At 33.9% G+C, this 72,089-nt stretch overlaps 6 protein-coding genes and 1 pseudogene across 7 annotated transcripts; 1 reads left to right on the forward strand and 6 right to left on the reverse strand.

Annotated features, from left to right (window-relative positions):
• Nucleotides 1-3,123: 3,123 nt before the first annotated feature.
• LOC111910252 (protein MLN51 homolog) lies at nt 3,124-7,908 on the reverse strand. Of its 2 annotated transcripts, XM_052771731.1 has the most exons (12): nt 7,116-7,908; nt 6,210-6,312; nt 5,904-6,106; nt 5,098-5,822; nt 4,905-5,016; nt 4,675-4,815; nt 4,543-4,601; nt 4,382-4,427; nt 4,252-4,291; nt 4,105-4,164; nt 3,730-3,816; nt 3,124-3,504 (listed from the first exon to the last, which is right to left on the reverse strand). In XM_052771731.1, exons 1-9 carry the CDS (start codon nt 7,691-7,693, stop codon nt 4,264-4,266), a joined length of 1,995 nt encoding a protein of 664 aa, XP_052627691.1. In that variant the 5' UTR covers nt 7,694-7,908; the 3' UTR covers nt 3,124-3,504; nt 3,730-3,816; nt 4,105-4,164; nt 4,252-4,263. The 2 variants fall into 2 exon arrangements, with proteins under 2 accessions (XP_052627691.1, XP_052627689.1); XM_052771729.1 differs by having other exon boundaries at nt 4,105-4,291.
• An 8,246-nt stretch (nt 7,909-16,154) lies between these two features.
• LOC111910253 (protein REBELOTE) lies at nt 16,155-20,033 on the reverse strand. The gene is made up of 14 exons (XM_023906057.3): nt 19,892-20,033; nt 19,678-19,820; nt 19,354-19,411; nt 19,132-19,240; nt 18,999-19,050; nt 18,816-18,910; nt 18,644-18,709; nt 18,064-18,570; nt 17,678-17,980; nt 17,235-17,558; nt 16,954-17,160; nt 16,755-16,844; nt 16,586-16,665; nt 16,155-16,489 (listed from the first exon to the last, which is right to left on the reverse strand). The coding sequence occupies exons 2-14, from the start codon at nt 19,784-19,786 to the stop codon at nt 16,342-16,344; spliced, it is 2,148 nt and encodes a 715-aa protein (XP_023761825.1). The 5' UTR covers nt 19,787-19,820; nt 19,892-20,033; the 3' UTR covers nt 16,155-16,341.
• Nucleotides 20,034-46,563: 26,530 nt separating this feature from the next.
• LOC111910254 (thionin-like protein 2) lies at nt 46,564-47,563 on the forward strand. The gene is made up of 2 exons (XM_023906058.3): nt 46,564-46,956; nt 47,256-47,563. The coding sequence occupies exons 1-2, from the start codon at nt 46,635-46,637 to the stop codon at nt 47,330-47,332; spliced, it is 399 nt and encodes a 132-aa protein (XP_023761826.1). The 5' UTR covers nt 46,564-46,634; the 3' UTR covers nt 47,333-47,563.
• A 1,674-nt stretch (nt 47,564-49,237) lies between these two features.
• LOC111910255 (nuclear pore complex protein NUP50A) lies at nt 49,238-51,311 on the reverse strand. Its single transcript, XM_023906059.2, has 2 exons — nt 51,177-51,311; nt 49,238-50,522 (listed from the first exon to the last, which is right to left on the reverse strand). The coding sequence occupies exon 2, from the start codon at nt 50,462-50,464 to the stop codon at nt 49,406-49,408; it is 1,059 nt and encodes a 352-aa protein (XP_023761827.1). The 5' UTR covers nt 50,465-50,522; nt 51,177-51,311; the 3' UTR covers nt 49,238-49,405.
• Nucleotides 51,312-52,857: 1,546 nt separating this feature from the next.
• Nucleotides 52,858-55,708, reverse strand: LOC128126036 (probable serine/threonine-protein kinase WNK11). Its single transcript, XM_052763734.1, has 3 exons — nt 55,608-55,708; nt 52,986-53,343; nt 52,858-52,893 (listed from the first exon to the last, which is right to left on the reverse strand). The coding sequence occupies exons 1-3, from the start codon at nt 55,706-55,708 to the stop codon at nt 52,858-52,860; spliced, it is 495 nt and encodes a 164-aa protein (XP_052619694.1).
• A 303-nt stretch (nt 55,709-56,011) lies between these two features.
• Nucleotides 56,012-62,901, reverse strand: LOC111910256 (coatomer subunit beta'-2). The gene is made up of 24 exons (XM_023906060.3): nt 62,663-62,901; nt 62,490-62,510; nt 62,347-62,408; nt 62,089-62,143; nt 61,630-61,666; nt 61,207-61,532; nt 60,982-61,113; nt 60,755-60,903; nt 60,607-60,675; nt 60,357-60,507; nt 60,180-60,245; nt 59,858-60,046; nt 59,605-59,745; nt 59,408-59,482; nt 58,857-59,033; nt 58,695-58,786; nt 58,504-58,620; nt 58,294-58,408; nt 57,705-57,776; nt 57,421-57,617; nt 57,220-57,313; nt 57,029-57,135; nt 56,795-56,924; nt 56,012-56,412 (listed from the first exon to the last, which is right to left on the reverse strand). The coding sequence occupies exons 1-24, from the start codon at nt 62,663-62,665 to the stop codon at nt 56,284-56,286; spliced, it is 2,706 nt and encodes a 901-aa protein (XP_023761828.1). The 5' UTR covers nt 62,666-62,901; the 3' UTR covers nt 56,012-56,283.
• Nucleotides 62,902-63,961: 1,060 nt separating this feature from the next.
• On the reverse strand, nt 63,962-69,774 carry LOC128126037 (uncharacterized; annotated as a pseudogene).
• Nucleotides 69,775-72,089: the final 2,315 nt, after the last annotated feature.

The raw sequence follows: 72,089 nt of genomic DNA on the forward strand, positions 1-72,089 counted from the left end.
ATTTATAGAAATAGTTAGATTTCTTTTATAAGTAGTAAAGATATATATATATATATATATATATATATATATATATATATATATATATATATATATATATATATATATATATATATATATATATATATATATACTTCTATATTTTCTTGTTACTTATACTCTTATCCATATAAAATTATGACATGTTGATACCACTTATTTTTCTTTTAATTATTATTATTATTTTTTTAATTTTTTATATTTGTCTTGATCTAATAAATAATATAATATTTAATTTCTATGTTTGTAATGTTCTCTTATATTTTTACGATTTATGCATCACTCACATACAACGTAGCTTTCTATACCATTGTCTTACACAAGGACCATTATTGTAATTGTATTTTATCTAATTTTGCTATTACACCAAGGAGCATTTCTTTAATGTTGCCATACCTATGGACCATTTATGTAATATCATATTACGCATGGACCATTTATATAAATATCGCTATTACATAGGATCTTTTCTATAATATTGTCTTAAACAAGGACCATTACTTTATTGTAGTTTATATAGACTATTTTAAAATTTTGCTATTAGAAAGAAAGCATTTCTATAACTTTATCTTAGGAACCATTTTTATAACTTTATCATACTTAATAACCATTACATAAAGGGATAATGATTTGAAAGGGTAACGAATTTTCGACTTTGTTCACATCTAGTCACTAAACTTTTTTTCGTTATCTATTTGCCACTAAATTATTAAAATTGTTCATATTTTACCCTTATGAGCGGCTGTTACCGGTCATAAGGGTAAAATGTGAACAATATTAATAGTTCAGTGACAAACAGATAATGAAAAAAAGTTTAACGACTAAATGTGAACAAAATCAAAAATTCGTTTCCCTCTAAAAAGTTCAATGACTAAATGTGAACAAACTTCCTATTGTATTATGTTTTAGCAAATTATTTATTTTTGTTAAATTATAGCAACATTTGTTGATGAAGAAATGTATGAAATAAAAAAAACAAAACCCCAAAAAATATATTAGAAAAAACGAAAAACTGAAACCGAAATAAAAAACCAATGGTTTGGTATTTTCCAAAATAAAACATCAAAATTTCCAATCTAATTTTGGTTTTACAAAAATTTAACTTTCAAATTTCCATATTTAAATCTCTTCCCTTTTTTATAGTCGAAAAATGATTATGAAACCAAAAAGGGAATGAGAAAGCGCTCAATTCAGAATTTTTTTTATCCAAAACTCCCCTTAACACATGGCATAAAGATTTTGCTTCAATCCGGAAAATCCAAAAAAATTTCAATTTTTAGCTTTGTTTACGGACCATATTTGACAAAAATTTTGGTAGAAATTGTCAATTTCAAAATTCTGTCAAAGGCGATCCGTGAACAAAGCTGCAAATTGAAGATTTTTGGATTTTCCGGATTGAAGCAAAATGTTTATGTCATGTTTTAAGGGGGTGTTTTGGATAGAAAAATTTCAAATTGAGCTCTTTCTCATTCCCTTTTTGGTTTTATAATCATTTTTCGATTATAAAAAGGGGGAGAGATTTAGATATAGAAAGTCGAAAGTTGAATTTTTCACATTATGCAAACTTGAAGACCGAAGTGACCTCGAGTATTTGAAGTTTATGAAATAATTCGATTGGAGATTCGGAAATGATTTCGGTTCATAATGGGTTTGGACTTATTGAAGATTTTTTGAGTGCGCATAAATGCTCAAATTTTGGGTAATTTTTTGGAGAATGAGAAACTCCTAATTACCTTTTGATGTTCGGTTTGTATGGTCTCATATTCTAGAACCCCGATTGAAAAGTCATGGAAGAATTGAAGATTTGGTGTTCATCTCTACATGCGTCACGTTTGAGGCTTAATTCGTGAAGTTGCTCGAGTTTGGAGGATTTGAAGCGGGTCATGGATTCCTAACTTTGAGGGTGAGAATGTTTGATACAAAGTTATCCATATATGACTTTGTAAATGGTTTGACTTTTGTAGACCCACTTGTATGTGGTAAAGTAGCCTTGTGACATGGGAGAGAGAGAGATAGAGAGACATGTAAAAACCTATATATAAGGTGGGTTCATACCACATATAGAGGTGTGCTTGAAAGATGTAACATTGAGAGTGTTAGTGTGTTAATTATATAGATTTAGATCTAGATCCTTTTTTTGTAAACACCTTTCATAATCGAATGCATCTCTTAAACACCCAAATCACCGTATTCTTTAATTTTGTATGCCAAATCAATGATCATAATTCACATCGATGAAAATGATTCATTTTTTTGTAAAATAAAAAATCAGATTGGAAATTTTGATTTTTTATTTTGGAAAATACCAAACCATTGGTTTTTTATTTCCGTTTCGGTTTTTCGTAGATTTCTTCATTTGTTAGAATTTAACAAAAATAAATAATTTGCTAAAACATAATACAAAATGAAGTTTGTTCACATTTAATCATTAAACTTTTTTTTAGAGGGAAGCGAACTTTCAATTTTGTTCATATTTAGTCACTAAACTTTTTTCATTATCTATTTGCTACTAAACTATTGAAATTGTTCACATTTTACTCTTATGACCGGTAAAATGTGAACAGTTTCAATAGTTCAGTGGCAAATACATAACGAAAAAAATTTAATGACTAAATATGAACAAAATCGAAAGTTCATTACCCTTACAAGTCATTATCCCTTACATAAATGATTTTTACCTAAGGATAATTTCTGTACTTTTTTTTTCCATATTTAAGAAGACCATTAGATAGTTACAGAGGAGAAATGTAACTATGTCATACTTAAGGACGACCATATAATTTATTTTACAGACATTATTTGTGTACCTCTATCATACTAAAAAACCCTTATATGTATTTACAATTCTATACAGCAAAATTAAATGAACAAATGTTTATTTCGGACCAAATGAAGTCTTGATAAAAACAAACGGTTAAATATAACATTTTGTTTATTAACTATAACCAGATAAAAAATAGTATTAACACTTAAATACTTGACATACAAAATTCTAAAATTCTAAAATAAAAAAAAATAAAAAAAAAAAAAAATTATTTGATGAACAATGATATAGATTGTTAAATACCTTTTTATATAGACAACTTCAAAAAAGGGGTTGATTTTATTATTGCAATTTTAACTGCCTAAAGAAAAGAGGTCAGACAACTGCATACCAATAACAAACCCACACACCCAGCAAAACCAAAACATACGATGATGATTCAACCCCCCAAAAAAACACAACTCAGTCCTTAAAAGTTGAGAAAAACAACTTACATGAGGAAACAAAAATAAAAAAAATACCAAAGACACTTCCAACAGAAAAGTAAAAAAGGTAAAAAGAAAAAAGAAAAAAAAAAAAAAAGTTTTACTACACTTGACTTGACACAAAGCCACTGCACCATATCTCTTGTTCTTTACTACTTTCCCATGAGAAGGAAGCCTTTCACAAAACAAAACAAAAGAAACAAAGCCACAATAAACCTGAAAATCCAAATATCACAATTATGTCAGTCGATTTATAGTAAATTACATTTTTGGTCCCGAAGTTTTGTAAGATGAGAGTAGAGTTGGTTTTTGCAATTTGGTCCAAAAATAATAGGTCATTTATGTCACTTGGAACTAGGACCAAAAAAACCTCCAATAGTGGAAGAGAAAACTTTTGTGACAAAAAATAATAATAATAATAATAATGTAACAATACAATACCTCGCATCCAGAAAAAGTCCTGCCACCTGTCAGGCTGCATTCTTTTGCTAAGAAGATGAAGCATGAGCAGGCGTTTCAAACACATACCTGACAACAAAAACATTATCAAGGTAAAAATATGGGGTTATTACTTGTAAAATAACAATGTACTTTCATTTATTTGTTTATCATATTCATATCATAGCATCCTAGTTTCATTTACATCATTGTAGTTTGAAAAATATTAATCATTTATAGCCAATTCTTACTGATATATAATTGAGTATTTGTCATAATGAGAGTTTGTTGCATTTATCATAATCATAAGCACACAACATGAAAGGAGTTAATTCATTTCTCATACAAAAAATATAAAAATTAAAAAAGAGTGAGTACCTTAAATAATTGGGAAATACAGCAGCTGCCCAAATTGGAGATCACAAGATGGCCTAAGGCCTGCAGCACCACAAGCAAGTACACCACTCATCAGGAATTCAGTTGGAAACTCACACTCACACCTAATTTTTTTAAATAGGTTTTCACCTATTTAATACTTCACTTATCAAACTTCATTTCTGTGTATCTGTATGCCAACAACCACCAATAACAAATTAGTACTTTTTCTTTTTTTAATTTTCTAAAATAAAAAGAAGCCTCTAGAATTCAAACATGCCTGCGAGCTTTAGTCTGTCTTTGCCTCAATTCATCATTTGCAAGCTCTGCAAAATCAAATACAACCAAAACCTTTTTACCAAATTTGCCCTCATATTTATCCATACATATACATATACAGCATCCAATGGGAAAAAGAAAGAAACAGGGTCTATGTCTTACCAGGTCTCTGAGAAGGCTTCACTTCACTACCAGGTTTATTTGTACTACTAATGTCTTTGCTGCAATGAAACCCAAAGATAAATGACCTAAATACCCTGAGAATCATAAATCATAATAACAATAAAAACAGACCTTGTAGGAGGCAGTGCAGAGGTCTGGCCAGATGGCCTAGCATGATAAGCAGCATCCATTGTGATATAAGGTGAACAATATGTTGCCCCTAAAGCTCCTGCAGCACCTAAAGCCCCAGCAGCACCAGCCAAAACAGGTAGCCTACAACAAAATTTCACAATTTTATCCATTTACTCACTTAAAATTTTTATTTATTTATTTATTCATACAATACTAAATTCTAAAAATACCATGTCATTTCTGAATTCCCCATTCCATTGGGCTGAGCAACATACCCAGGGAATGCCATGCCAACAGCAGGAACTCCAAGCCCACCGGGATGCTGCCCCGCAAATTGCATTACTACAAATTTAATAACAGATTAGACACCATAAATTTTTATTTAACATTTTTTTTAATTACCAAAATAGCCCCTGGGTTTACCTGGCAAAAACGTTGGAGCACCAGGGAAATTCTGATCACCATGATAAGAAAATGAGCTCATACCCGTTGTCTGAAGACTGCCTTTTCCTTTTCCATTTCCATTTCCATTTCCAACCAATGCTGTTTTAGAATTATCATTAGATTCTGTAGGAGATTCCATTTCTGCAGATTCTTTAGGTGGTGGGGAAGAAGCACGGGACCCACTAGCAGAACGCTGCCCGAACTGCTGACCGGGATTTTGCAGATTGGGGTTAAGCTGGTTAAGGGCAGGAGCACGTTGGAAAGAATGAACTTGGTTTGGGGAAGAAACCCGATTTACTTGGTGATGAGGTGGCACTGGCACAGGTTGATATACTTGACCAAATGAAACTGGGCCTCTCCCCTCAGCCCTTTGGGTAGGATTGATGAAAGAGGGACCAGAATCATCAATATAAAGCTTCTCAATGTTTAAAGAATCAGAAACAGCATTTCTTCCTCGCATGTTATTATTGGATTGTGAAACTGGATAATTTTCACGCTTATTAACTGATCCAGTTTGAGCATCTTTTTTCTGATTCAAGTTGGTTTCTTTATTTCCAGAAGGGTAAAATGGAGGAGAAGCAGAATTCAAATTTGATGCCAGAACGTTTTTCCTAGCTGGAGCTTGAGTGGACTCTGACGCTGATGTGGCAGCAGATGTTCTTCCTGAATTTGCATGACCAGTCTTCTCCATTGACTTTGCAGGTCTGAAATTATTCAGCAATACAAAATATTAAGTAATGGTGAAAAAAAAACAAAACACAAAACATTTTCTACTCAGTACTCACTGTCTGTTTTGTGAAGAAGCTTCAAAATTGTTTTGTGAAGTAGGTTGATATTTTCTAGGGCCTCGACCTCTCACAGGTCTGGATGTATTATTTTGATTGTTGTTGTTGTATGTTTTAGGTCTGTTTCCTGATACAAAATTACGATCTTCTCCTCGGTTTCTACCACGGGTGCCTCGATTACGACCCCTGGGAGCTCTCCTACCCTGATAATAGAATGTATATTAAAACAAAAGGAAGTGCAGAAAAAAGGGAGGGTGTAATTTATATATTATAAGATGCATTAATCTTCTAGAAATAACAATTCACCTCATCGTAATGCCTTTCTTGCATAGACATTTCCTCGAATTTATCGTGTCCCCATTTTCTGTCATCTCTTAATTCCCACAGCTTCCTCCCGCCAAGAGTTCGCCTATAACACCACATTGAATAAATTAGTGTAAATCTTGATCCGATTCACAGACTAAGAACCATGATACGAGTTATGTTACTTTTGAAAGGGATTCAATTCAAGAATGTTCTTATTTTGTTGCTTTCTTGTAGCTTAAAGTAATTGTTGGTTATAATGAAAAAAAGTAACCCGTTTGTCACTAACATGTCAAATATGAACTATTTGGGGACATGTGGAGTGTTGGTTGATGAATAAATAAGAAAATAGTTGATGATATTTGCATGATAAAAAATAGCAATGACCAGGATATGCCATGCAAATGTCCTGCTTCCCCCAAGTATCAAAGTGTTTCCAAACCTTGCCCTATTGTAAAAGACCCATTCCTATAAAACTCATGAGACCAATAAAGATGTTTATTTTTTTTTTCAAAATACTCAGGTTCTTCAAGTAAAATCCCTTCTAAATGTTGATGCCTATCAAAAACCCTAAAGGGCAGAAGAACTAAAGGATTTATTAGACAACTTCTGTTGCAATTATAATTTAGCAAGAACAGAAACCAGAAATTCTATATTTTGAAATCCCCTTTGCACAATTCTTGTGTATTTCTAATAGCATTTATGATATTGTGAAATAATTGGTCAAATGTTTGTGCCATTGCACTTAAATGCAGTTTTCCTTCAACACCAAACAGAAAAGGCACATCTTTGAGACAATGAGACTGATTAAACTAAAAGGAAAAACCATTTGAAGGACATTCCCTTAGTCATAACATCGATTAGAACTGCAATACAAACTAGAAGAAAGAAAATCAAGTGCAAAAATACCTGTGTCTACCACCAGAACTGTCTCTGAACCGGTCATCGTGCATGTAAAATGCTCCAGCCGTTGGCACTTGGAATGGCTCGTTCTCCTTCTTTTCTTCCGGCCCTCCATCTCCCTCTCCCTCTCCCTCACCTTCCCCCACTGTTCCATTCGCATTGTCATCAAACTGATCAACACTCTCAGGTGCATAAAACCCATCCCCATCTGTTTGATCGTTCTCCCTTTTGACTCCCACAGAAGTCCCCTCGATAACACCATCCAAGTCCTCCCTCACACCTTGAACTTCACTCCGAACCCGTCCTTGTACAAGCTGTTCGTCTTCAACTTCCTCAAGCAACTCTTCCTCCTCCGCTAAATCATATTCTTCATCATCATACTCCGCCGCAGCACCCTGATCGTCCGATTCATAATCTGAAACCCTAGAGTCAATTACCCTTACCCTTCCCCTAACCCTCACATCATCGTCATCATCCACTTCCTCCTCATCGTCACTCGCCTCCCTCCTCCTCCGCATCGTCAGAGATAGCTTCGCCTGCTCTGGATCACTCTCATACTCCTCTTCTTCACCCACATCCGCCATTTGAACTCACAACAACCCCAATAACAAAAACCCTAACCCCAATTAAGACACCAAACCAGATCAGAACATCCAAATATTCCCCCGTAAATCAACAACAACAGCAATGGACAAGAAATCAAAAGTAACAAGTGTCCGGCTGGGGTGTAGACTTGTAGGTAGAATATCTAAATTTCTAGGGCACCTATTTGGGTGGAAAATTGAGAGTAGAAGATAAGGGGGCGGTAGATATATAGAAAGAAGCGATAAAACGGTAAACAAGTCCCTCAACCCTTTCAAAATTATCACATTAGACCTTCGTAAAATATATATTTTCATTAAACTTCTTATAATTTGTTTATTATATTAGTATAAGTTTTAATCGTGGTTATCCACTAAGGCTAGAATTACTTTTGTATAGATCATTACATCTTTTGAATTTTTAAAAATGTTTTCACTAATCTTTATCTTTGTTAATTAATGAATATATAGTGAAAAGGAATTTTAATGAAAGTTTTATTTATATATAATTTTGACAAATTTTACAATTGATTTTCATGGTTTGCAAAATTGAGAACAACTGTTAGAACCACTACATATATATGTGTGGTTTTTATTTGTTGTACACTTGTACGGTTGATCATACATATCCATGCATTGAATCAAACATTTGAGTTGTTGTTTTTCTATTAATAACAAATATGCCTTTTGAACGGATATGAAAACTACAATACATAGGCATTCTCCATGATTTAAGTTTCTTTTATGGTTGGTTCTAATATATGTAAGTTGACTTTATTATCTTTTTAATTATTTTATAGAAAAATGCAAAAATGTTTTTTTTGGATTTGGTTAAAAAAAAGTTCAACATCCACAGATGGTCCAAAACGATATATTTTTTGTGGTTTTGGTCTTTATCATACAAGAAATGACTTTTGTATCCTTTTAATTCTTTTTTATATTTATATAACATTTTTATAACTATAAAATAATAAAATTTGGAACCCACACCTCCACCGTATCCCCCACATGTCTTTCTCCTTCCTTCTTTCCTAAACGCGAAGCTAAAAAAATACATCTTCTCAAGCCTAGATTTTGGGGAAAAATGGTTAAAATAAATTTCTTAATTATGGTATGAGAAGAAAGGGGGTGGTGAGATGATTCACCTTCTTTAAATATGTGTAAGTTATGGTGATTTTTCTTGGTGAGAGTGATGATGAATACAAACACAAACAAATGCATCATCTTTTTCATATAGGTTCACCTTCTTCACATAGTAGTAGACGATGAACACAAACACACACAAATCGACTTTCGGGGTTTGTTCACAAATCGATTTATGGGTTTTGAAAGGGCTAGCAATGAACACAAACATGCATAAATCGATTTTGTTTATGGATTCATTGATTTTGTTTCTAGGTTCATGGGTATCTATGTATTTCGTTTCAAAAGCAAGTAATAGAGTAAAAGAGGGTCTAGGGTTTAGTACAAGTTGCGATGTTTATTATTGTGTGTGTGTGTGTGTTAAATCTAAAAGTCATTGATTTACACGTGTTTGTTCATCATTATGTGTGTGCGCGTTGAATCTAAAAGCGATCGACTCATAGGTATTTGTTCATCCTTATGTATGTGTTGAATCTGAACCCCAATCAACGAGGATGATGAGGATCTATAATTTTTCATCTTCTTGACGTGTACTATAGAGTGGGGATACGGTGTGTGGGTGTAGTGTTAGATAATTATGAGACCACATCATATATATTTAATGTTATCATTAAATACAATTCTTATGGTAAGAATATAAATTGTTGATGCTGATTCATAGAATATTTACTTACCTTGTGGGTTGAGTTCCCAATTTTGATTCAAGATCCTCAAGATCCCTTCCATCTCTCACATTAGGGTATATTTCCATCTATATATACATGTGATAAGGAGCAAATAAAGACACATGGAATACACATGTAAATTCATTTAGGGTTTGTTGAGGGATTTTAGAGATAGCTCTTGAGTTCAACTGGAAAACTCAACCCTAGTTCTTCAGACCCAAAGATCATAATTGAATCAGATATGCAATCATTTTTTTCATGTTTAAGTTTTCTTTTAATCGGATTCGAGATTAAAGATCTAAAGTTTATGCTTCTGCGTTTATGTTTTGGTTATCAAAGATAACCAACAATTGGTATTAGAGCTAGCTAAAATTTGTTACTAAAAATCTTGTTAATGGTTGGTTTCAAACCAAAAGCTCAGACTGCCGATCCGTAAAATCCCTGCGCTAACAATATCAAATAACACCCAATAAATAATTGGTCCTTTACCCACAGCTGGAAACCTAGTCTGACTGCCCAATACTCAGGGTAAAAGTCTATTTTACCCTTCCCTCAATTGGCCCAAAAATTTGAATCCCAAACCAATAACATTAAAGCCAAATATGGCCCAATATCTAAATTGGCCTAAAACCCAACATATACCTAATCCAAGAAGGCCCAATATCTTAAAAGGCCCAAAATATCCATTGGTCAACCCTCGTCAAGTTTTTGGTTAATGGTCAAATGTCAAAAAGTCAATAATTCAAGGAAGTCCATACAAACTGAGTACGCCCTACGTACTCAATTGGTACGCCCAACGTACTATGGATTTTGACCAGCCTGCGGGGGTGCTGACCCAGTACGCGTTGCGTACCAGGAGGTATGCCCCGTGTACGTTGTATGCTCTTAAACCATATAGAAAAGGTCTTTAACCTTTAAGCCAAAACGTCCAATGCTCAGAACTAGATCCAAATCATGTATCAACCTATAAAAGTCGTTAACTTTGAGCTTTTGCATGGCTCAATAGGTCCTAAATCCAAGCCTTAACTTTACAACTTCAATAAGGAGCTAATACACATGCATGGGTAGATATCAATCATCAAGATTACATTTTTATGCATTTGGGACCCCTAAAACGTCCAGATCTAGTGACCAAACTTCTGGAGCAACTCTTTCTCATAAGGACAAACCAAAGGGACCAAATTATGCTACAAATTACTCCAAACTAGATCTACTAAAGGAGATGTCAAGACAAGAGCTTTTTACCTTCAATAGGTTGCAAAAGAGGTGTAACTTTTGGATCTCCAAGCGATGATTCTTCAACAGCCTTCAATCACTTCAAAATGCTCAAGAACACACCAAGATACCTCTCAAGAGCTTAATAACTCAAATATGGTGCCTAAGGGGTCGATATTAGGGTTCAGGAGGTATGGAGACTGATAAAAGGCAAGGCCCCAATAACATGACGAGCTTAAATAGGGGTAAGACCCTAAAACTTAGGGTTTCTAGTTGAAGGGAGTACACCTTGTGTACTCCTGAGTATGTCCGACATACTCAAACGGTATAGGTGATCATATATTCCACTACGCCCTGTGTACTCAATGAGTACGCCCCGCGTACTAGACAAAGCTCCAGAAAACTTCAACTTCAATCGGCCATAACTCCTTCGTTCTAAGTTCATTTTTGACGTTATTTATATCCACATAAAGTTAAAGAGAAGCTCCAACATTCTATCAACTCTTCTTTGTCTAAAAACTTCCCAAACTTAAACCCAAAATTCATAAAGGATCGAACTGCCAAATCACGGTTATACCTTTGGGCTCTGAAACACAATCGAACACTCTCATCACCTAATATATAATACCCACCTCCAAAAAGGTCTAATTCCCTCTTCACTAAAGCCCGAAGCCTTATGATAACTGATAATCAGGTCACGACCCCGAATAATGAAGCGATTCAAAACTCGGTGTTACAATTTTGATCGTAGAAGGGGAAAATGGTATTTTGCTCAAATTATGGACTAGACTTGGCGTGGGACTAGTTGAGTTTGGATAATTACCTTAATTGCTAATTAGGATTATTTGATGCGATTAAAAGATAGAGTCTAGTTCCGACAGTTCGGGTGTGAGTTTTCTTAGTCTTTTGTGCGAGGTGAGTCTTCTCATCATATTTGTATGTGTGGTAGTGTGTGTGTGTGTGTGTGTGTATATATATATATATATATATATATATATATGCTGACCAATTAGGTCTATTTGTTGATACTGTGATATGTGTTGTTGCGTGTGTTGAGGGTAGTCTCCAGGGTTGCTGATAACCCACATGGCATGTTGTTTGTCCACATAGACTTTGGGTAGTTTTTAGGGTTGTTGATAACCTATGATTGTTTATTTTTGTTGTGTTGTATGTGATATTTTAGGGAACTCATTAAGCTTCGCGCTTACAGTTGTTGATTACATGTGTTTCAGGTACTTCTGATGATCATGGGGGGACGAATGCTTGATTGTATATATTTGTCTGTTGATTATGATTCCAGATATTTTGGGACACTCTCATATTATTATGATGATTTGTATTTGATACTTGTGATTTTTCTTTTGATGGGTTTTTATGAACAATACTTTTAGTTAATTAAAAAGGAAAATTTTGGTTTGAAAATAGGATGTTACATATTAATAAATTAATATAACAATAATAATAATAATAATAATAATAATAATAATAATAATAATAATAATAATAATAATAATAATAATAATAATAAAGGGTATAATAGTCATTTTAGGTCTGGTAGGGACAAAACTTGAAAGAAAATCAAACCACAATGTTAAGAAAAAAATAAAGATCAAACATGCAAATTATCCTAAATTACAAGTACTATTTATATAATTTAGGGATAATGACTTCAGAGGGTAACCAACTATATCATTTGTACATATTTGGTCATTTAATTTTTTTGGTGTACAATTAATCATTAAACTTGTTTTTTTTGTTTAAAACATATCACTATTACATGCAATAGCAGGTAAAACTTACTGGGGGGGGGGGGGGGGGTTGAGTTCCATCTCCGATGACATTTCCGGTGAAAGCAAGCTCCGATGACGTCCCCGGTCATACTCTCCGGCCAAACATGATTTTTCCGGTTACCTTCTCCAGTAAAACATGTATTTTCCAGCGAATAGGGTTCTTGAAGGACCCATTTTTGTCCAAAATTCTATAGCATTCTAAGATCTGAAACATGAACACATACATATTTGGAGCTTTATATTTCAAGCTTTTTTTTTTCAAATTTTGAAGCTTCATTTCAGATTTCCAATATGGACAAAGAAACCTAAAGATTTCAAAAATTAAGCTTCTTTTGGAGATGAGCAATGTCAGATTTTGAGAAAGCACCTCCAACTGATCTTCTATTTTCTATCTTCTTTCTATTTTTCTCTTTTCCACAGATTTAATGAACAACAAATCTTCAAAAAAAGTTTTTTGGTAATCTAATGAACACAAGATCTTCGAACTTCAAGAACTCGATCTCTCTTCTTTCTCTTTCTTCTATTTTCCAGATATGAACAACAAATATTCTTTCTCTTTCTTCTCTTGTCCAGATTTGAACAATAAATCTTCTTTATCTTTCTTCTCTTTTCCAAAGATCCGATAAACAACAAATTTTCAATTTCGTTTTATGGTCATCTGATGAACACAATATTTGGAACTTAAGATCTTCGAACTTCAAGAACTCGATTCCAGGAAACCCTTGAACGCGATCTTGAAACCGTAAATCCACTGATATCTTGTGTTCTTGAAATCGTAATTCGGCTGAAATCATAAACCCCGTAACACAAGCTTGAAGTTCCTAAAATTGTGAATTCAATGACTTTTTGAGTTCTGAAATCGTTGTAAGAAATGTTCAAAAACACCATTTTTCATATATGAAGTTTGAAGGCTTTTAAATATATAATACGCACCTCCAAAAAGGTCTAATTCTCTCTTCACTAAAGCCCGAAGCCTTATGATAACTGATAATCAGGTCACGACCCCGAATAATGAAGCGATTCGAAACTCGGTGTTACAATTTTGATCGTAGAAGGGGAAAATGGTCTTTTGCTCAAATTATGGATTAGACTTGGCGTGGGACTAGTTGAGTTTGGATAATTACCTTAATTGCTAATTAGGATTATTTGGTGCGATTAAAAGATAGGGTCTAGTTCCGACAGTTCGGGTGTGAGTTTTCTTAGTCTTTTGTGCGAGGTGAGTCTTCTCACCATATTTGTATGTGTGGTAGTGTGTGTGTGTGTATATATATATATATATATATATATATATATATATATATATATGCTGACCAATTAGGTCTATTTGTTGATACTGTGATATGTGTTGTTGCGTGTGTTGAGGGTAGTCTCCAGGTTGCTGATAACCCACATGGCATGTTGTTTGTCCACATAGACTTTGGGTAGTTTTTAGGGTTGTTGATAACCTATGATTGTTTATTTTTGTTGTCTTGTATGTGATATTTTAGGGAACTCATTAAGCTTCGCGCTTACAGTTGTTGATTACATGTGTTTCAGGTACTTCTGATGATCGTGGGAAGACGAATGCTTGATTGTATATATTTTTCTGTTGATTATGATTCCGGATATTTTGGGACACTCTGATATTATTATGATGATTTGTATTTGATACTTGTGATTTTTCTTTTGATGGGTTTTTATGAACAATACTTTTAGTTAATTAAAAAGGAAAATTTTGGTTTGAAAATTGGATGTTACATATTAATAAATTAATATAATAATAATAATAATAATAATAATAATAAAGGGTATAATAGTCATTTTAGGTCTGGTAGGGACAAAACTTGAAACAAAATCAAACCACAATGTAAAGAAAAAAATAAATATCAAACATGCAAATTATCCTAAATCACAAGGACTATTTATATAATTTAGGGATAATGGCTTTAGAGGGTAACCAACTATATCATTTGTACATCTTTGGTCATTTAATTTTCTTGGTGTACAATTAATCATTAAACTTGTTTTTTTTTGTTTAAAACATATCACTATTACCTACAATAGCAGGTAAAACTTACTGGGGGTGGGGGGGAGGGGTTAAGATCCATCTCCGGTGAAAGCAAGCTCCGATGACGTCCCCGATCATACTCTCCGGCTAAACATGATTTTTCCGGTTACCTTCTCCAGTAAAACATGTATTTTCCAGCGAATAGGGTTCTTGAAGGACCCATTTTTGTCCAAAATTCTATAGGATTCTAAAATCTGAAACATGAACACATACATATTTGGAGCTTTATATTTCAAGCTTTTTTTTTTCAAATTTTGAAGCTTCATTTCAGATTTCCAATATAGACAAAGAAACCTAAAGATTTCAAAAATTAAGCTTCTTTTGGAGATGAACAATTTCAGATTTTGAGAAAGCACCTCCAACTCGTTTTATGAACAACAAATCTTCTTTATCTTTCTTCTCTTTTCCAAAGATCCGATGAACAACAAATTTTCAAACTCGTTTTATGGTCATCTGATGAACACAATATTTGGAACTTAAGATCTTCGAACTTCAAGAACTCGATTCCAGGAAACCCTTGAACGCGATCTTGAAACCGTAAATCTACTGATATCTTGTGTTCTTGAAATCGTAATCCGGCTGAAATCATAAACCCCGTAACACAAGTTTGAAGTTCCTAAAATTGTGAATTCAATGACTTTTTGAGTTCTGAATTCGTTTTAAGAAATGTTCAAAAACACATTTTTCATATCTGAAGTTCGAAGGCTTTTTAAGTTATAAAACTCTTTTGTATCTGATTAATGGGTTTGTTTTAGAGAAAAAAAAAAGAGCGGAAAAATATGTGAAGTTGTGAAACTCTTTCATACTTGGCCGAAAACCGGAGAAGATGATCGGAAAACACATGTTTGGCCGGAAACAACACTGAAAACCGGCAAAACCCATTAGTATCGGTTACACGGGTATAATGTACGCGTTTCAACAAGTTCAAGGGTTAATAAAGCATGAAAAACAATTTAATGACCAAATGTGACCAAAAGCTAAAATATGTTACCCTCTCAAGTCATTATCCCTATAATTTACTCTCTCTTTATTTACATACTTGGTTGTATTTTATAACATGCTGAAATAACAAAAAAGTAAAGTTATGAGTATTTTGATCATTTTAATTATACTTAAATGTTGGTTCGACAAAATGACGAATCATGTAAGATTTTGAAATCATAAGGATCAAACATTTCATAATTTTCGTAGTTATCCTCAACATGGTATATTTTGCAAACCGTATGGACTATCATTCGCACCATGTTTCATTAATCATTATAATGTATTATTTTATTTTAAATATGTATATAATATGATTATCAATCATTTGCACCGTGTTAATTGGGGAATGGTCATAAACAAATATTTATTCGGGAATGGTTATAAACAAATGTAAGGGTCTTCGTTGATGTTGATGTTTTTACTTAGCTTTTGGCCTTAAAATCGATTTGGTTAAGAGCAATTTATTTCGTGTATTGGTGGGTTATTTATGAGGAAGTGTCTAATATTGCAAGGATTTTTCAATGCAACATGATGAAATCTCTACGTTTTCAGGATTCCTGTTGCTTATAAACTTGTAATATACTAAAAAAAAGGAAGATTGGAGTTCACTTTATCATAAATTCTAAATAAAACTATCTTGGAGGGTTCTTTTCTTTTCTTTCAAATTAACAAATGTTAAAAATGAAATTCAATGACTGTAGAATACAACATATCAAAAAAAAAAAAAAAAAAACAAAATTGCATGGAGTAGAATATAAATTAAAATGCAACAAAAATTAAAAAATAAAAATAAAAAGTGGGCCCTCATCATCCTTCTACTTGTACCACAACTCTTCTTTTCTTCCCCTTTGAATCAACATTAGCATCAGCTTCTTTCAGACTCACTGCTGTGTTACTTTCTCCTCCATTTGCTGTTTTCTTTCGCTTCACATTCACTCTTTTTGGCTCCACATGACTACAAATTAAACATCATCAAATCTATAATTTTAAAATATATATATATATTATATAAATTGAAAAAGAAACATCAAAATGAAGCAGAAATATTCACCTTGTAGACATCTTTGAAGCAGCCTTTTCTACGACACTTTTATAGTACTGTGTAAATGGGGTATTCAAGGCTTTTTCAAACTGCATCAAAGACAAAAAAAAAAAAAAAAAACTCTGAAACTTTCTTTCATCAAAAAATCAAATAAAATTCATTAAAAAGATAAAAATACCTGCAAAAATAGATCAACAGACTCATGGTCTTTTGGTGAAAAAGCCACATCATCCCTTTTCTTCTGCACAAACTCAACATTCTGTTCCACCTACAAACAATTAACACAAAACAAAATGAAAAAAATATTCTATAAAACTAAATTCAAGAAATAGCAATGAACAATGAACAAATGAACAAAAAAAAAAAATTAAAAATACCTGATCCATAAGACGTTTCACTACACGTCTCAAACTTTCAACTGTAGTTCTTTCATAAAACTTTTTTAGTCTGATGAGTGGAATTGTAGCTAACTCAGGAAAAGAAATATGAAAACTCCATTGAAGAAAGTGAGCTGAAAGCAGTTCAACAGCTGTATAAACACATTGCTCCAAGAAGTTTTGTGATTTCAACCAAAATTTCGGGAGCTACAACAAACAAAATTAAAACTTGTTAGCATACAAAAAAAAACATCAAATTAAAGTAATAACTAATAACTAACCTTTAAATTTGATGCTAACTTAACCGATTTTCTTGATTTACTACCCTCTTTGCTGACTTTATATTCAAGCATGTCCAAGATCAATGAAGCAACAGGGATAAAAATCCCACAAGAATTTGAGAGTTTGTTTAACCATTGAATGCATCTTGTCCTTAAAGGGATATATCTTGATCCAGGAAAGAGGTTTGATATTCCATTTATAAGCTCTATTATCATCTGCAACAATGGCTGAATATCAGATTCATTTGCATTTGTTGAAATGAAAAGAACCCAAATGTCAATGCATTGAGCATATTGCCAGCTGTATATCTTCTTGATTGCTTCCTGTGAACAAGAGATCAATCAATCATAAGTGAAAAAAAAATACTTGAATCCAAAAAACGAGCATTCTAAACATTCCGGAATTGGAATTCAAGATTCCATTCCTTTAACAGATTCCATACCTTATTCTCCTTCTGCTTTGCATGCCGTAGGATATAAGCAAGTTGCTGAATTGAAACAAGTGCCTTGTTACAAGACTTTTCAACATCAAGAGAACATAAATTGACAAAAGAGTCCCTCAAAAACTCAATATGTTTTGCATCAACAGTTTCCATACTCCTACATCGAGCAATATAAGCATTGTATGTTTTGATAAAACATGTGTCAAAATAATTAGACCCAAACACAGAAATCACATCTTGAATCACAAGGAAAGAGCTAGAAGAAAGTGTCCCCCCTCCTGTTGCCCATAAAGGAACTATAATCTGCATAATACATACAAAAATCAGAACCTACGGAAAACTTTATTTACTCAAAAAGAAACATTTAAGTTTATTTACCAAATTACCTGAATAACCCTGTTCAGCAAAGAAGGAAAAGCAGCGAAAAATATAATGGAGGATCTCAATCGAGTAATTGAGAAAGCCAAAATATCCAAATCAGTGACCTGTTTCAGAAGAAATAATGTACTCCTCAAATAAGACTTGACCATTGGTTTGACTTTTTTCCACCTAGGGGTATTCTTTAGCTCCAATATGCTATCTTTTTTGCGATTGGCAGAAGGAATCTTTAATAAACCCCTGAATATATTATCAGCTTCAGAAAGCATGAATGTATATATGCTACAGAAGGTCTCGTTGTCTTGAATTATGAATTCGGTTTCTTCATGCCCAAGGTGGCATGCAGCTCGATATGCATTTACAAGACTAGTCAAAGCTGACTCACTATGATCTTCTTTAACTGATTTACTCCATGAATTGATTAATGAACATGTCAACAGTTTGTGTTTGGTTGTAGCAGAATCATCATCATCTAACCCTGTTAGATCTTCATCAATCTCATCTTCATCGGAATACTGTTACAAATGGGTATTTTAGTAATTTTGTTTGTGGTCAACAAAAACTGCATATTAAAGAATGATCTCTTACCATGTCCTGAGTTTTTGATATCTTGTTCTTATTGTAGCTTTCTAAAAACTTTACAAACTTTGGATCCTGAAAAGTTTATAAACTCCTCCATTAACATTTACAACTAAAGATAGGAAAAACAACAATGATCAAAAGAAGTCATATGGTGTTCTGTTTGAAGGAACAAACTTACTTTTTTCTTTAACTTGTCCAATGATTTCTTCTGTTCAGTAAGTTCTTCATAGATCTTTTGATTCTGAATAGATAAGGTATGTTTATCCCTGTCATCTACAAAGATGTTAATCAGTTAAAAAACAGAATGTTAAAAGTAAGGAACTGTGGTATGGAGATATGGTGAAAAATAGAAAAGACTAACCTTCTAAAGCAACATCATTGTCATTTCGTGTGATATTTTCACTGCTTGGGTCCTAATTATATATATTTAAAAATAAGTCTATAGAAGTATTCAAATTCAAGTAAAACATTGCAAAGATTGGTAAGTCTTTAACCTCTGAAAGATATCCATCACTGTCAGAATCATCTGAAACCATAAAACTGTCATTCTCAGCGAATAAAGCATCAAGAGAAGTAGTCATGGTGACTTCACTTTCAGTGTCCCTGTTAATCACATTTAAAGCTCGATATTACATACCATTAAGGATTTGTATGTTTTGAATGGAAAATAAACAGTAATCAGAGTTTTCAGAAATACCATAAGTTCACTGTTTTACCTTCCATTAGACACCTCTGCTGTTTTCACTACTTTTTCAGCAACATCCTGTTTATCTTCTGCAGCAATACATTAAAAGATGAGTTCTTGGTGCCTATTATTAAAAACTTGTGAGTCTTAACAGCTCATAGAGCCCAAGCACATACTAGCCAAACACAAATGAAAGATGAAAGAGTAATTACTTCCAACACTTCTCTATCCTCACAACTAATACAAAATTACCAATAAACAAACCGAAGAAACATTGCATTTCTTGATTATTACGGAAGAAACAACAAAGTACACACTATCTGTGTATGCGAAGAGAAATTGAAGAGAAAATTACTTTTTGAAGGTCTTTTCTTGAAAACAATCTTGTTTTTTCTTCTTTGTTTAAGCACGGAAGGGAGATTCTTCTTGGCAAACTTACGAGCTTTCTTCCCAAGCTTCCCCATTACTCTTTTCAATTCGAAAACTCGATTCTACAATCTATAAAGTGAGCTTTAATAAGCATACAATCATAGTACACAAACTACAGACGCAAGGATACTATTGTTCACCTGCGCAACGAATACCGAGATTGAAGGCTCCGACGAGGGGTTTTGGCAGCGTTTTTGCGGTGAAGTGTTGAAGGGTTTTAGAGCCCTAGAATATACATTACATTACATGTAAAACCCCTAAAACTAGACCAATCAGATAATGCCACGTCGTTATAACTAATTTTATTGTTTACAGAGTTACATAAATGATCCATGCAATTTAACAAATATCATAATTCAGTTATGGCTAAAAAAAAGTCGACACTGTGTCTTGGTTTACAAAAGTGCATGAATGAACTTTTTGCTAAACTCTTAGGTGTTTTTTGTTTTTTTAAGCAAAAAATCATGAAGTCTGTAGACCACCTCTTCAATCCTTTGGATTATAAGAGGTAGATCAAACGGCTGCAGACTATAATAAGAAGCGTGTTTGTTTCTTCAACATCTGTATGCTGTTACAGATATTAAAAAATTAAAATAAACTGATTTTAAAATCCGGAAATAGTTTTTTAATACCGAAAATTTAATAATGTATAACATTTCGGCAACAATTTATGATATTTCAGCAAAAAAATAATTATATTTTAACAAAAAAAAAGATATTTTAGCATAAATAATGATATTTCATCAACAAATTATTATTATTCAATATAAAAAAAATCAACAATAATAAACAAAAAAAAACACAAAAAAAAGTGTGAAATAAGATTTCAGCAATATATAATCAATATTTTAGCAAGAAAAAAAAATAAGAAAATGTTAGAAGAGGTTGGAAGAGGTAGGAAGAGACAAAACAAGTGTTGCGCCAAGAAGAACACGCGCATAGTTTTTTTAATCTGAAGACTTCTGAAAAACAACCAGCTGCGAGATGAAAAATGTTGCGCGTGTGTTGCGCCGCGCAGCAATAAGAGGTCTGAAGAGGTTTTTTTTTCCAAAAAACAAACACCACCTTAGTTTTTGTCCGTTAATGTCAGTCGTGTAGCCACATTGTTATAAGAGTGGGCCTTGGCTCACCCACGTATATTTGAGGTAATATATATATATATATATATATATATATATATATATATATATATATATATATATATATATATATATATAGAGAGAGAGAGAGAGAGAGAGTTCGGTTCAAATATGGATTGACATCTATTGTGCGGACGTGTGGACAGTGCTATTTTGTGATAATGACAAAGAAAATATGTTGTTTACTAATATAAATGTGATCAATCTTACATAACTATTGTCATTCTCACTAATTCAATTGTCTATAAGGTTATTATAGACTTATTATTGTTCTAATTTTGTCATAATGTTTATTGAGTCGTATTCTGTAATAATGAAAATGAGGGAAAAACGATGTGTAGGAACAAAAATGAATAAGAATCAATGAGAATGCATGAAAATGATGATAGTTGTATAAGATTGAACGTAGTCAAATTACTAAAAAAAATTATTCTCTTAGTAATTCTCATAGAATAACATTGTCCACACGTCTGCACAATAGTTGTCCATCCACATTATAACCTAGCCCCATATATATATATATATATATATATATATATATATATATATATATATATATATATATATATATATATATATATATATATATATATATATATATATTAAATACAAGTGACTAGGGACATGAATTGTCATATGGCTCATGTAACGCCTCGATTCTCATGTATTGATTTTGGATATAAGATTTTTTTGATTTCAAGATCTACTCAACGAGTTGGTTGCCCGACTCGTCAAATAGCAGCGGGTTGGTCCAAGTGTTTAAGTGACCTACTCGCCGAGTCCAAGAAGGGACTCGACGAGTAGGAGTTGGAGGATGAAACCCTAATTTTCAGGGTTTTGCACCCTATTTAAAGGATCATTAGCCTCCTCAGCCTCCCCTTACAGCCTCTTGATATTCCATAAACCCTAATTCGTGTGAGTGTGCTCCATTTGTGTGTTTAAGCTTTGGAAGAGTATTTAAAGGATCATTGGCCTCCTCAACCTCCCCTTACAGCCTATTGATATTCCATAAACCCTAATTCGTGTGAGTGTGCTCCATTTGTGTGTTTAAGCTTTGGAAGAGGATTTTTGGTGAGAAAAGCTAGGGGAACAAGTGACTAGAAGCAAGGAACGCGTGGGAATCAGAGATCTACCTCAGTTGGCATCCTTTGGAAGGTATTAAGTTGTTATATTGGCCTCATTTCATTCTAGACCTCATTTGGGTGGATTTTAGGAAGCTTTTCTTGTGTTTGAGCTATGATTTGAAGTTGCAACTTCAGATCTGAACTCTCTTTGGTCTCTAAGTGCATAAAGTTGTCAGCTTTGTCAAGTATGAACCTCCCCTCAAGTGTAAGACTCCTTTACAAGCTTGGTTTTGTCATTTTAAGACTTTAGAGCTTTGCATGCACGTAAAGTTTGCAACTTTACGTGATAAACATGTCTTGGGAAGCTGGATCTACAATATGGAACCTTAGCATGGCTTAAAAAGCATTTGTATGGATGAAGGGCTGAAGGGACTTGCCGAGTTGCATGGTCAACTCGGTGAGTCCAATGAAGATTGTCGTGGGCTCGACGAGTCAGTTAAGTGAATCGAAGAGTCGGCTAGGGTTTTCCCAATCTTTGGACACGTATGAACTTGGCGAGTTGCAAGGAAAACTCGGCGAGTTGGCCAAGGAGTTTACGACCACAAACCTTAGGAACTCGACGAGTCACTCTAGTGACTTGGCGAGTTGGAGAGTTATGCAAGGAACTCGGCGAGTGGCTGGTTGTACTCGACGAGTTGAGGTCAACATGGACTGTTGACCTTGACAGTTGACTTTGACTATGACCAAGGGTTGACTATTGGACTTCTGGGGCATTTTGTGAAACTGGAAATTTACAAGCATGGTTCTATGTGAATATATGTGGTGGAGTTTGTGCTGGCAATCCGAGAGTTTGAGTTTATCTTCGAGTCGACAGTGTGAGGTGAGTTATCCTCATTGTATCAATGGGTCTAAGGAACCAATGCCGACCCTTTATGGATTGTATCCGGTTATGGCATGATATGTTTATTGATTCCATCCTGGTAGTTAGGATAGCGATATGCTTATGCTCAGTGGCATGTTTAGGTCAGTGTCCTGGTCATAGGATGATGCTATGTTAGTGACCGGTTAGGTCTGTATTCTGGTTATTGGGATGTTGTTATGATTAGTGATATGTTAGATCAGTTTGACTATTATATGATATGAGCTAGCGTATGATATTTATGTGCACATGTTTGTTTAATTAGGGGTTGGGTTGAGGCGGTCCTGCTTTGTGCTGAAGGCCAACATACCCGGTGAGCGGTCCGGATAGGTTCTAGGCCCTACGAGGCGGTCCAGTCATGTCGAAGGCTCGGGAGCAATCCAGATAAGTTGTAGGCCCTGCAAGACGGTCCAGTCAGGCTGAAGGCTCATTATGCATGTTGTTCTGTATTTGTTGATATGATATGATTATGATTATATGAGGTTGGTATTTTGGGGGTAACTCACTAAACTTTCGGGCTTACAGTTTTAGTTTATTGTTTCAAGTACATCAGGGGATCGCGGCAAGGCAAAGGCGTGATCGTACAACTCATCGTGTTTTGTGTATGTTTTTGGGAAAACTCTGATATGATACGTTTTGAAAACAAACTTTCTAATGATTATTGATTTTAAGTGTTTTGAAAAAGTTTAGAATTTGGCATGATTTTTTTATGGGTGTTACAACTCATCCATTAAAAACTTCAAAAATCTATATGAAGAGAATACATTTTGTTATATACATTGTTATATTTTGCTATCATTTGAAGTATTTTGCTACCGTTCATATTTTGTAAATTATTTGACCTACCCTAAAACAAAATTTTGGCTATGCCACTGGTTAGTGTAAGGATAATTTAGTCTTTTCAGGTTGGAGGGCTCCACATGGTATGACGTATCTCGGATGAAGCCAAATTATCCGAGATACGCGTTGACGTGGCCCAAGGAAAATGCAACATGTGGCACCACGAAATGGTGACACGTGGTGGCTTCGAAAAGAAGGATAGGTGGAAGCATCGGACGTCGACATCTGGCACAAGGCTGTAAGAGCCAACATGGCTAGTGTGCATGGCACGCCCCTTGATTACCTATAAATTACTGCCGAAAACCCCATTTCTTTATCACAACTTCTCCAAATCTCTCTCAAAAACCTTTCCACCTTCAAGTCCGACTTTCTCCCAACTTTTAGGTTGTTTAGTAGGAACTTTGGAACTCTAGAAGCCCGACAAAGGAAGTATTTTGGTCGAGATTCTATCCATGCGTTTTCTGGCTCTTCATTTAAAAGCTCTGTAAGTTAAGCTACACTTTATCAATTTGAGTTTAACTTATATTCATGGTCATAAATCATTATTATAAACCTATAAATAAGATGTATCAGTAATTCCAAGTCGTTATACTGATTAATCTACTTACGAGAGTGATGTCTAGGCTAAATTTAGTGAGGTATTTAAAGTAGGATTTCCAAAAAGTATACTTTGTATACCAAACGAACCCTACCTCCGATATGATCCTACATGGTTATTCCTTATTTGATAGATCTTGATGTAGACATTGGGATTATCAAGGAATCTAGACTATAATCATTATAGTCACTAGGATTATGAAACTGGACTATTACTTAATGCTTTTTACATCTAAGTCTCTTCGGACGGGTATAGTGAAACGCTATCAAAAGCATTAGTCACCTATTTTATCAAGTGAGTGCATAGTCCCTTTCATAAACAAGATTTAATACGAGTATTAATTAAATAGATGTTGGAAGTCGTATGTTAATTATGTGCTTATTGTCTGGATTATATGTTAGGATATATATATTGTGCTATGCGCGAAGAAGATATGGTTCTATTTTATGTTAGGATTAAATAGATATCATCATACAATAGTATTAAAGGTAGCCTTGCTAAGAAGATAAAAGAATAATAATACCTGATGCTCTATAGGGATCATAAATACACTAGAATTAGATTAGTGTCACCCAAGAATAGAGTTGGTATTAAGGTTGGTTACTGACACTGTAATCTAGTCTAGGGATAAACTTAGACTCATGAAGATACCTAGCTCAATTAAAATTGATATTAGGTAGTCTCACTAGGAGAATGTGTGTAACCTAGGAACGAATAGTAAAGTTTTGTTCCATGACACCATCAGGTGTCGATGTACGGTATCTCTGTATGGGATGACCAGAAATGGTGGGTACTGATCAGGCAACTGTTAGCAGCATGTCTGGTCACCCCCAGAGTAGGTGACAACACTTAATCATTCTAGAAAATCATATGAATTACGTTGCTAGTGTGAGCTCATTACTCACAGACGTAGATGAAATTGAACACCATATTCATCAAATACTCTGATGGCCCGTATGCCTTTGTGACTTACACCAGACAATGAATCCCTTAGCTGTGTAGTCAATCTTAACGATTCATTAGGCGAGATAATTTCTCCATGATAATCACGGTTTATGATCTATAAGGATAGGTAGAAATGGATATACTAGGATCTGCGAGTAGGGGTGTTCACGGGGCGGTTCGGTTCGGATAGTAATGAAATTGTGAACCGTGACCACGGGGCGGGTACCTCATACGCACTAACCGAAACCGAACCGTATTGACAAAAAAACCGAACCGAATCGAACCGTATAAAAGCGGGTAACCACGGTTCGGTTCACGGGTACCCGGTAAAATATAAAAAATTAAATTCAATTGAAACTAAAAACTCCATTTTACTTATCTCTTTCTTAAAATCAGTAAGTTAAAGAGTTAAAAAAAACATAATGAAGTTCAAATATCATATATTATAATTTGTATAATAAATACAATATCAAATGAATTTAGAATTACAAAATTGGATTTGTCGATATGGATTTTTGTTTAGGTTATTACACTCGTAGATCAATCGAAACAATACTAATGAAATAATACTTTTTTTTAACGGTTCATATATATATATATATATATATATATATATATATATATATATATATATATATATATATATATATATATATATATATATATATATATATATATATATATATATATATATATAATCAAACGGTTCGGTTCGGGTATCCGCGGATACCTAAATATAAAAACCAAAAACCGATCCGTTGATATCCGGTTTTTTCGGTTTCGGTTTTTTTCGGTAACGGTTTTTTTCGGTTTCGGTTTTTTCGGTTTCGGATTGGCCGGTTCGGCTCGGTTTTTCGGTTTTACGGTTTTTTTGCACACCCCTATCTGCGAGGATAGGTAAGAATGAATATGTAGGAATGTAAACCTATATGGATTTAGTATGATAATGTTTAGTATTGCGGGTCTGATAATTAAAGAATACTATCATGTCAATATTATGAGTTTGAAATCCCTATGTATCTCACCAGGTTTCTCCAACCTGACACAATCAGTTTATATGCATCGTAGGTATCAAAAATTAAGCCAGTGGAACTTAATTAGGAGTTAGGACACTGAGTAATTAAAAGACAACCCACAATAGTATTCGTGAATACCAGGTTTTTAAGCTGTAATTTATGTATCTATATTAATTATGACATCTTTAGGGTTTTAACATTTTGGAAACAAACATTTGTAATCAAAATGATCTTTTGTATTGGGTTTTTCCGCAAAAATAAATAAATGATTTTAAAAGTGTAAAGAAAAGTTTTAATTGGTTTTGAAAATTAGAGGATGTCACATGAATCAGGTCACATATAATAATTTCAGTTCGTTAACTTAAAAAAACATATTATATTCGAGTTTGTCTATGTTTCGACGTAATTTTTTTTAAAAAAAATTGGGTTTAACGTTATGTACGTTTCCTACGTATGATTTTGGGTCCAAATAATAACTGTTGTTCGTTATCTTAAAATAACTAATTTTTTACATGTTTATTTTTATGTATGTGTCGTTATAAATTCAAGATAGTCAACGTTTTACTGCATTCATCATAAATTTAGAACTTTTGCTAATTAATTTTGAAAACAAACTTACTTAGTTTTTTTTATGTACGTGTCGATATAAATTCGAGTTCGTTTGCATTTCGACGTATATATATATATATATATATATATATATATATATATATATATATATATATATATATATTATTTTCATTCATATTTGTATCTACATGCTTACTTTTTTTTGGGGGTAAATTTCATTAATATCCTTACAAGTTTTCAATAATAAATCAATATCCTTATAAAATTTTAAATTGCATATACGTCCTTCTAAAACTTTAAAGTTTTATATATTGTTGTGATATATCTTCAAGCTTAACGCCATTTGTGGTGGTTCCGCCTAAGTTAAGCCTTAGAATCACAGCAAAGACAGAGCCGACGTTAGTCGTCGTTCGGGAGGGGGTCTTACCACAAGACTCTGACGGTCTAGTAAGAAATTGTATGAGAGAATTAGGGTTTAGTTTCAGATAGAGAGATAGAAAAAGAGATGCGATCTCTTCTTCTGGAGAAGAATGATCACTTTTACAGCTGTCATCGAGGGAGCATGTACTCAATAATACTTTTGTCTTATATGTGTCGTCAGAAAGTGAGGACGTCCTATTGGCGGATCATGCACCAATAGCGATTATCAAATATTGGTGCGGAATCACCCAAGAGCAGCGCTCTGAGCGTTACACTTGTCGCTCTGGGGAGTGGCTAGTACTGTTTTGTCCTATTATAGACTGGGGCCTAAGTATGAGGTCGCGAGGGTGAGGGCCCGGTCCTAACACTTAAGTTGAGTAGCGACCGTTAGCTAGGATACGTTAACTAGTCCTCTAGGCTAGTAAACACCAGTGTTAGCCTTGCGTAGCTGGGTTGTTCTAGCTTAGATCAAGACACGTGTTTGGCGAAGATTGCTTTGACGTCTGCTGATGTGACGGAGTCGGCTGCGCAGGCGGTTTCATCATTGCAATCGTTGGGGTTTCCCGCCTCTCATTTAAAGCTTCCCTTATCGGGGACAACTTCCTTTTCTTTGCTCTACCGCTCTTCAACCGTATCTTATTTTTTCTTCGTTTCCTTTCTCTTTCGTCTTGAATCTGTTAGCGGTAAGTAATGGTGACACCGATCACCAAAATCGAACCTACACCAAAAAAGTTTGAGTCCCTGCATACCCGATTTGGCTTTCTTCATGAGCACGGGGTGCAATATCCTCGCAGGGGGCACATATTTCTCGGTCGTCGGAAGGGAAGGTTGGAGTCCTAATCCCAATCTTCGAGGTTGGTCTCTGGCTTGGCTATCCTCGCATAACCACTTTCATCGACTAGACGCCCCGACTTTGTGGGGCAAGCGAAAATGTCGCGCAGGCGCTAAGGAGTATTTCCTACAATGAGGAGGATTGGGAGGACTATATGTTGGTCGCAGTTGGGATTAGCGCCACCTGGAGGGCACGTAGGATGATGCCCTAGTTCTTCGTGGAGAAGGATGGTGAGTGTGTATCTCCTTCCCCTTCCCCACTTTTTATATAAATCTTGGTGAGGTGGGGGGTTTGCCGATCCTTATATATGCGATTTGTTTTTTTATTGCAGGTAGTGAAAGGATTGATCCTTTTGAGATGGTCCTACAGGGCAGGTTCCAGGGCATTTGCAGCATAAGGAAGATCATACACCTTTCATTAGATAGCATATGTGTGTGTTTAAACCCTGTCAGAACTTATAATAATAATTCCTGAACGTTCAAACTATTTCTTGTCATTTCTCACAATTCGAACTATGAAAAGGGATGTCGTAATCATACACGATGTAACGCCCTGTTCCGAATCGATTCCTAATTCAAGGCTATGGCCTGGCCCGAAGATCTGTCATCATAAAGATTAGGCCTTTAAAAAGGTAATATTTAGGTCTATTTGGATGTGGTAATGTAGATATGTGACCTAATAGTTCGGTTTACACTTTGGAGTCAAAGGGTAGAATGGGAATGTAGTGTTTTCAGACTTCTTTTATGAATTGTGGATTTTAGTTTGATATGTTTTAAGTTAAAATTAATTATAAAAGGTTGTAGAGCTCCTCAATACCTTTCCGTGGATATAAATAACGTCGAAAACAGAGTTAGAACGAAGAAGTTATAATCATTTGAAGTTTGGGTGGTTTTGGGCCAAGCTGAGTACGTTGGGCGTACAAAAAGGTGTACGTTGGGCGTACTAATGGAATCCTGAGTACGCTGGGCGTACCAGGAGTATGTTGGGCGTACGTAATCAGTTTCCAAACCCTATTTTAGTGGTTTAAGCCCTATTTATGCTCCTTAACTCCCCAAACCCACTCCATTCTCAGCCTCCACCCCTTCGACAACCCTTTCATGAAACCCTAATCTTAGATGAGCCTTTTGAGCTAAAAGAAGGTGCTTTTGAGTGCTTTGGAGTATGTATGGCGCACCTTGGAGAAGAAGGAACTTCTTGTAGAAGTCTTGGTTGCATTGGAGCTTGTAGATCTGGACTTTGTTCACCTTGATCTATCTTCTAGAGGTATAAAGTTTGAATCTTGATGATGAATTTGTTAAATCTAGCTAGTTTTGGATTTTATGAGCTTTTGGTCATTTTAGTGCATAAATTTTAGATCTTGAATGTTTTTGACCTTGTTATGGATAAAGTTGGAAACTTTATCCATCTAAACATCATTATGATTCAGATCTGAAGGTTGGAGACTTGGACTTAATGGATTAAGTTGAAAAAGATGCACTTTTGGTCCCATTTGATGGTTAAAGGCTAGATCTTGGTGGTTTAGACCATTCTAATGGATAAAGTTGGAAAGTTTATCCATTATGGAGTTTTTAGGATCCATAAAAATGTAATCTTGATCCTTCTATACCTTCTATGAGAGTGTCATGATGTCTTAATAGATTGATAAGTTAAGGTTTTAGCTTTTGGACCTTTTCTAGACATGGAAAGTCATAAAGGTGGAAACTTTATGACTTAGAATGATGTTGTGGGTCTAGATCTGTGACATACCCAATTTCACGGCCAGAAAAGACCGATTTTTTTTTTGTTTATGCTTTGCTTTAAAATCAGAGTACTTCTTTTATTAAATGTGTTGCGGAATTTGTTCCCAGAAAACATGATAAGTACTTTATCAAAGCATTTCCAAAGAAATTCATTTTATTCGTTTTAAAACATTTGGGATGTCATGGTCAATACAGACACATAAGCATAAACAGAACTTACATTCATTTAAACTAATGATTTACATCTCCTTTAATCTCTTAGTGAAATATGTATTTGTATTGATACCTATGATACAAAGAAACTGAGTGGGTCAGGCTTGGGAGTCTGGTGAGCACATAGGGTTTTCAACCCACAATAATACAATTATTATATTCAATCATCCAACAATCAACCCAATTACTCGTCCCCATTATCTCCTTTATTTCTTAAGGATTTACCCTAAGAATCAACTATCCTTCATTCATTCATTCCTAAGGATTGACCTAAGGAATTTATCCAAAGTCCATGGCTACCAAGGTTCATACAACATGCACTACGTCACATAGTCGCCAAGGTTTATACAATAGTCACTAGGGTTTATACGATAAGCACTACGTCTCATAGTCACCAGGGTTTATACGATAGGCACTACGTCTCATAGTCACCAGGGTTTATACAATAGGCACTACGTCTCATAGTCACCAGGGTTTATACAATAGGCATTACGTCTCATAGTCGCCAGGGTTTATACAATAGTCATTACGTCTCATAGTCGCCAGGGTTCACTTAAAACATCTTTCATCTCACACCAACTATTTCATCTACCCATGTTCTACCCAACATTTATCTTGTAGATATAAAATACACATACAATTTTAATCATTTAAAACCTATATAAAACATCAAATCCATACCCATCTCAAATAAACAGACAATATATAACACATAACACGTATTTCATAGCAAACACTTTGTATTTATGTGTTAGAAGAAAGTAACTACACACTCACATGATTAGACGATGCTCAGACAACACTACGGCTTGTAAAGTAGTATTCTTCGATGAAACCGGGGTATCTTCACACACTGGGCTTCTTGCAGGCAGAGCTTTGGATTGAAACTCTTTTCTTCTCGGGATCTTCGGAGCGTCGGGACTCGCTTCGGGTATCGGGGATGGTACCGGGGCTTCCGGGGGTTAAAATAAGGCTTAAAGATGATTAGAGTAGGAGAGAGGTTGAGAAATTAGCAACCAAACCCGACTGCCTTCGGTTTCTATTTATAGAGCTGAAATTTCAGATTTCACGTCGTGAACCACTTGTTCACGTCGTGACCTTGGACGTCATCAGGTGCGTAGTCGCGATGTTCAGTTTGTCAGGCTCCAGAAGACGTCAACACTGAGTTCATGTCGTGAACCCCTTTTTCTCGTCGTGAACCCTGACATAGTATTGGGGTTCGCGCCCCGAACTTCAGAAATTCATAACTTTCGCATACGAGCTTCGTTTTTGACGTTATTTGTATCCACGCGTAGGTGAGTTTATGCTCTACAACTCTCATTTAGACTCCATCGGCTAATTTTGACTTTAATTTTTATTATATTTATTTTTAGTAGACCGGGACAGGAAAACTCCGTTATAAACTCATAACTTCTTCATCTAACATCCGTTTTCGTCTGTCTTTTTACCGTTGGACTACTATCGACGAGATCTTCGATTCTCGTTTAGATTGTTTCGGCTAGAAATCACTCGATCTCATATTCGAACTTTGGGTTGCATACCGCTAAGTCGAAACTTAGAAAAATCATAACTTCCTCATACGAAGTCATATTTGGACGTTCTTTTTATGCATGCTCTCGGTTTAACGTATTCTACGACTTTCGTTTAGATCGCTAAGGCCAAATATTGCTCTATCGTAAATTCACTATTTACGTCGCGTTGTGTCGTGTCGGTTCTGTCGCGAAACTTCGACAGGTCATAACTTCTTCGTTATAACTCGAATTTCAACGTTCTTTATATGTACGGAATCCTTGTAACATATACTACAACTTAGTTAAGATTACTCCTTCTAAATAATCTTCCATAAAAAAGTCATTTTTGACGCTCATTGTCCTTCAATTGACTAGCCATGATCTATGGGCGTTACAAGATCTGAGTGTTGGATGAAAGGACTTAAGAGATTAAGCACTTAATGGAAAAGTGTCATTTGGCCGGGTACACCAAGCGTACCTTCGAGTACATTGCACATACTTGTATGGGGTCCCGATTCTGGTAAGTAAGTACGCCATGTGTATGAGCTGAGTACGTTGGGCGTACTCAACCTGAAGTTTGACTTGTTAACTTTGAATTCCGTTGACCGCTGAATTTTGACCAAGTTTGATCTTGGGCCAAACTTGAGGGTTTTGGCCTATTAACTAAGATTTTATCTAGTTCTGGTATTGATAGCTCAGGAAGCCGGCAAGGCTACAACTAAGGATTTCTTCCAGGAAGCTTTTGCAATCGAGGTGAGTCTCCTCACCATACCAATGGGTCGAAGGCACCAAGGCCGACCTATGTTATTTAGTTGGGATGATTATTGCATGCGTGATATCCATGTGTTAGGTATTTATGTGAAGACCATGTGGGGATTCCCATGGCAATTAGTCAAGACCATGTGGGGGTTCCCATGGCAATTAGTTATATATAGTATGTTGGTTGTCTCCGTGACTCTTGCATGTAGCGGTTATTTGCGAATAATCTGTCAATATGTTATGTATATGTACGAAGACCATGTGGGGGTTCACATGGTAGTTAGTTAAGACCATGTGGGGGTTCTCATGGCAGTTAGTTTATTTAGCTATGATGTTTATTGCGAACGTGCTATCCATATGTATGCATTTATGTTAAGACCATGTGGGGGTTCCCATGGCAGTTAGTGAAGACCATGTGGGGTTCCCATGGCAGTTGGTAAGAGAGGGGGTTCCTATGGCAATTAGTAAGACGATGTGGGGGTTCCCATGACAGTGGTCTAATACCATGAGGGGGTTCATATGACACCCATAGTAAGACCTTGGAGGGTTTCCACGGTTTCTTTATATGTTTATATGCATGGCTTATGTGATTGATATCGATTATTTGGTTATGTGGATTATATGGGGTATGTTATGGGGAACTCACTAAGCTTCGTGCTTACAATTTTGTTTATGGTTTCAGGTATCATTGATTTTGAAAGGAAAGGTCTGACTTGATTACAACGCACACACCCGTTTTTTCCGCAACGTGTGATTTTGGGATGAACTCTGATAAATATTTTAATTAGCAATGTTTTTAGAATACTTGGATTTAAAATATATCTGTGTTTTGACTATAATAAAAATGAATTTTTTTACCCTTGTTTTTTGGGTCGTTACACACGAATTTGAGAACGCAATTATCACAACTGCTAACGATAATGATATTAATCAGATCTAAAATCTACTAGCGAAAGTGTTTCCACATAATCATTTTTCATGAGTTAGAGCGAAACCTTTTGCCACCTAGACTTTATGGTGTATGTGTTCCTATCCATGTGAATTTTTCATTTCAAACCTACAATCATATGATAAGGTGGAGGACAAAACCCAAAATCAATTTTTTTCCTTTCATGGACTGAACTTTGCTTGTTCTTAATTTCTTGCCTACTGGTAGCACAAGGGTTGGTGGTTGTCGAGGCCAACAAAATTAATACCCTAAATATTACACCCTAAAATAGTGTATAGTGGTAAAGGGATCGTATCCACGGAGATTGGTTCAATTTGTTACTTCTATGATAATCTTGGTGTACAAACACTTGTAAAACTAAAATAAAATAAAATTGAGGGATTTTGATTTTTTAAGATGTTTAAAATAAAACTAGAATTACACTAACATTTAAAAACACAATTCAACAAAAGAAAAGTTTGATGTAAAATCAATAAGAGAAAGATGGTTGACTTTGGACTTTCATTACTTGAACATTTGGTTGAATAATCATCAGAATACCAAGGTGCAATATTTGTGTTTATAATCTAATTTGGCTATAGCAGTTTATAAGCATAACTTGCCTCAACTCTTCTTTTGTATTAAAATGACTAGAGAAGCTCATAGCACATTTCCTTAATTAAAGTCACAAAACTAATGAAGCATGTAATTTCGTGAAAATCAATTAACATTAGGTTTTAAGAGTCACCAAATTCAAAGAGTAATCTATTGCTTTCATTACCACTGTGGAGAAAATATTTTCTTAGTCTAAATGAAATGAAAACAAACATTTAAACTAATTGTTGCTTGTTAAATTGAAGACCCATTACTTAGCCAAGAATTTAACCAACAAAAATAACATTCTTATATCAATATTAATGACTAGAGATATATAAACATGAAGGAAGTTTTTATAGAAAATATAATCATAGATATTCAACTCAAGTTCATGGAGTTCTTCAAAATAACCAAAACATTCAAGCAATTACATCCAATTCAACCAATGATAAATCTAGCCTAGCATGACTAAGATTAAACAAAAACAAGAGAGATTAGAGATACCAAACATTGTTCAAGATGAAAGATGAAAGAAATCCACAAATCTTCTAATCTTCTAAGAGAGTAAAATATGTGTGTTTCTCCCAAAAATTCCCCCCTTTACTTCCTCCAAAACTCAGTCAAAAAGTCCTCAAATCTGTATGAAAAAGATGCTTAAAAGTAACCCAAATAGAGGCAAAAGGCTAAAATCTGGGTCCTTCACAGTGCGATCCACGCAGACCATTTGTAAATCCATGCGGACCGCGTGGATTGTGCTGAATGGGCTTTTTGGACCATTTAATTGACACTTTTAGATTACTCTTCTCATCTATGGTCCAACCCGTTTGTGCAAGTGCTTGATAGCCCAATTATGTCTTCCAAACTCTTCCAAGATGCTCCAATTCTCCTTTAATCTTCTATAGCTCGAATTCTTGTCGTCCCGCTCGAAATTTAAGTCTGGCGCGCTTCTTGCTTATATTGACACCAAGCCCAATTGCACCACTTCAAGTCCATGAACAAATTGCAAGCCTCCAATAGTCCCGCACTCCTTCCATACCTCCAATAACAAATAGTCTTCGGTAATTCCTGCAAATAAGCTCAAAAGACTGGAAAGCACCCGGTAAAGGAGAAAAATAATAAAAAGAGAAAATATGCATGAAGATTAACTAAAATGAGATGCTTTTAACTAAAAATAAACTATGAAAAGAAGTAATAAAAACGAAACTATCAAGGGCCTACCAACCCATCCAAGTTGCCAAACAGCTCACTCCCATTGACCAATGTATTATCACTGACCAACGTGCTCTCCCTTTTGCAGTCAAATGAGAACTATAGAACTCACATGCATAGTCAACTTAACTGGAAGGTGCACAGAAACAAGAATGTGTCAACTTAACACGATAAGTAATCAACCTCAGGTCGTGTGCTAGTGATAACTAAAAGGTTTATTCTTGATTGACCCTTGTGTTAGGTTATAAATTGTGGTTTATACTTTTCTTTTCACAAGCTATTAGAGTTCTCGGTCTAGGACCGAAAACCCCATGTTTTGGTGTTGTTTATATAGAAATCACATGTGATTTCGGTTAGGCTTAATGTTGGCTTGTTTGGTTTTTGGGTTGGGCCTTTGTTATTAGGTCTAGGTATATATAGTGTTATTTTAGCCTTGTAAAGAGGGAGAGACGTTTTTGGAGTGTTCCACAAGCCAAGAACACGTTCAAGAGAGAAACAAAGAGAAAAGAAAGTGTAATTGTGAATCTTATGTGCCCGACCGACTATTCATCTATAATAGTGTACATTAAAGATTAATCATCTTGTTCTTATTCTATGTTACATCTTGCATCATTCACTAGATTGGGATTCCACACCATCACAGTGAATCCGATTGATACATATAGATTTGGGGTTTTACAATTGGTATCAGAGCTAAGGATTGGTATTAATCGGGTCATTGCATACGGTTTTTCTTGGAATTTCTTGGTGTTTTTGATTTATTTTTTATGAGATTTGGGTGGTTGTTCTTCCTGTTCTTCATTATTTTGGAGTTTTGAGCGAGTTTGGCTTTAAAAATCTAAAAGTTTGTGTTTTTTTGGCAAGTTTAGGGTATTTTGGTCAAAATTTGCGAAATCCCGGCTGCTCTCCTCGATCTTCGGGCAAACCCTAGAAGATCTCAACGGCCAACAGTGTTCTCGGTTAGGGCGAGGGTTCTCGATCCGCAACCTCGTTCTCGGTCCGAAGCTATGAAGGTTCTCGGTTCGAACTTCTCGGCCCCGAATTTCGGTCAACGCTTTCGGTCTACGATTTCGGTGCGAGATTTCGGTCTTCAGTTGAGAGTTTTCGGTGCAAGTCTTCTCGGTTAAGGTCAAGAGGCTTCGTATTTTCAGTGCTCTTTTCGGACTTTCAAGATTTTGGGTAGTTTTCAGTCTAGAAACTTAGTTTTCGGTCCAAAATCCACGTTTTCAATCAAATAACCTCGTTTTTGGTCCTATAGCTTCGTAGTTTGTCAAAAAGACACGTATTCAGTCAAATACCCTAGTTTTTAGTCTAGAAATCTTCATTCACGGTCTAGAAACTTTTATTCTTGGTTAAGGTTATTCTTTGGACAAAAAGTTTGACTTTCATGTTTGACTTTCACGTTTGACTGTCAAGTTTGACTTTCAACTTTAACTTTCAAGTTTTCAAGTTTGACTTTCAAGTTGGACCTTTAAGTTTGAATTTCGATGTTTCAAGTCAAAGGGCATTTTTCTTGGTTTCACAATCAGTTCTATTTTTTGGTAAATTATTCTTTTTGGTGAATAATGAGTTCTTCAATCACCAAAGTAAGCGAAAACTCATGCTCTCAGTCCTGTGAAGCTAAAATTAAACATTATCGCGATCAACATGAATTCTTAATTATCAAACAAGAACACTCATTCGAAGGAACAAGAAGTGAAAATTATTTCTCAACATACAATCTTTCAACCCCAGAAGCAAGGTGAAGCTGTTTTTGAAGTTATGTGACGGATTGCATTAAAGCTTCCTCAATCAATTTGCTGCTATATATGAACTTGCTGAAGTGATCCAAAAGAATTGGTCTCTCTGTTATTTTCTCTGAAGTATTTCAAAGCTGAAAGTGCTGATTTTCAAGAACCTTTACAAGAAGCCTCTACACCCAATATGCGTTCAAGGTCAAATATTTGAAGGAAGTCCAATTGTCAAGGTAAAGTCATTCATGTATAAATTCATATGATCATCTTGAATTTGTGAAGAAATTGAAGATTAAAGCTAAATTCAAGAACGAAGAGAAGATTGAAAAGAAAAGAAAGCTATAAACCAAAGGGAGATTGTTAGGTCATAAATTTTGGTTTATACTTTGCTTCTCATAAGCTATTAGAGTTCTCGGTATATGATTGAAAACACCATGTTTTGGTGTTGTTTAGACCGAAATCACATGTGATTTCGGTTAGGCTTAATGTTGGCTTGTTTGGGTTTTGGGCTGGTCCTTTGTTATTAGGTATATGTATATATTGTGTTATTTTAGCCTTGTAAATAGGGAGAGACGTCTTTGGGGTGTTCCACAAGCCAAGAACACGTTAAAGAGAGAAACAGAGAGAAACCAAAGTGTAATCGTGAATCTTATGTACCCGACTATTCATCTATAATAGTGTGCATTGAAGATTAACCATCTCGTTCTTATTCCATATTACATCTTGCATCATTCACTAGAATGGGATTCCGCACCATCATAGCGAATCCGATTGATACATATCGATTTGGGGTTTTACACCTTGAAACTCTTCAAGACCAATAAGACTCCCACATACTTCTTGACATATAAGTTTTTCACTCAAGGAACAATCCTTGACAAGCAAAAACAAATATTCAAAAGTTAGTGTGAATTCTCGACAAGAAAACACTTCATGTAATTGGTCTTAGTTTTTCCTTTGTTTCATCCAAAACAACACAACTACCAATTCCAAATGTGCTAGAGTAAGAAAACATTTCTACTCCACATTTCATGAGGTGTTATAAACCTACTTAGTTTGGGATAAGCTTCAACATACGATTCGAATTTATTAGAGTATGATTCTAAAACTTGATTTGGAAACGAAGTATGATTCATCTCTCGATTAAAGTATTTCAACAATATCTGATTCCTCTTCTTAGTTAAAACAAATTCACTAAGATGTCCTTAGAGGATCAATTGTGACATAGTTCCAAAAATCATTAAGATGATCATAAAACATGATACTAAAGTAATCTCCTTTCCTTTCATATTGGAGAAACGTTTATCTTTCTACCTAATAGATTCTTCATATTCGTTCTGCCATTCTTTGAAACCTTTCAAAGAATCAGAATTACACTTAATCTTATAAGTATAACCATATTTACTGAACCATCAATAAATCATGACGAATAAACTTATTGTCCTTTGTGGTGGATCCAAATACTCCACATCAATGTGTACTAGATCCATTATTCCTTCACTTTGACTCACACAAACATGTGATCAACGAATTAGTCTTAATCTTCCAAAGATCAAGATTCTCATACATCACACAATTCGAATTGTATGACTCCAAGTTTCTATCCAACCGAAACTTGGGTGATGAGAATTCCTTTTCACTTGGTCAATTATGACATTACCACAAATGATATAACAAAGAATCAAATCCATATTTAATATTGCTAATAATAGAAATATAACTACCAATTTCAGAAATTTCATTACGAGGATATATAAAGTAAATAAGATAAAACAAAATTTCACTTTATTGATAAAATGCGGAAAAATATTTATCCTTACAATGCAAACATATGAAAACTACATATTTCCTAAGCAATCTATTAAACTATCATAACTCCTAAGCAGTAGCTCCAAATTCTGATCATCGAACCATGTGACCGAAATTCATCTCTTACGATCAATATTAGCTTTCTCTTCTTAAGCTTCCTTCTTTCTCTTAGATCCTGAAAAAACATCAAAATGTGACTATCACATAATGTAATAAGCATCTACAAATAGGAACTTAATAGAGTTAGATAGTGGATGTACATGAAGTAGAGTCATACAACTTGACTTTACTATCTCTGCGATCCTTTAAGTAGTCAGGGCAGTTTCGCATCCAATGTCCCTTCAATTGGCAATAGAAACACATTGACTCTTCAGGAATGACACATTGGGACTATCTCAGAATTAGCCTTTCTCTTTACCATATGGTCAAACAGTTTTACCTTGGCCGATCCCTTTCCATTGGGAAGAGAAACCTTTTTTGGACTACCAATGTTGCCATTGTTAAGATCCATGGAAATTTAGGAAATTGATCATTCAAACACACTTGCTTGACCAGTGCATAGCAAATATGTCAGATCAATAAGGGTTACATCGTTGTCAGTCAAATAGTAGTCCTTAACAAACTGACTATATGACTCAGGAAGTGAGTGAAGAACCAAGTCAAAAGCTAGCTCCTTTGGGAAAACGACACCCAACATTCTCAATCTGTCAATGTGAGATTTCATTTTCAGAATATGCGCACAAACAAAATTTCCATCTAAGTGTTTACATGCCAATAGGGCTTGAGTAACTTTGAACTTTTCAATTTGACAAAAACGTGGGTCGGGGTGTATCACTGTAGGAGGTGGACGAAGAGTTGGAGAAGCATGATTTCGAGTTCCACCATTTGAAGAAGGGAACATTCTTTCACCTTGATCAACTTGTGGAAGATCATCTTCAGATAAAGAAGGAAAAACATTTCCAGGAAGATCATAGTTGTCTGAACTTGACATCTATAAAGGGAGAAAAGAATTCAAGTTAGTTGATTTATTTAATCCTTAATTGTTAACCCATAATTTTAAATTAAGGCTAGGATCCATATTTTTTATTCGAATTTAGAAGAGGGGTGTCTTAATCAATTTCGAATCTATTTTAGGTAGGTAAAGCATTTACCAATTTCAATCTTAGGAAGCTCGTAGATCTTTTAAGATTCATTGAACTATTCAATGACATGTTTTAATCTCGATTATGCTCTCACTTTGTGACTGGGATGTCGAGGATCACAAACGAGATGTGAATAACCATGCAAATTAGCTTTGTACTCTCGATGTCATTTATCACTTGAAATTAACGTGCCGGTTAACCACACGCACTCCATTAACTCAATGATAATTTACGAGACACTCATTGCCAACAATATTAGTTTCACATTAGTGTGTCGGTTAACCACACACGCTCCACTAACGACCAATAAGACGCAATGTGCAATTTCATGGATTAGCATCAAATTCACATTACTAATTATAAAACATTTAGTTTGTATATTTCATTATGCTTATTAATGAGAGTTTAGTGTCCTATCAAACCCGTTCGACTAACGACCCTCCACTAGTCAAGAGTGCGGTGGGTAAGAATGGATACCCAATGGCGGTCATTTTATAGGCCGCTTCCTTAAACTCCTCTTATAGACCAGCTTCGTGAATGAGGTAACGGTAAGACTGACTTGTCTTATATATATAGTAATATTAAACCTTTAATGTTACATATAATATAAGGGTGCATTTTAAACTTTTAAGATACTAGGGGTTTAATCTTTTAATAAATTAAATTTTTAATTTGATTAAATTTAAACCCTTTATGGATTTATTAATTATCTTTTAATTAAACACTTAATTAAATTATTAATAGCATCCATAAGGATGTACTTTAAACCTTTTAAAATACTAGGTTCTAGAATTTTAGATTTCAAAATTAAATTATTTAATTAAATTTTAAATTATAAAACCAAAGGGTGTTTTTTTGAAACTTTTCAAAATACTTGGTTAAATTGTAAATTAACAAAATAATTTTTATCTTTATCCAAAATTTAACCAAACCAATTATTTTGATAAGGATATACCATTACCTTTTCAGAAAATTCAATTTTAAGTAGTAAAAACGAATTAAGGTAATTATCCTAATCAAATCAAGATATCAAAATCGAAAAATCAGGGATCTGACGAGTCAACTCATCGAGTTCCAGTATGAACTCGTCGAGTTTTAGGAACATAATGAGGATTCTGCTCCCTTCTCCTTTGGATAATTCACAATTGCATCAAATTCAACTAAAAAACACCCTAGACTCTGATACTACTGATGGGTTTTGAACATAACTACAAACCTATGTGTTCATTTAACCCTAATTGCTTTGGATCTAGTTTTTTCACTAGTTGAAAATACAAACTTGAATACCAAAGCAAAACCCTAAGAAACTAGTATATAATTTGAAAATTACACAATAATAGAGTTTAGATGTTTACCTTACTTGTTATGTAGTAATAACAAGAACTCCTTAAAGATCTTTGACTTTTGAAAGCAAGTGCCTCAAATGTGACACCTCTAATGGCTTACAAACACTATTTGCAAGAGGATGAGAGGAGAGAAAAGGGAATACTCTTAGAAATTCGGCTCTTCTAGGATTAATCAAGAGTGGCCAAAAATCCTAAGGGTCGGATCCCTTTTATACATGAGGCGACTTAGTCCCCAAGCTAGGGTTTGCAGGTGGAAACCCTAATTCTCTACTTAAGGCCTAAACAACCCATGGATTGCTCATTAAAAGGCCTTGTACGAAAACTTATAGGGTCACCCTATAATTTTCGTCCACTCCTATCCGAGGAGTCCAAGAGCCCAGTTTCACAACTATCAATGATTTGCAAAACAACCCATGTACTTTTAATTAATTCCTTTAATCCAAAAATTAATTCCACATTATTTTCTTATTAAATATTAATCAAACAATATGATTTCTAATTAATATATTATCTTCATAACAAATTAATAAATCATTTATATGAGTTTATTATTCCAAACAATAAATTCAACTTCTCTCCAAAAGTTATCTTGTCAAGTTACAAGAGTAAAGGCAACCCAAAAGGACTTGTGTTTCTATCAATTCAAGTATGTACCAATTATAGTTATGAGATTAGGCACCTAATCCAACAATAGGAACCCCAGGAAGAGATGGAGAGCATTATCCAAAGTTATTTGCAGCAGTGGACTTCGAGGATGAAGTTTGATTCAAGTGGGAAGAGTTGTAATACTTGTTTCCTTCCACCTCGGGACAAAGGGAGATGCACCAGGGCCAGGAAGCCTATGTAAGCCCTCCATAGGAACAGGCTCACGATGCACAACTGATGCGTGTGAAACTAAGTAGTTTTATTCCTACTTTTTATGTAAATTAGACACACAAAAGGCAGTGTACCTGTCTGTTGGTGGTATAGTTAAGCAAGCAGGGTATCGAACTCAGGGAACGGTAATTAATCTAACTACTAGAATTATCTAAAGAAAACAATAGTAAAATAGAAGGATTTTCTCTAGTTTTACAAGACTAGAAACTTAACTAACACTTAAACTAAGCAACTAACAGCTAAGCAAGCAAAAATTAACCAAATTCAATAGTAAAAGAGGCTTCTGTTTAGGTTCGAATCATTTGATCATATGGTTGATTTTATGGTAAATGCATGGATTAATTTTTCTTTGGCTACCAATTAAGGTGATTAAGTTCACGTTCGTTATTACTAGTCCTTAGAAAACAGATTAATTTAAGCAGTGGTCAGATGTCTAAATTAATGAATTTCCTAGTTTATTAATTCGGGTTAAGTAAGACTTGTAGTGGTTAATTAAATTGGTCGTTCAATTAACCTCTTGTTGATGGTTCGTCACACAAGTTCACACATTAATTTATCTATTTTCTAGTTAACCCTAGTTTCACATTCGTTATTCCTAGACATATAACAATGTTCTCACATAAATCATACGAAATTAGCAATTAAGAGATGTTTATGCAACTTAATATGTTGGTTAATTAACTGAAAATAGTTGTAATTAACATATAAGGTTCTTTAACAAGCTTAACAAAACAATATCACCAAATTAAATTAATCCTAACCATAAAATCAATCCATATTCACAAAATCATCTACCCTAAACAGAAGACAAGGGTTTTAGTTTATAATTACAGCAAAAACAAACTCAAAAACGAAATCCATTGGTTTAAACATGGTTCAATCAAAAGTTTAAATAAGAGTAACTAGAATTTGCCTTAATCCTCCTCAAAATCGAATGTAGGGTCAATTCTTCACTTTCCAGAGCTTCAACCGTGTTCTTAATCACAACTTGGCCTCCAAGGGTTCCAGAGAAGTCGTTGGTTTCGGGCAGGAATGTCATATTTATAGACTTCTGGAAACAGGGTTGACTCGCCGAGTCCAGGTATAGACTCGCCGAGTCCTTCATTAAAACTCCGTGTACGGAAAGGACTTCTATTGCTTCGCGAATGTTCGATCCGAATCGTTGAGTCAGGGTATTGACTCGCCGAGTGCTTCAAGATTTTTGACTTTTTCCTCTTTATTTACTTCTCGAGCTCCCGGTTGTTATTTACGCTTCCTTTTGCTTCCGAGCACTTCTTCTAGGTTGAAAATACAATTTAAACGTAATTAAGCACCTTTTGTTCCATATTTGCAATAAAATAGTCAAAAAGTATTAATATTCTATACAAAATATATGACTAAATATGCACATATCAGCAACCCGTGCCCCACTACTCGACAAGCAGGGGTAGAAGGAAACCCAGGAACCATAGCTGCCGACATGACGAGCTGCTCAGACGCCCCTTAACAACCCTCAGACTGTTAAACGTCATCATCGGGTATCACAACCATAACATCAGGATCGGAAGAGATCGAAGACATCAAACGTGCAAATCCACGCCTCTGCATAACACGCCTTCTAATCTGGCTAGAACCATCTCCAGGAGAGGGTTCACCAATTGCTTGGAAAACCTTCCACTTTGCCATGGCACGACGAACACTTGACACGATCCCTTCCTTGCTATCTTCCACCACTTCGTCAGAGGGTCCCTCGGCCGGCCGGACGATTAGGGTCGTGGGCGAAGGAATGACCGGAGCGGGTCTGCTTTTCGTCATTGAAGAGCTCCCCAAAGGTCGAGCCACCGCAGACGACGACTGACTAAGGCGGCGAGGCGGAGGAAGGGTCTCATGCAGGTTCACCACACAGTGCTCCAACTTCCTCTGGTACCGTTTCTGTAGGACGACATCCGTGAAAACGGAACACTCAGTACCTGTGAAAGCGATAACCAATCAAACGGTTAACATATATAAAAAAGGGATGGGGAGGAGGAGCAAGAGAATAGCAATACTACCATTGGACACAGTGAAGAAAACCGACATTTCACCACGGGCACGCCAGCTTGGGCTCATCCCAACACCGGCAAGCAAGACCTCCCGTAACCCGTTGGCATCTACTTGAAGAGTCTTCAAGAAATCAGCAATGGTTTGGTTGTGAGGAAATAGCTTGGGAGTGACATCGGAAAAGTTGTTCGTTCAACAGGGATCTCAATCAAGTAACTCCCGATTGACCCAAAACCATTTCACCTGCCAGTTTTTTGGTGTCTTACTGTCCGGAACAAGGTTGTGCCCCCCACGACAAGCAGAAAATGTGTATTTGTCGCCGGTAGCCCCAAATCAAAAGAAGTATTTGAAGACAAAGAAGTTCGAGATGATGTTGTTGGCTCGACATATCATTTCAAAGGCCACCATTTTATGAACCGCATTAGGAGTCAACATTTGGACGCTACATCCGTTACGGCGGAGGAGCTCCTCCTGGAAGTCGGTCAAAGGCAAACGAAGGCTAGCGTCGAGTATTTTTAAGTAAACGTCGACCTTCCCGGACGGAGGGGAGGTGATCACGGCACCGGGAACAGGGAACTCCACCCCGTCGTCCGGAGACAAACCATACGTCTCCTGTAGGTTGTCGTACTCAGAGGCGGTGGCAACAAGACCAGTTGAAGTTGCCATAGCAAGAAATCACTGGAAAAAAGAAAAGGAATATAAAGTGTAGAAAGAAAGTGGGAAAAGATGAAGAGTTCCTCCCAAATATAAGAAAAAAACAGAAGGCGAGACTTTTCAAAAAAACTGACAAGTGACGTAACCACCAGAAGGGATAAGTGGTCACATCGCCGAAATTGAAGCGACGAGCGAACGACTTCCCAACACGTGTAAATGACCATTAAGTCAAGAACATCATGGCTAGCTAGCAAACACTATGACTACTAGACTAGGGGACTTGATGGCGCGCCTCCTAGCGCAGGCCATGAGTAGGATCCCCAGGTCGAAGGATCCTCCAACCAGGCCCAACCTGGATGCCCCAGTAAGAGCTCTAGCGCCTGAGCGTCCCCTCAGGGCAAGATGCCTACGCGAGAAGTCTGGCATCATCAAGAGCACCCCCACTACAAGACAAACACAATGGCTCCAGGCGAGAAAGAGTATGCCCAAAGCACTAAAGTCGAAGCCAATCGTTGGCCCCGACACAACATGGGACACGATTAGCCAATCAGAGTAATGGATCCTGTCAGAGCTGCAGTCTCTGTTCCCTGTACAGAACAAAGAGGATCCTTAGTATAAAAGGGCCTTCGCCCTACCTTGAGAAGTAAGTGATCTCTCTTAGTTCTCATCACTCTCATCCAGATACCTCCCACTGACTTGACCGTCGGAGCTTCCTCTCGGGAAACGACTGACGGCCTTCTTTGTTGTGACTTTGCAGATTCCTCCGACGATAGCGAGCACTTTGAGAGTCGGTGGTCGGAGCCAAGGTCGCATCAACATTATATTTTAAGTCTTCATTTTAGGTGGCCACGACGTGGTGGAGCCTCACCACGGCGTGGTGAATTTTTTTTTGGTTCGCAGGTTTTAATGACCTGCTATGGTGTAGCCATAAGTGCCAATGTCGGCCCTCTGGATATATTTGTAGGATATTAGATGTCTTTGTGACTCTTGCATGATATGTATGTCAAGTGGGGCCAATGAATGTCGCGCGGAGCAGGGCCCGACGTATGTATGGCATGCAATATTTTGGGGAAATCACTAAGCTTTGTGCATACGGTTTATGTTTATGTTTCAGGTACTTTCGGTCCCAGTGGGAAGAGCTCGACGTGATTGCATCATATACACTGGTGTTCCGTATTTTATGACTTGTTTTGTACCTTGATAACTATTTGATATTTTTCTATACTTTGATGGGCTTTTGGAATGAATGAATGGTTGTTTTGGTTGACTTAAAACAAAAATTTTTACTTTGTAAATTTTGAGACATTACAGGTGTAAAAAATACGGAGTTTTAAGTCAATAAATAAGGAGGATGTTACTTATCAAAAACTTAGTATTTAAGTTAGTAAGTGTTTTTAATATTCCTTTATACAAACACTTAAAATAGTTTATTACTATAACAAACCATAATAAATATAAAAGTAATAAACACTTTAAATAATAAATCACAAACACCCCTTTAGAATTTAGAACTACCGTTAGAATAAATATAAAAGCAATAGTTTATCAAACAAATACACAAATTTTTTCCATAAAAATATATTAATGTCACATATAGGTTCTAATTGAATTAAGAATACATAGATTTAGATTATTAAAGCAAATGATCATATATGTTGATCAGCCAAATATATATAATTACTTGTTGCTATTTTTTTATCTTTAAGTTCACCCGTGAACATGTGTAGACTTTCTATGTGAAAAATTAATTGTAATGTTATTTTTATTGATTAATTATTATATATACCTATGTTATTTTTCTATATACAAGTGATACACCACTGTTTTTAACCATCACATTCAGAGAAAAAAACAAAATGGTTTCACATGCACTAAAAGTCTTTTATATATATACATAATTTGATTATCCAAACTGGATAACTTTACTCTCTCTCTCTCTATATATATATAGACAGATGGCCCATGTGAGCTTAAGAGGAAAAGTGGAAAACTAAAGTGTGTGAAAATGGAGATGAAGGGGTTATATTTATTGAAGCTTGTGGTGGTGATGGCGATGGTGTTGGGTGGTTGTAGGGGTGATGTGAACTCCTTCAGAGACTGCTACGGCAAATGCTTCATTTTCTGTATGATCGAACCCGACAAAAGCCTCTGCACATGCACCACCCAATGCCTTAAAGAATGCATCTTTCCATCTCTTCCTCCTAAAACAACCACCAATTCCATGTCCACTATTCATCATCATCATCCACATGCACAAAACCTTGCTTACTGCAAGCTTGGCTGTGCCACTTCCCTATGTTCTAACTTCAGCAAACCAAACAATCCAGGTATATATCCACTATACACATATACATTTGTATATATGTGTAAAAATCTTGAGATTTTATATATGGCCTATGTGATTTCTTTTCACTTACATATATAGATGTTTTGATCATCAATGATCACTCTAGCACGGAGAGTGGACTATTGAATATACATACACATATATGAATGTATCATTTTTGGAATAATCTAAGTAGACAAAAGGCATAAATATACATATATTCTCATTTATTTGTCCCCTTGACATTATTTTAAAAGGTGAAATTACATATGTACTCGTGTTACATTTTTTTTTCTACAGATGGGAAGAATGTGGAGAGCTGTGTGGGGTCATGTTCAGACAAGTGCACTATGAGTTACTCATCTTCACCACCTTGAAAAACACTGTTTTGAACTACAGTTGATTCTTATTTTTTTTAATGTATTATTTTGTTTTCATTCCTTTTAATGTATGAAAAAGGATTACCCGGGTGATTGTATAAGTCATTATTGTTGTATTGTTTTGTATTTGAGGAGTCAACTTTGAGATTTTATTTGCAATGAGATTGTACACGTCCATGTTAGATGGATAAATTTAAATTTAATTTGATCATGTTCATTGTTAAGGGATTTTGGATGTATGTTTTGAATGCGATTGTGATTATGTAGTACGATAATTAATAAACTAAATCATATATAATCTATGATAAGATAAGCTATATTATATAACTTGGATGCTTTTTTTTTTTTCATTTTAAAGTTGAAATAATCAAAACATATATATGATGTAATCTTGTCTTTATTTGACCCGTGAACTTGGGTGCGTGCTGTGCTGCCCGTGAAAGACAAATGATAGCATGCGAGGAAACCTAGAAGTCCATAAAACACACGGACCAAGATTCTATTTTTATACAATAAAAAGGGCTGGAAATATAGACTCATCGGACAAGAACAAATTAACCAAAACAAAAACACTCAAAATAATGGAACCGGACCAATCTAAACCAGACGAACCTTCATACAAATTTGGCATCTTTTTTTTTTTTTTTTTTTTTTTTTGTAAAAAAAAATCTGAAACGACATTTCAAGTATAAAAAGTAAGTTGTAGGAAAAAATTGGTTCTTTGGTTATATAGTTGAGTCGAATCTGGTTGTTTGGTTTTGTGAGAGTCTAAATCCAATTTTGCACACCCCTAGCAAATGAGCCTCAATAGACTCAAAAGTGTGGGGCTTTAATCGAAGTTGATTCAGGAACTTAATAAGTCTTCTTAATGCAAGCCATGTCAATCTCAACCATGTCGAAGAATGATTAAAGCTAGAGATATGAGATATCAATCTCAACAATGTCCAACAAAACACCCTCGATTTAGAAACATCAATTATAAATACCTTTATAAAACAAGTGATTCAAATAGAATGTCTCGACTTAATTGAGAGACACATACATGAGACTTTCCATATTAACTTTTTTACCACTTCAATCGACAAATTAGGATGTAATCTTGGGCATTCAACGGTTAGCTTCATTAGGACCAATGCAAGTCAATTGGCAAACCTAAGTGATGACGTTTGAACGGGAATGTGCTCATTTTTCATTAGGGAGATCACTGGTATCTTTAAAAGCTATGTTTAAAACATTTAAACAAGGACAATGAGTGTTTATTGAATTAGGATGTTTCAAAGTACTTAGGGTGGGTGTCATAAAATCGAAACTAAATAACTCACACTCACCCGAAATCAAATAATGTTTGAATTATTTGGTTTGGGTTTTCAATTTTTGGATAATTCAATTGGTTAGCCGAATATGGATAGTCTTATTCGGATCATTTTCCCCTTATTTGGCTATTCTTTTTTTTCTTTTTTTTTGATACACAAACTTGTGTTTTATTTCAGTTTAACTGATCATTTTCTGGACTAAATAACAAGTCCAACATGACTGTTTGCAACTTTACATTGTGTCCAAAATAAAGTCATTGAAGTGAATCGGTAAATTTTACCAAAATGTAAACTAGTATATTACTTAATAAAATAGCATTTGAGATTATTACCAAGTAGATAATTTTTATAATGCAAAGAAACGTATGATAAACCAAAAGCTATATTTGTTTCCTACTTTGTGAATGAAAAACAAAATCGATTAGACTGAACCTTATTTGATTTGATAGTAATATTCAGGGATCATACTCAAGGATAAAAAGGCTCATGTTAGCATGGAAATACAAGATAACAGACACAATTAGCATTCGATGCTGGATGAATTTAGGAATTGGAAAAGCTCCTGTTAGCATATGCGAGAAGCCCACTATGAATAGCAACAGATTGGATAGAAATGGGATCATAGGATATAATGTTTACATAAAGAAAAATAACTCCTAAAATCTGTTTTCATTAATTCAACACCTCATATGATATGGCCTTGAAAACAAAAAGGCAAGCAGATAGATACCTGAGAGATGAAAATGGCATTCATTGTTCATGGAGAATTTTCAGGGGTCTTCAAAGATGAAACAGCTGTTGTTGTATCTGTATTGCCTTTGTGTTGTGTAACCATAGCACGAAACTCATCAACAATGGAAGAATCTTTAAACTTCAAAGCAAAAGTTGAAAGGCTATCTTTCCCTTCTTCACCTGTACTATTCAAACAAGCAAATGTGATCCCTTTCTTTTCCATATTTGTCAGTTTCATATCAGGAAAGATACTCGCATTCAATATCAATCTGTAATTCCCTCTAGCTCTCATCACAAGTCTGGCTTTCCCAATTCCACTTCTTGAAACATTCACTTTCAATTCCCCTTTCCCACGTTCTTTCCACCCTCCATCAAGAAACTCAAACAGCACAGAATCTGCTGTGAAAACAGCTCTTTCATTCTCCTCACCTGTTTCCACGTGTACTTCTTGCATGGATTTGTTTCCCTCGCTTTTCTCAATTCCATTGCTACCAAAAGAAGGGAAACTTGGATTCTCACTTTTTGTAATTGAACCAAATGAAAATGATGAACTTGAAAACCCTGTTCCTACAAGCCCAGTGAAGGCATTTTGGCTACTTGAAAGGTGTTGGAATGAGCTAAAGCTGGTGCTTTTTTCATCATTTTCAACTTTGTTGCTTTCAGTTTCAGTCTCTTTTTTCGCCTCACATTCAGCCTCCTCTTTTTGGATTTCAGGTTGTTGATCAGCACCATCTTCTTGATTTTCAGTTTCTTTTTTTGCATTATCTTGAGATTCTATTTCCACCGCTTCTGAAGCTGTCTTTTCAGTTTCTTGAACATTAGTGAGTGTAACAGGAGTGGGATCTGTAGGGGGTATTAATTGGATTGATGCAAAAGGATTAGATGAAGGTGCAGATGGTGTTTTTCTGCGGACTTTTACAATTCTTCTATTGGCTAGTACTTCTTCACTAGCTTTCTTGAATGTGCCTGGTTCTTGATCAAGAATATCATCTTCTTCATCATCAAGACCAGGGTTATCTCTTGATAATTCTCTTCCAGCAGCTCTTTTCTTGGATGGTGGAAGTGTGTTTTCTGTGTCCCCCATCACAGAATATTCAAATCCAACAGTGCTATTCACAGGCTGGAGATAAAAGAATTATATTCTGCATGATTTAAAGAAGAAAAGAAAAACAGTTGTATATTAGGATTTCTAATGATGTGAATAATTATGTAAATTGCATACAGATAGAAGAAAAGGTTCTGGTATCTCAAGATGAACTAGAGAACACTAGTACAGAAACAGAAACACAAATTATGTAGCTCCATAGTATATTTATTATATAAACTTGAATAAACAACCATATTAGACTATTAGTAATGTTAAGAACGAGTTATCCACACGATAAAGCTACTGAAACCTTCAGCAAGATATCCAAAAATGGCTACTTATCTACCCCCCAGTGCTTCACAAAACTTCTTTTGCACCTTTTAATGTAATTGAACATTGAAACATACTACGGCATCGTATCCTCATTCTTCAAAGACAAATTTAAGGAAAGCAAAGAAATTAGGGATTTTAACCTAATCTTACTCAGTTTTCTACTCTTCCAGGAAGATATTAAGTAAATTAACAAGACAATCGAAGAATATAGCATCACAACTAGTAGCAACGAGACGGGCAACTACGAACATTGCCACGATTAAAAGAATAACAACAAGAATCGTAACAAAGTTCAGCAGAAACTTAAAATCAATCTATTGGCAACAAATCCACGTCCAACGATTACTACAACAAGGAGGAAGACGATAATTTTTACCTTGAAAGTGGTCCGATGTGGAGCTTCTATGCTTATTTTTGCCGTTGTTTCAAGTGTGTGCGGAAGCTTGTGTTTATATACATGAACCCTAGGCTAAGGAGTAGAATTGGTTAAGACATATCAAATTAGATAGGGAATAATACACCTGGCACCCTGCTTTTAGGCCGATTACCAATTTAGTAAATGTAATTTTCGTTCATTTTTAAAGAGTTATTTTTAATTAAATAATTAACTTTATTTAAAAAGATAATCACAAGAATACAAGATTAATATTTTTTGGGTTGTTTATACAAAATAACCATTAATTTTGTATGGTAAATAGTCGTATTACTTTTTAAATGATCTCATAATAAAATAAGAATTGAAAATTACACTGGTATATATAAATTTAAAATAATAATATAACTGGATACTACTAATGTTGTATAGATTGAGATTTTACCTGGTACCATTTTTAGCTTTGTAAGTTTGCGGTCTTAAAATCAATTGAGATTATAAGCTAGTTTATCAAAAATATCATAATATAAATTTAAAAAAAAAAAAGCATGATAATTATAAGCCAAAACGAAAAAGTTAGTTCAAAGAAAATTTTGTAAAACATGAGGGTTTTTTTGGGAAAAAAAGCTCAAGTTTTTCTGATTTTTTTTTGTCTAAAACTGAAAGATTATCAGTTAGCTTGTTAAAATGGTCAAATCGAAAAATAAAGGTCTTTTTCATAAAATAAAAAGTTGAAGTTTAATACATTAAAAAGAAATCCAAAATATAAAGTTTTTTATGTTAATACCCTCCATATGGATGGCTTGGAATGATCATTTAGAAACACTTTAAAATTGGTTTTAGAACCATTTTAGTAAATAAATTGTGTAAAAGTCTCGTAACTTCAAATGTTTTAAGAAGTATACGAACACATAACAATCAATAGAAGAGATATTGTAAAGTGTATAACTATTTCAAACATGTTTACATAAAAATCTTCTAATAAGGTACTGTTTGATACATGGACTGGATATAACAGAACCGAATAGAACTGGACTTTGCATGGACTGGATATAGCAGAACCGAATAGAACTGGACTGGACTAAACTTGACTTGACTAAACTGAATTAATAATATTATTTGTCCAACGTTTGGCTTGAATAGTACAAGGCAGCACAATACATTAAAATTACAAAATTATATATATATATATATATATATATATATATATATATATATATATATATATATATATATATATATATAGGGTTAGGTTATTTTGTTTTTACTAACTATTGTGTGTCAGAATGCACAGATCTGGACCATCGGATGGAATATAATCAAATGTCATGATTTGAGGGTCTATGGTAGTAGAATAGGATAGCATGTACCATATAATCACACAAATTTCAGCATAAGGACATTTTAGTCAATTAACCTATATTAAAAAAGGAAATTTTCGGATTTTTAGGGATGATTAATTCCTTTATTTTTTAAAAATCTGAATATTTCAAATTAATTCAAAGAATAAGGAACAAAGTGAATTAAAAACATTAATGATTTTTAACTATTTTTTCATTGAGGCATTTTATCGAACACATGGAGACCATGACAGAATGTTGTTTCAAGAAATTACCTGTGATCAGATTAAGCGTATCATGCAAGCTAGCACCAAGTTCCTTTGGCATGGCTTCTAACAAGGGTATCAATGGACGAAACTGTGACCCATTGAAACATGTAGCTGCAAAGGAAACAGACACTGTTAACCGTATATGTTAATGGTGGAAAAAAGAAAATTTTGATCAGTTGAAACACACACACACACACACACACCTGAGATAAAGTTCTCATTTCATATTTCACTCTCAAAATCTGTCTTGACCAATTCTTCAATGTCTTCAATGAAACCCGTCTGCGTTTCTTCCTGTAATCCCTTAAATTACCTGAAGCACATGCCTCTGTGATGAAGTTCAAGGTGCTGGTTTTAGTATCCCTCCAGAAACTGTAAAGAACAATGATGTTTTCATTCTCTAATGTCTGTAACAATTTGATTTCTGAAAAGAGTCTCTTGAGAACAAATGGATCTCCACCGAAGCTTCTTAGTTTTACTTGGTTCCATGCCACATCCCTTCCTTCTTCTTGATCAAATCCCCTGTACACCTTCTTCACTGCACCAGCGCCTAACAGATCACTGTATCTCCCAAATTCAATCGAAAGTTAATGAGTACAAAATTCAATCGAAACATCGAAATTGTAAGACCGAATTGAGATAACGAAGAGTGTAAATTAGGAAAAGTGAACCTGAAACGTGAACCTGACCGCCAACCTCCTCCGCCTGCAACTGTCGGCGCTTCTCAGGTTTTGCGAGTGAAATCACGGCGGCGATTGCTGCGACCGAGCCGCCTCCGATGACTGCCAGTGTTGTTTCGTCAAATGTGTCGGCTCCTAGTGCGGGTACAGTTAGGGTTCTTCGATTGTTTAGTTTGTAGGATTTAAGATTAGGATTGGATAATTGTGTGGTGGTGAAAGAGACATTGTGGGAGTCCGATGAGAGCGTAGGATCCTAGCTTCTTGTGGTGTAGGGTTTTAATAGGTAAATAAAAATTGATCCCTTAAATAAAGGGATATCAGTTGTTAATTTTGGATATTCATTAATACATATATGTAATATTACTAATTTACCCTTATTTAATTAATTAATTAATTAATTATTTGCTAATTTCTTATTGGTGCATTTAGACACACAATATTTGCTAAAAACATTTGAACCTATCTCTCTCTCTTTCTCTCTCTCTCTCTGTATATATATATATATATATATATATATATATATATATATATATATATATATATATATATATATATATAAAGCATTAGACATATAGATACATCCACCTCTTTTATCTTCTTCCACCATAAGATTTCATTGCTCTTCGACCATGGCCTCTCAAACAACCAAATATCATAATATAGTATTATAATGATTAGAATTGTAATCTCTGATTTAAAACAATCAGTTATACAATTGTAATTTAAGAGTAATTTTCACCAATCACTTCCAAGTCCAAGTCGGTGTAAATTGCAAGATATTACATTTATTATATATAAATTAGCTTACAACATCTCTTTTCTTGTCAAATGTTCGAAACAAAAAAACCATGGTAAAAAAATTTTGTGAATAGAAATCGATCACGACGTGGTGCTACCATGATATTAATTTCAAAATATTATATATCTTACTTCTTCTTAATATGAACTTATCAGTGATATTAATTTCGAATAATACTTGTGAATCGTTGTTATATGAATTGTTGATGGAGACATAAATAGAAGATTATGCAAAATGTGTTTATGTCGTTATAAGTCATGTTCCATTTTGTTCCACCCTTTTGGATGGGACTAAAATTTTATCATTTAGTCTCATTGACTTGGTCAATAACTTATTTTAGTTCTGTCTCATTCACACCAAACGCCTTCTAAAAAAATCTTGTTTAGTTCCGCCCACCAAACACTACCTAAATGTTGTCAAGTTCTTCGATCTCTAAATCTACTAAATCAGCTAATAACCTGAGCACACGGCAAAAAAAAGAACATGGGGTTTGGGGAGCATAATAAGTAAATGTGAGGATTGGACCTTTCTAAAATAATATGTAAAAGGAACACAAATCAAACATAATAACATATAATATCCAACCCAATTTTCTTTTCTCAAAATCTTCAAACTCAAAATTTGGAGAAAAACATTACATAGATAATAATATATTCTTATTCTTATAACATTATAAACTTCAATAATTTCCTTAGTTTTTCTTTAGGTATTCCTTTTTACCTAAAGGGGTTGATGGTTAGATGATGGTTGGTTGGTTATTTGGACGGAATTATAATTTTTCTGTAAATATAATAATAATAACTATGGTATAAAATTCAAACCAATCAGATTCTAATTCAAACAATAATGTGTAGCATTAACAAGTTAATCAATTAGTATACTTAGAAATCATATAAAAAAGATGCAATTGCTAACTTGGTAAATCAAATGCTTATTCAAAAAGATTAGGTTATATGAGTCTAGAGGTGGCAAAAATTGACACGACACGAAACCCGACGCGAACCCGACACAAAATAAACGGGTTTGGGTAAGATATTTCAACCTGTTTAAATAAACGGGTTGACACGAAAATTAAATGGGTAAGGTTAGGTTTGAGAATTTCAACTCAAATATGACTCGAAAATGATCCGTGTATTTATATGCAAGTATTTTGGATTATTTAAATAAACTAGAAAGATTCAAAATCAAAACCATAAGTAAAAGATAGCCTTCAAATTGAATTGTTTTATAATGTTGAAATGACTTAGCCGTCTAGATCAAGACTTCATTTCAATTTTTCCATTCTCTCCCAAACTACCCGGTCTCTTTCACCACTATTTCAATTTTTTCATTCTCTCCCAAATTACCCAGTCTCTTTCACCACTATCGCATCCTCATGACCTTTGTCATCCGCCTCCCCCGACTCCCATTTTTTTAATTTTGTCATCTGAACTTGATATGACTTCATTTTTTTGCCTCAAACTATTAGTTTTTCCTTTCCGCCTACCCAACTCCTACTCTTCCAACATGATCAATCTTTTAACCTCACATGACACGACATATTTCGAGATATAGCCCTAACCTGAAACCCGACACGAAAATAAACGGGATGACACAACACGACACGTTAATTAAATGAGTTAGGTTAAGATCAAGCACTTTCAACCCGTTTAGTGTTTCGACACGACACGATTGTCACCTCTATATGAGTCCACCAAAAAAAGATTTACCTTAGATAAAAACAATAGGATATCCTGAGCAAATACAACTGTTGAATGCATGAAGAAATCATTATTTGCTTTGTATCTAACCATTTTAGCTCTTACAAAAAGAAGCCTAGCAAACCCAGACAACAAACACACTACAATGAGATGAAACAAAAAAAAACTATATGACTGTTGGTTGTTTCTCAATTCCCACACCTATAAAGTATAAAATGTGTCTACAAATCACAATAAAAATGGCTTCAAAAAAGAATATATCGATTGATAAAACATCTACCAACTCTTTGTCAAAAAAAAAAGGGCTCACTCACTCACTCGCTCACTCTTTGTCTTGGTCTTGGTCTTGGTCAGCATCGTTTCCATTAACAAGTACAGCACCATCTGTAGAATCATTATCCATGCCCACACCACCTTCTTCACCATCAACAAATTCATCCTCCGTTCCATTCTGAAATGAATTTTTATATTATATTATATATATGTAAATACAAGCTATAGTATAATTTTATATGGTTTTTAATATCATATGTAAATAGTAAATGCGAGATATAGTTTTAACACTTCATAGTTATAGAAGTATTAATTACAGAGAACTAAAACAACGAACATGAAAAAAGAGATAAAATAAGATTATAAATAGAAAAATACTTTCTAGCAAATTTTAGAAATTTTAATTAAAATCATTCATAAAAAAGATTTTGTCATTAAAAGAAATATATATATTACAATGGAATGAACAATTCCAGTCACCCACCAATTCCGTAGTATCAAGAAGTCGCAATTACATAGATCTCTTCATGGAAATATGAAGAAGAAGAAAGAAAACGTACCTCATGATCTAAGCCTCCATTTTCCAATGGTTCATCAACATCCAATTGCATGTTTTTAAAAGTCTCCACTAGATTCATATGTGATCTATCAACATAGTTCACATACTCCACTGCTGGAGGATAACTACCCCTACACAACAACATTATTATGATTATTTATAAAAAAAAAAAAAGAAACACATTTAAACTTAAATCCATTATAATATATAATGTAAGAAGAAAAACAAATGAAACCTTGTCTCTGCAGCCTTTTCTTCGACCTCAAGTGCAATTTGCCAGTCCTCAAACATATTCGGGTACTCTTGAGGATCCGCTAAAGATTCTGCAGCTTTCTGGTTAACCTGTTTGAATTTTGATATATATAAATATATTCTAATTCTAATCAAACAATAAATATGAAAAGGTAGTGGAATTCCGAAATTAACCTTGTTAAGGTCTTTTCTCCAAAGGGCGACTATCTCTGAAACCTTGCTGGGAAGATAAGATCGTGCCATCAGAGCAGCTTCAGGTATCCGATTGCTGGAAGGACAGTAATATTTCAGAAATTGAATTTTTATAAATGTTAAATGTGTTTTATTTTATATTATAAAATGGGATGGGATGGGATGATTAATTTAAGGGTTCACCTGTCAATTAACAGCTGTAAACAGTCTTCTAATTTGCCCAACATAAAGAGACAAGCGAATGCAACGTTGTTTTTTCCGTTTTCTTTAGCAAGAGATGCAAGTTTTGAAATCTCTTCAGCATCTCCTAAAGAAGAGTAAAGAAGTAATAAACCACTCAAATCGTTTGCATGTTTCAAACAATCCTCTGCCATGTCCAACTGCATTCCAATCATAACAATTTGTTAAAACAAATAATAATAATAATAATAATTGAAAAATAATTCAATTTTTGAAACGAAAAATACCAATCCAGCAGACATGGCTAATTCACCCAATTGCTTCCATTTTGACTCGCTCTCTACTACTAGTGCAATGTCCTGCATGAATCAAGAAAAAGTTAAATCATTAAGTATACATATTAGCTCTTGATATTTGATAACTAGTCAAACGGAATGGAGTTCAGTCATAGAAATTAAATAATTTGTCAGGAGAATTGAAAATTTGAAGGAATCATAATCTGTTAAGTCTTTGGTTGGCAAAAAATGGAATGGCAAATACATATATAAGTAAATTTTTATTTTTATTTTTATTTATTTCAGTGTTCATATAATGAGGAATTAAAAAATGTTATTTATATAAACAAATTTTTTGTTTTTATTTATTTTAATATTATATAACAAGGGTATTTTAGTCTTTTAACGAAAAATAAATAAATAAACGGAATTGAATTCCTTCCACCCTCCTAATGAAATCCAGCAAACATAGAAATTGTAGGACTCCAACGGAATTGAATTGCCTCTATTTAGCAACCAAACATGCCATGGAATGGAATCTCAAATAAATTCCAATTCCATTAATGCCCTTAGTTTTTAATTAAAGAGCTATGTATATTACCTTGGCAATGTCAAGTTTACCAAGCTGAATGGCCAACTCAAATCTATAATCAGGGTCTGTAGCAACTTCCAAGGCCTCTTCAACCTTGCCCCGTGACTCCAGAAAATGAGCAACACTATTGAAGAAAACAACCAGAATTTGTTTATAAAAAATATATATATACTTAAGATATAAATTTTGGTAATAACAATATAATATATGAAACTCTACCTATTATAATGCTCCTTTGGGATTGAGGGTAAAACTCCATTAGCTCGTTCTATGTCTCCACGCATCACAAGTGTCTTGTACTCGATTAACGTCAGAAGCAAAGTGTATCCAACGACACTAAAATTTTAAAAAAAAAAAATAGCATAAATGTTGATTACAATTGTTTATTTAAGATTATTATACCCACTCACTTGAATTCTTTGTCAATGAGATAAACCCTGCTCTGATTAGCAAGATACCCAAGAAGATACATAGGTCGATCCAAATGGAACATTGTGTTAACCTGAAACAAATGTCACATTAAATAATTTTAAATAAATATAAAAAAGTGTAGGTTGCTATTATAATACTACCTCGCCACCAACACAATAGTTGAGTCTCCATGAAGCATTAGTGTATATAAAACAGTCTCCAACCCATAATCCAGTTCTAACTTTTTCATTTACTTCAAATAGAAGTTCAAAGGAATCTTCAATTCCTTGATCATCTACAGGTCTTCCACTATCCAGATGTGCTGATACTACATCACGCTGCAACATAACAAAATTTATTTATTAATCACATTTGACAAAACCGTTTTCTCCCATTAATCGGTTTTGAAAACAATAAAATACAGAAAAGCAAAACCAACTTTCAATTTTGACCAATTTAGCCACTGAACTACTGTTATGCTTATTATAATAATAGTTTGATGGCTAAATCAATATTGTAAAAGTACATTGTGTTTTGCTGTATTTTACCTTGATATAAACCCGGGTAACCAGCAAAATGTTTTTTTTAAGTATTTAACGGTCTAATTACTATAGAAAATAGTCAAATGGCTAAATTGATATAATGGTTTTCTGTATATTGCCCTTTGCACAAATGTAAATGGAGAAAAAATGATAAAGATTAAGGATCTTACATTATATTTTAGCACGTAGAATAATGAATCACTGGAAATTGCCACCAAATCACCACTATCAGCCCAGTATAGGTTCTAAAAATGAAGAAAGAAAAACAAAAACAATGTTGTTTCATACACTTAAGTGGAAGTGGTAACAAAAAAAAGTGATATGGTAACAACATAAGCAAAATAAAGATAAGGGTAACAATTATTACTTTGACATTAACATCAATCCGTTGAATCAATCTGCACTCAGACCAATCATAAAAACATATAAAATCATTTGAGCACATTGCCAGCAAAGATCCTCCATATATTCGCTCAGCTGAAAATGTCGGCCTGATACTCTTCTTTTCCTGATTAATAAGACCATCCAAAAGAATTTAAAAAAAAAAAATGAATAGAAATGCAAGAAGAGGGGCAATTTCGTCATTGATCAAAAGCATTAGGTCCAGGGAGTGCACAAACCTGGAAAGATTTGTTAAAAATCTTGATTTTAGATGTGCTCTCTCTAACAGCATACTCACCATCTGTTGACCAAACAAATTCCAAAGCAGAACCAAAGGATCTATTTCTCCATGCTAAAGCTGTATATATAATGTATTCACCATCACCACATACAACCACAAACCTCCCATTTGGATTGTGCTTCAAGCTCTGAATCAAAAAAAAAAAAAAAACAACAACAATGACATAATCAACACGATTACAAACCTCTTGTCACCATATCTGATATTAGGGTTTTAGGAAGAAGAAAAAAAGGCTATATGAGGAAACAAGTATAACTTACTTGTGGGTAGAGATCACATGTTCCCAACTCTTTAACTCCTAAAGGTAACCTCTCTCCATCAGAAACCTGAGAAGCAAAGCAAAGAGGGTAAAAAAGTCATTTCACAGAAGAAAAAAAAAATAACAGAAAAGGAATTATTATTTTTCCATGTCTTTGTAGGACAAAAAAAGCCCACACCTCATGATCAGCACCCACGCTTTTGATGTTAACAGTCTGGATCTCATTATGCTTAGACCATATAATTTTTCCACTATTGTCCATGCTAACTACAGGCTCCTCACGACCAATTTTCACCATTATGGTTCCTTCATCATATCCAATAACAACCCTGTATAGTAGATCAATCTTATGATAAGAAACTTGAATATGTCTTATATGCAAACACTAGTGCTAAAAATGCGAATGTGTAGTTAGAAAGCATACTTACCTTCGTGAACCTTTCATGCACCCAACAGCCCAGACCCTTTCAAGTCCATAATTCAATGTGTTCTCTAGTCTGCACCAGAAAAAAAAATGGGGAATAAGGGGCAACCATGTCATTTGTAACCCTCAAGCATTAATAAGAACTTAGTTACCTATAAGTGGTGGAGTGCCATATACGTACAGTACCATCCTCAGAACCTGTAATAATTATTGGGAGTTCAGGATGGAAGCATACAGCAGAAACATTGTGTGTGTGACCTTCTAAAGTCTGGACACAACTTTTGGTTTGATAATCCCACACCTGTTTCAAAACTTTATTAGCATAGCCATACATACAGATTGGAAAAGAACATAAAGATTATAATTTATAAGCACAAACCTTAGCAGTGTGATCATCTGATCCAGTAATTAGATAAGGTTTATCGCCCCCAGTAAAATAATCCACACAATTCACTCCTTTGAGATGTGCATCAAGTGTGAAGTTAGGATCAGGTGAGCCAAGATTCCAAATCTAGAACAAGAAATAAATAAAGAGGCAATGACATCAGCATTGCTGAAAAGACATTTTTGGATGATGGATTAATGTAAGAACTCTTGAAATTACCTTTATGGTACGATCAAGGGATGCACTTGCAAAAGTGTTGGTGTCTTTTGGATTGATTGTCACTTGCATCACATAATGGGAATGGCCCTCAAAAATTTGAGTACAAAGCCAGTTCTTTTCCCAATCCCAAAGTTTTATAAGCATGTCATCAGATGATGATAATACATATGGGAGGGTGGGGTGAACAGCAACACATCTAATATAATCTGTATGTGCCTCATATACTTTGACTTTATCCATTGTATTGTAATTGTATACCCGGATATACATGTCATCTGCACCTGCAACAACCCACTGCTTGCGTGCTATGAACTTTGCTGATCTGACTGTGAAGAAATTATAAGCATCCAATATCAGATATAAGTTTCTGGGGTACAACCATGAATGGGAATAGATATTATAATAGAAATATCAATCACAAACCTGGTAACTCAGTAACCTCAAACGATTTTGCCATAGTCTACAACAACAAAGACCAAATAACTTTTGTTAGCTAAGATTCAGTATATATCTACCTATAATTATGTCTGTCATCAACAGTTTTGATTCTCATTCCTAATAAGTTTGTTAGCTAGGCTTCACTGTAAATCTAAATCGTGACATTCTATACCAGGCCATGGATTTAGCTACATATATACAATGGGTGAGGAAAAGTGGAAAACTATTCCAATTTATATTATAATGAAAATAATTTGAACCCATAATTGTGTGCTCCTCAATTGTATCCAACTGCATTTCTACACTACATGGATAGGAAGTATCATGGGATAAACATGAACTGATGAACATATGTATCTTTGAAGGTGCCTGATGATCTTCATTGCAGTATATCACTTTAACTAGACCTCACTCTTACTTTGAATCATTAGAATGGTTTCATACCTGAGACTGGTAATCCCATATGCAGACTGTTCCTGAATACAAACTTGTGAGAATCCTGTGAAGAGACAGAAGTAGACACGTCCATCAATAAATAAACATATAAACACTTCATCACAAATTCACATTGAGGCTCAAAGTTAAGCTATTAAAAATATAGAAGCCATAACCAAAAGGAGCAATGTCAGCCAATTTCAGAACAAGAAAAACAGTTACTAACATACATACTGGTATACTACTATATGACATGTGAATCGTTACCATGGTTCCGTAGGATGCAGGTCCACCGATTTTACTCTTTCTGATCTTTGAGCAAGCTTCCTCTGCACAAAAAATAAGTACTTATCATTATCGAACAAATGTTTAGCAATAATATCAACACAAATTGAAGTAACTAAAAGTACCTTGATATCGAGCCTGAGAGGCTGTCCCAGAGCGAAAAACAAACACCAACAATTGAAGTTCCAACATTAGTAATGTGATTGAACAATGATAAAATGTCAATTCATTAAAGATTCAAAACCGGATCTACACTATAACACCGAAAACGAGAATCAAGTAGAAATTGAAAGCTCACCATTGTTAGAAATCAGAATTAAGCCTTAAATCGATTATTAGCTCCTGAACCCTAAGATTCGAGTGAGCGATCCAACAAAACAACTCGAACTGAAAACGATTGAGCAACAATGAATATCCTTCCAAATTGAGCGATTTGATTGAGATCGAGAGGTTCCTTGTGCTTTTGTAACAGCGCCCCTGTGATTCGTGAGCGAGGGATTGATGAAAGGGGGTGGGGTTTGAAGATACAAAGAAATACAGTATAATTTTGTTTAGTTTTTGCTTTTTATTAAATGTTTAAAATGAAAATGATTTATTGCGTCATCTTTGGTTTGCACCACCGTTGCTTGATCGATCCAACCTGTCAACTTGTACGGCAAGGATCAAAATCTCCAAGTTAATATCTTTTACCTATCTCGGTCAAAATAAGGCCTAAATCACGATAAAACCTATATTAACCAGTTTTTTACAACCAATGTAAAGTAGTAGTCATTTTTGTTGATCCTATATATATATATATATATATATATATATATATATATATATATATATATATATATATATATATATATATATATATATATATATATATATATATATATATATATATATACTAGCTCTTTACCCGCGCAAAGCGACGGGCGACAAATAGTTTGTTTCGACAATTAATTTCTTTTCGATGGAGAATGATTATTTTCAATTCAATCATTAGTTTGTTTTATGAAACATGTCATATTAAAAATAAAGAAAATTCATGAAATGACCAAATTATAGGGTGTTGAGTATTTATTTGGATGAAAAAATATATGGTCAAAACCTTGGAAAATAAGATTTATAGGAGTTTATTTAAATTTTTTTATTGTTTTATTAATGATTAGTTGTAAAATTAGCTTAATGATTTGGACGTCTTAAAAAATATTATTATTTTATTCAATATATTTTTAGAAACAGTAGGATTTGTTTTATAAGATACTAAGGATATATATATATATATATATATATATATATATATATATATATATATATATATATATATATATATATATACTAGGTTATAACCCGTGGACACCACGGGATGGAAATTTAAAAATAATTAAATTAAATTATAATTATAAGTTAATTATTGAACAACGTTTTGTCTGTAATTTGATAGTGATATAATGATTGGTTGAAATTATGAAATGAGAATGGTTTAAATATGAAATCAGTAATATGTATTTATAGATATGTTATCAAGTTATCATTTTGTATCATGCAATATGAATTTAAATAAAACATTAACATAAGTTGATAGGAATAATAAATTTGTTAAATTTTTTTATAAATTTTTAAAAACTTCTTTATACACGACATTAGATGTTTTATTTGATAGTCTACCATGGTTATCTAAAATTAACAATTTTAATCCCTCTCTACTTTGAACTCTAGATAAAGCAACATACAATTGGCCATGTGTAAAAACAGGATCTTTGAGAAACAATCCAACCTTCGATAAAGACTGTCCTTGGCTCTTGTTAATTGTCATTGCAAAACATATAACCAATGGAAATTGTCTTCTTTGGAATTTGAACGGGATCTTGTTTTCAGTAGGAGTTAAAGACATTCTTGGAATGAAAGTCCGGTTTCCAATATTACTTCCAGATATGATAACCGCCTCGATAACTCGTTTACCCAAATATATGACCTGTAGTCTAGTGCCATTGCATAAGCCATTTTTCTGATCAATGTTTCTCAATAACATAATTGGAACACCGACTTTTAAAATTAGATTATGATTTGGCATACCTGAGATTTTAAGACCATTTAAAACATCAGGTGAGTATAAATTTGCATCAAACTGATCATGGACAAACTCAGATTGGCAGAGGCTATCTGAACTCAAATATTCTTTTTGCTCTCCTGGAATCAATTTTAGCAACCGATCATTTATTTCTTGGACAACTTCATTCTTGGGAGCAAGTATTGCTCTTTCTTGAAAATAACCCGCAATGTTGAAGTTTTCAAGAATGGAAGGATATACAAAATTGATTAATGAACCAATAGGATCACATGGATCATTAATGAGAATATCTTCTGGAATATCAACAATTGCTTCACCATCATTCGGACCACCAAGATTACCTTCTCCTATGTCCAAAAGCCAGTTTGAAAAACTCTTTATTCGATGATGAACATCAGATGAATCGCTTCCAACAGTTAACCTCATGTTTTTTGTTAAATTATGGACTTGGCATTGTTGCCATAAATACGAAGAACTTAAAGAAGCGTTAACAATGTTTTGTCTACTGCCACCCGGAACAACAGGTAGAATTTGTCTGAAATCACCTCCAAAAACAACCACTTTCCCTCCGAATGGAATATTTGAGTTTGTAGGATCGACAAATCTTAATATATCCTTTAAAGTTCGATCTAAAGCTTCGAATGCATGCTTGTGTACCATGGGTGCTTCATCCCAAATGATCAATGAGGCTTTTCTTACTAAACTCGCAAGATCACTCTTTGGATTTATTCTACAATACGAATCCTCGGTAAGATTTATGGGAATAATAAACTGAGAGTGTGCTGTCCTGCCTCCAGTTAATAATAATGAAGCAATCCCACTTGAAGCAACATTTAAAACAATCTCTCATTTGGATCTAATTGCTGCAGAAATTGTCTTCCATAGAAATGTCTTACCCGTTCCACCATAACCATAAATAAAGAATACACCTCCCTTATTATTTTTAACCTTAGCCATTATATCAAGAAAAATGTTGCGTTGCTCGTCGGTTAATGAATCAAAGAGGCGATCAAACTCATTCTTCAAATTTGGTATGTCATAATCTAGCTCCTCGGCTATCAAACGATTGTTTGAAGATGAAACCAAATCAGCATCTGGGTAAGGCATCCTTCTATAGTTCTTGAGACTGGAATTGTTTCGAAGTAAAATTTGTTCTATATCAAACAAAGTCAAGTTTTTAATTTGATCTTCGTTTAGTGATAAACCTGTACGAACAATACTATATTAGTAACAACAAATTAAAAAACAGATTAACTGGGACGTAAAATGTAATTTAGTGCATATTGGAAATTTATATGATATAATTTTATTAATAATTTAATAAACATATAATACCTGGAGACTTTAATCTCTTTTGTTGAGTATAAAGAATTCCATCTGACAGGTATTCCCATGTGTTTTCCCACACAATCTCTGGTTTACACAAACTGCTCGACAATAACATCGTAGCAAATAAGAAACGTAGATAAAAACCAGATCCATAAACACTTGCTTCCTTAATTGCTTCAATGTATTCTTTGTCATCATCCAAAAGGCCCAGATTATAGCATGCATCTTTAAAAGAAGAACATATTTCACCATTGGTTGTGCGAATTTCTTCGAAGGATTTTGGACCTTTCACTTTGTTTAAAAGAATTCTTAAAAAATATGTTTCGCCAAGCTTAGGTGAAACGGAGTGAATTCTACCAATAGAATGTCCAACTTTCCTTGGCTGCCAACTTAGAAGTTTAGGTTTCCAAACAAACTTGGTAGGAAATTCAACATATGTAAGCTTTCGTGCTTCTTTATTGATCTCATTACACTTCATCCAAGATATGAACATTGAAGAAGCAACTGAAGGTCGGTCAAGAACATCTTCAATATCATCGTCTGCCTCATATATAACTTGTTGTTGACCAGGCAAATGAAAAGGTAGTCTAATCACAGCAGGATACCTATAATGAACATCATATTTAAAAATCCGCCACGATGCTTCACATGCAGATATATATCTACAATCATAGTATTCTTTGATTTCATCCACTGCATCGTTCTTATCAGAATCATTATTGTTGTGCACCATAGCAAAAGTTGCTCTATCAGGACCCTTGTTTATATATTTAAATAAATATTTTATAGATGATCCTTGATTGCACCATTCAACATTGATGTGTGCCTGGTATCTTTTTAACAAATATTTGTTGTATGGAACAACATTTCTGTTATCTAACCGAACACCAGATTTTTCAACAAAATTTCCATCATTTCTTCTTCTATATAAGGGAAAACCATCTGGATCAACTGAAGTATGATTACAGAATTGCTTTTGAAAGTTTTTAGAACACTTTCCGTCTACCATGCATGGACAATTGAAATTTTCAGCTCCACATGGACCGTGAATCATGAACTCTTTGACAAGTGAATACAATTCCCGATCTTCATCAATATCTGGAATCTCAGCAGAAATAATTGGATCTATATATTCAACTGTCGGAAGCTTGTAGTCAGAATGCATAAACAGACATATATGACTATGAGGTAGACCTCTTTTTTGAAATTCAATTGTGTAAACCACTGCATGTAAAAATATACAAATAGGATAAAAGTTAGCAACTAAAGAATGTGTGTGTGTGTATGTATATATATATATATATATATATATATATATATATATATATATATATATATATATATATAATTTTAAATACCTGCTTGAACCATGCCAAAAATTTCATTTTCCCTTAAATCTTTAATAAATGCATCCAACTTAATCTTAAATAACCTACATAATATATCCGGTCTATCCTCTGGATGAAGTGGAGTGTCGTTAAGAAACCTTTGAACTTCTGGCCATTTTGGATTACACGTAAAGGTTATGAAAAAATCTGGATATCCAAACCATTTACATAACGACATGGCATCCAAATAGTTTTGCATCATATAACGTGCACCACCTATAAATGAAGAAGGTAAGATCACACGTTGCCCAACATTTGAAATATCTGTACTCCCAGATGCTTGGTGATTACGCAGATTGTCATATGACTCACATCTAAGAATTTTATGTTGCTTACGTATAAAATATAATCGCTCACTTTCAATCATGGTATAACTATCAACCAAAAATTGTTGGAACAACCTTTTAGCATTAAGAATTAGTGAGAAGGATTGATCTCTATCTTGAATTCTGTAAGCAAAAAATTCTCTCATTGTACATGTCGGGCGCTTGCTGTTACTTGAAGATGTTACACCTCTATGAAGGATGTCAACTCTATAACCATCATCGCCATATGGAAATAGTAATGGATACTGAAGAGCAAGGTAAGAAGGATGTAATTCACTGATACGCTTTAGTAATCCTGATGAAGTTTCAACAATGATGTCTCTTTTTTCAATTGAATCACAAATGTCACCAACAATTAAAGCGGCTATCTCAGAAGAAGTTGGTAAGTTATATGTCCTTCCATCTTGTTCTCTTTTTCCAATTAATCTTAACTTTAAATTAGCACCAGGATTTTCATGAAGATTATCTCTTACCATCCTATAAGACTTGACCAACGCATTGTTTGAATCTAACATAACTTTCAAAAATTCTATAATCTGGAGATCATATGATCTTGAAGTTGATGAAGAAGCGCGTGTTGTTCCACTGAAAATATTATGTAAATTATTTATTGTTAGTAAATAATCAAAAATGAATTTAAATGGTTTACTAAAGTTAATTGTAAAAATATACCCAATACTTGTCGATCTATTTGAAATTTCGTTATCCGTATCATATATGTATAACTGACAGAATTTTGGTGTACATCCACTTGAAGGCAGAAGACTTCCCATACTATGATAATTTTGACCGCTAATTCTAAATATGTATGGTGCGTTGCCGGTGTTGATAGTTGAATCAACTTTGCCTCCCATGGATGTAAATGAAAACATTGAATTGTAACGTCGAATGTTCTTCATAAAGTGCTTGCTTTTAGAATCTACTGAATGGTAAAGATTTTTGTAAGACGACGGTGCTTCTTTTAAGGGTGGTAGTTCAACTTTGCCGTAACCACAACATAACGAATAAGATGTATTCCTTTTTTTTTTGCCTCTAACTGATTCATCTGTCCATAGTTTTGCATGACAAATCTGACATACAACAATCTGGTCTCCATGATCCAAGTAATCTGTTGAATATCATATATAAATAAAAAAAAAATGATGAATATAATTAAAAATAAAAAAATGAAAGTATTAATTTTTCTATAATTATGATCACCTTTTGAAGTACCACGAAAAACATCTTCAATAATATGCTCATCATTAATTTCTTCATCTAATGTCAAGTCAATCATAGGTATAGGAGATATATGTGTAGTCTTCCTTTTTAATTGATGTTTTCCTCTTGGTAACTTGATTGATGAAGATTTTTGAATTATGGTTGAATGACCGGTGGATGTCATGCCAAGACCAAACACTGAATTATCATTGTTAATAGATAGCGGTGTTTGAATGTTGTTACTACAAATATAATTTCCTGGGAACATAAAAATACAAATTAGAATGTTAGGATTTGTTATAGACTACACAAATGTGAAACATATATTTAAGAATTTGTCTATATACAAATGCATACCATTTGAAATGTTAGATAGAGGATTTCTAACATTTATATTTGTAGCAGGAGAATGAATAGTTGTATGTTCATATACAAACGATTTGACCGAATTTATATTTTCCTTATCTGATCTACCGTTTCTGTAGTTATCTACAGAGAGTAAATGATGACGACGATTGTAGACATCTGTTATGTAATGAAAAAAATAGTTAGTAAGAAAAACAATAATAATAATTATTATAGAATAGAATAATTTTAATAATATATGAATTTGAAATAAATTATATAGCTAAAAAACAATTATAAAACAAACTAATAATAATACCGTTTTTTGACATGTAAGAAACATGTGTAATAGATGATTTTTGATGCGTAGAAGTGTTGGAATTTTTTTTGGATTTTTTATTATCCAAATACAACTTTCTAATTTTTCTCCTCTCTTTAGCATTTGTAGAATCTGTAGTGTTAATTGAACCTGTAAAATAATAGTATAAAATTTAACGACATTATTTATATAAAGTTAAATATATTAAGTTTTATAAAACTTTATATATATTAAACATAATTATGAACAACAGAATCAAAATAAATAAATAAAACATATTACATATGTAAAAAAGGTAAGAAAATTACCGTATTGGCTAAAATAAATACCATGTGCAATAGGTATAGGTTGAGAAGATTCTGCAGTATAGATTTTCTTGGATTTTTTATTATCCAAGTATAACTTTCGTTTTTTTCTTCTTTCTCTAGCGTATATGGCGTCCATGGTCTTGTTTGATAAAAATGAAAAATAATAAAGTAAAACGGAAAATCAATAATTTGATTGTTCGGGATGAATTTATATATTTAGTAATTAGATTATTTTTTTCTAAAATTGAATTACTATCAAATAGTTAATATATGATATTTCTAAATGATGTAAAGAAATTAGTCATAGTGGATAAATTAATAATTTAAAATTTTATATAATTTTTGTTTAATTTGACAGCGTAATATTATAAGATATTATAACATACAAGTCTAATTAATGAGTAATATTTATTTATGATATTATTTAGAAAAAACATTAAAATATTTCATATGTTTTTTTAAGTTTTAAATTAAGTTTAAAATAAAGTGAAATGTATATACATACGAACGGTATAGACGTAATACACTTTCCCAATATATCATTGCATTACACATGCGAATAACCCTAAGACGCTCTCATTTTTCTGGCACAACACACAAACTTTGTTTGTTCTCTATTTTTCAATCTGATTTCAAGCTCGTCTACATCGATTGAAGATCATAAACCAATAATTCAAGTTATTGTATTTGAAACAAATTAGATTGAAGAAGTATTGTTTCCGGCGACTGAAAATCAGGTAGAAAATTCAGAAATTGGAGTCGTTAATAGAAATACGAAGGTAAGATTCAACACATGAATGTATATATTGTTCGTATTTCTTAATTTTTGTAACAAAAGATACATGTTTCGGAAGAATAACTAACCTGTTGAAGATTGATGAACAAATTTTTTGAAATTGAATTAGGGCAAAATACGTTCTTAAAATGAAATGAATAGTCTTTGTATTTGAAATGATCAGCTAATTTGTAAGGTTTGAGAAAATATAGTTATTCAATTTTTGAATTCAAAAATGCTATAAATTAGGAGACGAATCTTCATCGTATATATTCAATATAAAATAGGTGTTTTGTTAATTATTTACTTTCCCTGATATGGTATGAGAAACAATCGCTAAGTTTGTGGAAATGATCTTAAATTATATAACCCACAAAGTAATTTTATTTTATATATTTGAAATTCGAATAGTTATTTTTATTTATTTATTATTTTATTTATTTGATGTTTCAGGGAAAAAGCAACATAGAAGAAATGATGTTCATAAAATTTTGTCTGGGAATGGAATTGTCAATTTTGTTGTTTGATTTTGTTGTATTCCATTCCACATTGCTGATATAATTCAAAAGAATTCGTCCATTGTTTGAAGAAACTTCTAATGTAGTTCAACACTTAACCATAGCAAGTAAGTTTTTAATAGCTTGCATTTCTTTTCACATTCCTTCAATCTGTTGAGATGAAGTAACATTTTATTCATAGTATAAAAATATAATTTGATTAATCTGTCAATTTCAAGGGATATCTATTAGGATGTTGCTGTGCTAAGTGTAAACATGGAAGTTCAATATCCATTTTAGATAGATTTCTTTCAGTTTAAGCCTTATTATACTGGTTATTTATAATTTTACAAAATGATGTTTTATTTATAATTATGAATATGAATGTTTGTGTTCCGAATAGTACAAAGTATTGGGTCTGCATAATATGAAAATACTTGTTCAGAAAACAATTGCAGATTTTCAAATTGAATTACATTTTCTTTCAGCCAATGGTCTTGGAAACAGTTGTATGAAGCATGGATCTTTTGCGTAGAACAGTGAAGTAACAATTGCAGATTGTCAGATTGAATTACATTTTCTTAGACTTTCATGTTTTATGAATTTTTCCAGTCCCAAGGTCGTATGAAAGGAATTCATTTCCATATTTTCTTTTTGTTTTTTGTTAAAAGACGAAAACACCCTCAGCAAAGATAAATATTTAGTTATTTTTCTGTTTTTATACATTCATATTTGTTGGAACTTGATATTCATTTCATACTTTGTTTGGTTGTCAATTGGACAGATTTGTTTCATAGTCCTCTCCATTGGATTTGCTCGAGCTTCCTTTACAAGTTTATAGAACAGAGACAATGGGTTGGGGTTTGCAAAAGCTTCAGATTTTGTAAAAAATTTAGACCTTAAGATAGCTAAATTTATGAGAACCAAGATAACATAGATAAAAAAAAAAAAGCAAATCCTGGTTCGGATATTGAAGAAGTCGGGCATACTTCTGAAGGGAGGTCTTTATTAGGTACAAATACAATTCATCTCCATGAGAGTTGTTGTATGCTTTGATAAAAATAAAAGTTTTACCAATAATCATACATATTTGTTTTAAAGTTTTTTAAAATGATTTTTGGTGTACATACAGAATGGGCTTGGTGATACCATTAGGGTTTCACTTACAGAACAGCAGAT

This window comes from Lactuca sativa, chromosome 5 (assembly GCF_002870075.4).
Source record: "Lactuca sativa cultivar Salinas chromosome 5, Lsat_Salinas_v11, whole genome shotgun sequence".
Lineage (NCBI taxonomy): Eukaryota > Viridiplantae > Streptophyta > Magnoliopsida > Asterales > Asteraceae > Lactuca > Lactuca sativa.

Coding starts and splice junctions, on each gene's coding strand:
- LOC111910256 (XM_023906060.3), bottom strand. Junction 61,114..61,206: donor CCCTTGATCGTACCATAAAG/GTAATTTCAAGA, acceptor TTCTTGTTCTAG/ATTTGGAATCTTGGCTCACC. Junction 59,483..59,604: donor GGATTGATGTTAATGTCAAA/GTAATAATTGTT, acceptor CTTCATTTTTAG/AACCTATACTGGGCTGATAG.
- LOC111910254 (XM_023906058.3), top strand. CDS start 46,635: ATGGAGATGAAGGGGTTATATTTATTGAAGCTTGTGGTGGTGATGGCG. Junction 46,957..47,255: donor CAGCAAACCAAACAATCCAG/GTATATATCCAC, acceptor TTTTTTCTACAG/ATGGGAAGAATGTGGAGAGC.
- LOC111910253 (XM_023906057.3), bottom strand. CDS start 19,786: ATGGGGAAGCTTGGGAAGAAAGCTCGTAAGTTTGCCAAGAAGAATCTC. Junction 19,241..19,353: donor GCAGAGGTGTCTAATGGAAG/GTAAAACAGTGA, acceptor TGTGATTAACAG/GGACACTGAAAGTGAAGTCA. Junction 19,051..19,131: donor GTGATGGATATCTTTCAGAG/GTTAAAGACTTA, acceptor ATATATAATTAG/GACCCAAGCAGTGAAAATAT.
- LOC128126036 (XM_052763734.1), bottom strand. CDS start 55,708: ATGAAGTCATATCAAGTTCAGATGACAAAATTAAAAAAATGGGAGTCG. Junction 53,344..55,607: donor ATAGTGGTGAAAGAGACTGG/GTAATTTGGGAG, acceptor TGGGAGATACAG/TGATCTGTTAGGCGCTGGTG. Junction 52,894..52,985: donor AAATGAGAACTTTATCTCAG/GTGTGTGTGTGT, acceptor TTTCCTTTGCAG/CTACATGTTTCAATGGGTCA.
- LOC111910252 (XM_052771731.1), bottom strand. CDS start 7,693: ATGGCGGATGTGGGTGAAGAAGAGGAGTATGAGAGTGATCCAGAGCAG. Junction 6,107..6,209: donor AAGAAAGGCATTACGATGAG/GTGAATTGTTAT, acceptor TTCTATTATCAG/GGTAGGAGAGCTCCCAGGGG. Junction 4,428..4,542: donor GAAGCCTTCTCAGAGACCTG/GTAAGACATAGA, acceptor TTGATTTTGCAG/AGCTTGCAAATGATGAATTG.
- LOC111910255 (XM_023906059.2), bottom strand. CDS start 50,464: ATGGGGGACACAGAAAACACACTTCCACCATCCAAGAAAAGAGCTGCT.